The following is a 53,304-nucleotide window of genomic DNA, read 5'->3' as shown; positions in this document are numbered from 1 at the left end:
CAGGGGACAAGAGGAATGGCAAGAAAAATTGGTTTTGATTTTTAAGTGCTTCAAGAGGATTTAAAAAAAAAGAAAAGAAAAAAGGACAAAAGGAAGACAGAGTGATGCAGGGAGTGGAGAAGTGGCAACAGCAGCGTGTGAAGGTGCAGCAGGGCAGGAGGATGAGTCAGTGTGAGTGGGCTGGGGCGAGGGCCATGAGCAGGACTGGGGGAGTGGGGATGTGGGCAGGCGTGCTCCTGCTCAGGGTCCTTGCAGAACACATGGGCTCCAAGTGCCACGGGGAAAAAACAAAAAACACCAAAGACCTGATTTTACACAAAACAAGAAAGCACAAAACTGATGGTTAATGGCTCCAGACTCTCTCCTTCATCTTGCACATCCGGCAGCTTTGCAGACACCTGATCCTGGTGTTAAGCCTAAAATGCTTCTCCCACGAGATGCCAAGGCCTCCTGTCGGGTGCACAGCCACCGCACCCCAGCCTGCTGGGCAAAGCTTTAGGAAGCAGCCCTGGCTCCAGGAGAGCCTTCAAGCAGGAGGGGCTCAGGGCACTCAGCCCTCAGCCCCCTTGAAACAACTTTCCATATTGAGGGATCATCATAATTAAACCAGAGCCAAGTGTCATGGCAGAGTAGCAGCTAAGTTACAGGGCTGGGAGGTGGGAAAAGGCGGGGGTCTGACTGCCTGGCAATCAACGAGGGCAAAGGAAACCTGAGCTCTGACACACTGTAATTGCACCCCAATCTGAGAACAGGCAGGAATAGAAATTTCTCTCAAAAAACCTCATGTTGCAATTAAATTTCTTTCCCTTTCTAATCCATAATTTGAAATATAAGTATTTTAAATTATGATGGGTAATACCTCTGTAGACCACAGAGTGTTGTAAATTAAAACCTCCCTAATATGCAAACCTAAGCGATCACCAGTATATATTCCATGAAAGTTATATTCCATGAAACTGCTTGCAGTCAATGTCCCAGGAAGTGCAGCAAGTGAGGTGAGCACCAGGGTGGCTGGAACTGACAGAGTTTCACCTCACATTTGTACAGTACCTCACCTCTGTACAGGACATCCACCGCCCAGCCTCAAAGTCTCCCAACTCACTACCAGGTGCCTTTCCTCCCTGCTGGCAGGGAGGTACCACACTGGGCAGCTATTTCAGTATGACCTTGTGTAGCCACAAAAAGCAAATCGTTGCACCCATGGCTTGGTGTAGTCTTGGAGTAGTTCTGAGGTTTAGAAACCAGGTGAGATTTGGGCACTGGAGCTGATGGTGGCTGGGCTCAGCTCTGACAGCAGAGACAGGGCTGCTCATATGTGCTGGGAAAAGCTGCAACTGCGTGGGCAGAGTATGCTACAGTGGACACATTTAGAAGCACTTACACTGACTTTTAAAAATACATTAATTTTACACATCTACTACTTCAAGAGGCTGGGTTTTTTGGGGGGGTGTTTTTTTAATTATTCAAAATAACACCCTTTCTCCCTGCTAAAATTTGTTCTGCATATCAATCAGAGTGAAGAGCAATCCTTTAGACCCTTCTCTGTACACAACACCTCAAAAAAAAAAAAAATCAATAAATTAAAAAGCATTCTTTCCACAGCCATCTGTGTGGAGAAGGAAATCCCCAGTATACATGTCTCCTGGCAGGGCTACTTTATCAAAATACCACTAAGAACCCTCATGGTTTCCACCAGAAGTTAAGAGATTTTCTGAAGCCTACAGGCAATCCTGAACTGGAAGACCTGGAAATGTGCAGGGGCCCATTTGTAGGACCTGGGATGACATCTCTTCTGGGAGCTGTGCTTCAGCACACAACATCCTCATGGCACATGAGATGCCTGAGCCACTTGCACTTTCTGGCAGCAAATCTAATTACAATTCATCATTAGAAGAGGCAGGAAAACACACAGGGAATTATTTATCTCTCATCTTGCAACAGAATGGCAAAGTTGGCCTTTGAGAATGACTTCTAAAATTTTTTCCCCCCCAAAACACATAAAAATTCCAACAGACTCAGGTAAATTCATACTATGAATTAAGTCACCAGTGCTCCTGCATAGAAGTGAAGCTTGAACATCAAAAGCCTAGATATCAGCCCAAAGCAGGTGTCATTCCACTGATCCCTTGCTCAGGTCACATGAGGAGGTTTAGCTGGTTATGCAGGTTTGTGGCCACAAGATTTGGGTTTCCTACATCCCTTACCAAAAGAGGGCTTTATTGATTGATTTCTTTTAATCAGATTTCTCTCATGTCATGCACACTCATCAAATCTGATTGGCAGGGCATGAAATAACAATACCTAAAAATAGCAGCGAGGAAGAGTCTCGCTCCACTTCCACCCTCCTCCCAAAACTCTGCCACACGGTGCTGCAGCGAGGTGGGGTCCCCCGGGACGGAGTCAGCCAGACGGTGTAATATGGATGCTGCTCCCATTGCAGGGGCACCGAGACCAACAGCAAAGGAGCCAAACCCAGGTCCCTTGGAGACACTTGGCTGCAAGGGATTTCCATTGACTGCAAAGGCAGTGGTACAGCCCAAGAGCTTTCTGGGCTGGAGTACCGGGGTCATGTCTCAAGTGGGATCCAGCACCAGTCCCTAGAAGCAATAGTGATGGGCAACATAGAAAAATCCCCACCAGCTCTAGCAAATTTTCTGTGAGCTCTGGGCATGATCCTAGTCCCACAGAAGTGCGTGGGCGTTTTGCAACTATTCCCAGTAAATGTAGGTCTGTTCTCCTCTCCTTGTTCCCTTACTCTCTCTGCTTGACATTCCTTCCTCCCCTCAGCTCCCCTTCCCTCTGCCGGGGTCACCGCCTGCAGCCCCAGGCAGGGATTCAGCACCCATCCTGTGCCCTCATGGAGGTGCGCACAGCAGCTGGAAACCACCCATTTCCAGCCAGCAACTACCCGAGTTACCTCCCACATCAGCAGGGATAACTGGCTCCGGGAGCACGGCATCCAACGGGAAACGCCCGCCAGCCCCCGAGCTGCCGGGAAGGAGCTAGCTGGGAAACGCTGCGTTTGCAACCTGCGCCTTTAAATTCATTTTACTATTACAGTCATTTCACTAACTACTTAATTGCAGCCATCTCTCTGCAGCGTCTGTCTCGGTCCGACACCCACAGCTGCAGCCGCCCACGCCGCCACCCACGCCGGCCCACGCTCTGACTCATGCTCCGAGCCGTGCTCGAAAAGCCCCGCTCCCCGCCGAACGCTCCCTTCAAATGTGTGCTGCTACTTTGATCTATTTCCATAGATTCCTGTGAGTCATCTGATCCGTCTCTGATCTAAACCCAGTTGACTAGAGCCTACATGTATGGTGTTTTGCATGAATTTGACTTGCACAGAGGGCTGACCCTGCTGAAATGCACAGGCATGTGAGAGCACAAAATTCCTGGGAACTTCTTCCAGGAGGGAATTGCTTACTTATCCAAAAAGAAGAGCAATTATTTCCTATTGAAAAGTCCCGTTGTGCTCTAAAAAAATTTTTTACACACACACACACACACACACACACACACGTATATGTATATATGTAGTGGGGACAGCATTCTTCTCGGACATAAGGCCACAGTGATTCTCAGAACCCCTTTCCACCAAACCCCTTCACAGCCTTTTCCCACCTCCACCAGCTTGTTACCCTCTCCTCACTTTGCAGATGGCAGCATGGTGGTGCCAAACCTCAGGGTTCATTTCGGCAGGAGCGGGAGCCAGCCTCCCACTGGCAGCACCTTAATGAAGGCAGCGGGGATGATCCGTCCCGGGCACCTCGAGGCAGTGCAGTTTGGCTGCTGTCACAGGGGAAGGCAGTAACGACACCCACGCTACCACCGAGGCTTCACGCCTACTATCTGGCACATTTGTGGTCCCCTCGTTTTCCTAAACCCCGAGAGCTGTGCCCCAGGGATACCCAAATTCTTCTCGAGTGGGTATTTTCTCCTGGTGATCTATCCAGCACTTGTGGGTGGATCCACAAAAGCCATGGGGGAACATTTCTAAGCTTGCCATCTCTTCAAGCCATGATGTGGTTTGTGGAGAATGCTGTCACGGCTAAGTGCGGATGGCCAGAGATGCTCATTCCCGCCTGGAGGCTGTTGGCCAGGTCGTGCCAGCCTGCACCTGAGCTACCCCTCCCCTCCCACAGGCAGCACCACTGGCTGTGTCTGCACTCGACCTTGCAGATGTACCTTCCTCAAACACTGCCGCTGCAGCCACCAGCATTATTCCCATTCTGCAGCCTCCCTGGGCATGGCAGGCAGGCAGCATTCCTTCCTGAATGCTTCACAGGCAAGTAGCAGATGGTGCCTGTCACTAAAAGCAAATAAATGCTTTGGTGCCCTGATTTATCTGCGCAAACACCACCTGAGTTATCAAGGACAGGAGGCCCTGTTGGAAACGCCTTTCTTGGTGGATTTGCACTCGTTGATAACAAGTCCCAAGCACACGGAGTTCACACTTCACAGGGTGTGTATCACTAATGGCTTATTTAGGTTTGCACAGATGCATTTGAAACACTATTAAAAAAAAAAAAGAAAGAAAACATAGAGAAGCCAGATGGGTTTCATGAAGTTGTCACAAGGATCATTCCAAGACATGCCTAAAATGCTAAATATTAAGGGAGAAAAAAAAAAAAGTGAAACTTGAAGCCTACACCTGAGCTTCCTGAAGTCAATGGCAAAGCTCCTGTCACCTCCCTTCGAGAAGAGAGCTGCAGGCATGCAATTAGAGATGGGAAAGCCAGGGCCAAATTGCTTCCCTTTGCTCCCTGGGTATAAAACCAATTAACTCCCTTCTGCACAGCAGATGAATAACAGAAAGCCGAATCTTCAAAGCTTCCCAGTGGCTGGTGTTTGGGCTCACCCTTTTATATTCCCCATCCATCCCCCTAATGGGTCTCAACACTGCCATCATGCCTGGCACCAGAGGAGAGGGGGGAACCTGTGGCCATCCATCTCCCCCTGCAAAGTGCAGCCGACTTGTAAAGGAGCTCTGGTAGCCAGAGGTTTATTCAAACCAAGCCGGTGGAGCTGTGCGCTCCCTGCACCGTGCACAGCTGCTCTCAGCTCTCCCTGGGAGTGCTGTATCTTCCAGCAATTCCTCCTGGTGATCACTGCAGGGTGTGGCGCAGGGAATGCTCGGCCGGCCTGGAGGGGGGCTGCTTATTGTAAACATCTTGGACGAGTGAAGCATGAATCTCAATCCGGTAATTTGTCACAGGAATAACATTTGCATCAAGAGAGTGACCAGCCCTTACTGCAAAATGCAGCTGTGCCCCATTCCCGGACACCCCAAAAAGTGCCAAAAACAGCCCAAGTGTCCCAGGGAGCATGGCAAGGATCGCCAGCCGGGGGTAACGCTCCCTGGGTGTTTTTTCTGGGAAACCTACAATTATGTAGTACATCAGTACTGAACAACCCCTTCTCCCTTTTTTCCCCTGGTTGTTTTTGTTCATTTTCTTTCATTTTGTTTTTGTTTGTTTTGAGGAGAACTGGGGGAGGAGGAAGAGAAAGGGGTAGAAAAAACATTGTGTGATTTGATTTGAATTGCATTGCACTTTCCCTGTGCTTTTTTTATGCTCGATGGGAATGATGCATGCAAGTCTGGGAAAACAGCATATTTCACCAGCCTGGAAAATATTGCCTTGGGCCTAACCCAAATTTTCACCAGTGTCACTGGAAGTTGAATAACTGTTTTTGAATAGCTGGAGCGGCAACCTGTGATACCCAGAGTTCTAAGAAAATAAATATTATATGGTAACTGAACCCTCAACAGTCTCAAATATTTTTAAGGGTGTTGATGGCCATCAGCAGTACTGAGCATCGTGCTCAGAAAGCAGCACTCAACCCTTGCCAATCCCTTGCAGCACTTCCGAGTAGGAAGCGGCAAGGCAATCAAGTCACAAGAGGGAGAATTTCTGTCTTCCAGGTCCATAAAGGATATGCAATATATAAACAGAATCAAAACGAATCACGAAACCACATGCAAACTGCCTGATTTCCCCTAATATTCCTAACACATCAGCTCTAAATGATACACCCCAGAAGAGCTGCAGTTAAAAGATGGTTGTTTATTCAGTTATTTCCATACGCGTCTTATTTACTTAGGATCAAGACAAATACTACTCGTGTGCCTGCTCTGCTGGCATTAATAATCTTCTGCATCCTGGGCTGCTGGGGATGCAGGAGTGGGAGGAACATGACAGCCATGTGTGTGGGCAGGCACAGAGGTGGATGTTTGCCTGCTGGAGCAGAGGTTTGGAGCAAGCCAGGGTGAACGTTCAAATTCAGAGCCTTCCCAGGGTCTTGCACAACACTCCATGTTTATTTGGGGGTTTTTTTTGGCTTAAATATCCTTTCTTTGCAAGTTTTATTTGTGATCAAGGGGCATATTATTGGGGTTTGCTGCTTTGGGATAAGAAGGGGTATTTGCTTCCCTTTGGTGGAGGCTCACACCTCTGTGGCCTTTGAACATGGATTTTCAGCCTTGCCTCTCTGCTGCATCTTGGCACTCAGCTGCTCTCCCCACGAGCCCTCCCTCTCCATTCAGAGCTGCTGAAAGCACCTTGGCTGTGTGTGAATGGGGGAACATTTGTTCCTGCTCGCTCCAGCACAGGGAGGGAGCTGTGTGTCGAGCAGTGACGTTGGTACAGCGCAGAAGCCCCACCAGTGGAGCCGCTCACAGCGCGGGTGCCAAAGCGCGGGCGCTGCTGGCTCCACTCGCAGCAGGAATCGGATCCATTGAGAGGAGCAAAGCCACACTGGTTGGGAAGCCCCAGGCCGTACAGCCATGGCATCGCTCTGCAGAGGGGAGGCAGCCCACGGACACCTGACACAGGGATGGGGGTTACAGCTGTCCCCCCACCACCAGCTCTCTGCAGCTCCCCAGCCACTGACTCCTTAATCAACACAAGCCCCTTTTCAAACATTTATTTAGCTTAAGAAAATGCTCAATTTCACTTGGAATGTGGTCCTAGTCTATTTAATTAAAATCAATTAATCCTGTATTTAAACAAATGAAGGCAAAAGAAAGGCTTTTGCACCAACTCTAGTAAACCTGATTAGAGCAAGCCTCATCAAACACTCCCGAGTTAAACATCTCAATCCATCTAGGCACAGCCACACTGACAGTCAGTCCTTTAGGTTAAATCCCACTGGCAGTGTACACCATTTGGGGTATTAACGATATATTTAATGTCTGAATGTCCCCTTTTATTCACCTTGGAATTATAGAATCAATTAGGTTGAAAAATATTTGCAGTCACTGAGTCCAACCATAAGCCTAACACTGCCATGTACACCATGAAACCATGTCCCTAAGTGCCACATACATTTTGTTTCCCACCTACTTACAGCAGCAGGGAAACCTATAACATCTCCTGTTGACGTGGTTCACAACCCAGCTGTGCCCACAATGAATTAGGTGACTTTGCAGTTTGGACAGCAGAACAACTCCCTTTTTTGGAAGCCCTCTGCCACGAACAGAGGCTGAGTTGGCATTACAAGAGTGCTGATGTCCTGCTGACCTGAAGATCAGCCTTGCACAGACAAATCCCATGCAAACAGGAAAGCAAAAGCCAGTGTCACCCACCTTTACTTTCTGCTACCACAACTTCCAGTGACCACAAGGTAGGCTTTAATCTCACCAAAGCCTGAGGCACTGTGGTAACATCCATCCTCTTACATCCTCCCTTCTCCATCCTTTCCAAGGAAAGTCCTCAGAAGATCAAAGAAGAAAACAGGTAAAAATGTAGCATCTGCTTAAATATGATTTCTGCCTTCTTTTTGGAACAGAAATTTTAGTGAAGACCCTGAGGCGGGAGCCCAAGGAGGGACAGGCTGCATCCCAGCCTGCCCAGAGGAAATGTAATCAGCACAGTCCCTGGGAAACAGGGGCCAGCTGCTGCCCCTCTCCCAGCTGTACCAGGACCACCACTTTGATTTCAGCTGAGGAGCTAATTGTAAAAAAGAAAACAAAACAAAAAAAAGGTAAAAATTCACTATATTTTGGTTCCTTTCACCAAGGACCAAGAGGGTGCCAAATGGGAATTCAAGGTGATCTGCAGAGAAAAAAGGACCTCATACCTTTTCTTCTTTCTTTGAAATACATATAAAAAGTAGTTTTAAAGGATAAGTCTTCTGTCTTCTCTTTAACAATGGAAAGAAAAACATAAACTTGGCATTTTTGCCCTCAGCTACAAAGACTGTGAATTTATTTTGGGAGAAAGCAAAATGGCATCTCAGAACCTAACACATTCAAGACTCTGAGGGCTCCAAAAATAAAGCTGAGCATCACAAGGCAGACAGCCCTGTCAGCAGGCTCTGTGCAGGGATCGCCTGCCCCTGTCAGAGCACATTTCATGAGGCTTGATAGCAAAGGCATCTGGTGAGGGCTCTGCTGTCTAATCCTCAAAGCACACCTGATACTGCAGGAAGAAATCTTGGATGTACTCAATAGTCACACTGTCAGACTGGGGCTCCGTTTAGCACCAGGAGCTGTTTCTAGAGAGCTTGAGAAAAAGTGAGGGAGTGGGAAAGAAGGAAGAAAAAGGGAATAAAATAAAGGATGACACTTACATGATGTAACGGCTAACAAATGGCTTATTTTCTACCCGTAAAAACATTCCTGTTGAAAAATACTGTATTAGTTGTCTCCCAGTATTGGAGGCTCTATAGGACACCTTGATCTTATACAAAGCACAAGGCAAACATGGTCCTATAGTGGAAAATTGGTGGGGTTTTGTTCCAGCAATGGGAATGGATCATTTCTGGAATTAGTCCTCAAAGCCATTACAATGGTATATTAGGCTTTAAAACACGCATCGGGTAAACCAGCATTTACACAATGAGAGCACAGGGGGAAATCCTCTAGACACCACAGAGGAATTTGTTAATTTGTCGTTATTGAGTTCTCATAGATGCTCCTTGATGTGTTTCCTGCACTCCTGAAGTTTTCATCGTTGCACAGGGACTGGGTGTGCACCAAGCCCCAGGAGTGATGTATTGTAGTAGGCGGCCCCAGCAAAGAGCTGTCACTCCCGCAGGTAAGAGTCCAAGCATCCTGCTCCCTCCTCCTCCTCACAGCCCAGTCATCAGCACAACATCCCTACATGCACCAAAAATACAGAGGCAAGGGTTTCGTCTGCATCCCAGTATGAGGATGACCCGTGGAGCACCCTGACCCTCACGTTTTGCTCCCTTTGCACTACTGAAGAAAAGGAGAGCGTTTTGGGGATGCAGAGCCTGGCTGTGCCACAGCAGCTGGCTCACAAACCAGGCAGTCCTTACTGCAGGGACCCCCTGCATTTTCTCTGTTGAAGTAATTTGTGTAGGAACGATGACACTGTCATTAAGGGTAGATGTTATTAGAGATATCCACACAAAGAGTGTAATTTCAGCTGCTCCGTTCAGGCTGTAGCCCACAAACATCAATGAGCAGGGTGAATAAATATGCACATATCCCTGTGGGATCACTCCCCTGACTTGCTTTTCATCCTAAACCCTGGTGAACTAAAAGCTACAGTCACCTCCTCTGCAACTCGGTATTTAGGCTTCATGGAAAAACAATAAATCTTTACATTCAGAGAAATGGTCTGGGGTGTTATCCAGCATTCCCTGACCCCAGGCATAGCCTTTGCTCCCATCCCCTTTGTGGTGAGGAGCCCAGGGTTCCCCAGCCAGCCATGCCAAACCTGCCAGGCACTGCGTGGGCACCTGGGGCTATCAGTGTTCCTGCTCCGCTTTTCACCGGAGCTGCTCTCTTCAGGAACGCTGTAACACCCATTAATTACTACTCGGAGTAGCGTGATGGATTGGGATGGGTTTGGAGGTGGTGCAGGGACAGCAGTTTGGTGGGATCCAGCTTTATCCATGCCTCCATCTCTTCCCCTCGCTCAGGCAGAAAACAACAGCTGTGACGAGCGGGGGAGCAGCATCGCCCACTTCCTACTCCCACTCACTCCGGGAAGAAAACAGCCTGCTCTCAGTTCCTCCTCACTTCTGTCGGCTTCCAGCAGCGCCGGGCTGCCAGCGAGACAACAAGTCATGTCAGCAGAGCCGGTGCAACTCTAGAGATCGGGGGAGGTCACTGATTAAACATCTATCTCATTGATCCTTTTCCAAGGATGGGAATTACAGAGTGCCTGAAGCGCTTGTAAATTGTTATTGTTACGGGATTACGTTCACCTATAGTAGCCAGCCATGAGCAGAGACTGTGTGTCAGTCAATGATTAGTTACTTATTTCCCTGGATTTCCACAATACTAGGGCGGCACCCATCCAAAAAGCTCTGGGCTCAGTGCCATCATTTAAAACATGTACATCCGAAGTTATCCACCCCCTGTCAGCCTCACCCCCAGCAACACCCAGCTGCAAGCCTTGGGTGTGGGGAAAGAGAAGGGGGGGAAAAAAAATAAGGAGAAAAACAAGAAGTAATCCCCTTGGCCATTCCAGCCTTCTCTGGGAAGAGCAGGACCTCCCTCAAATGCTCAGTTACCTAGATTCTCTCCATCTGCAAGTCAGGACACAGGACAGCCCCCAAAGCCTGGTGTCAGCTGCCACAGCCCTACCCTGCGGCCAAGCTCGGCTATGGCCTCCTCACATCCCTGCAGGTCACAGGGATGCAGGTGCTGAGACCAAGAACAAGGATCTCTAAATCCTGGTTTGTGAGCAGTTAAACCAGGATGGGAGACTGTCTGCAAGGCGAGGGAGAGCTTTTTCTCAAGCCAGGAAAGGGAACAGTGCCTCTTAATATAGCAAAGGGAGTAATATAAAAAGAGTCTTCCCTATCTCCCACCTCCCATCCCTCCTACAGCCTGACTTATTTTAGTGCCTGGCTACACCCCGGCACGCAGAAAACCATTAGGGTTGCCAAACGCCTGTTTCAGAAGACAATTTACATACACAAAATAATTTAGTTTTTGTTTGCTGCTCCTCACTGGAGCACCTGTGGCTAAGGCTGGCCAGCAACTCTGCTGACAGCTCCTGAAGTTTCAACAAACTTCGCCTCCTGGTTGGAAGCAGACTGGGCCTCCTGGACCCAAATCCCAGAAGGCTTCTCTGGTCCTGGCCATGCCTCCAGGTGGGCTGGTGGCCAGGCTGCTGTATCGGGTCCCTGCCCGCCCTGGCATCTGCTGGGGGATGAGGGGGATGTTTAATGGGTCATGGCCTCACGACGCCACGGCTGTCAGCAACGCAGGGTCCTTGATTTTGGAGTGAGGACAGTGAGACCCCAGCTGCGGTGGGCTGAGGAAACCTCCCCTCCCACACCAGCTCTCTGTGTCCCAGGGAGAGAAATTAGTCAGAGCCACAAGGTGAGGTCACAAAGTCACCTACTGAGACCACAAGGGCTGTTTACAGGCAGTTTTGGAAAAAGCCTGAGCAAGTAAGTCTTTTTGGAAGAAATGCTGCAGCTTCCCCACTTTTCAGTGGCGGTCAGCATCCCCCTCCTATTCCCAGCAGAGCAAAGCTGTTGTCCTGTCCCCTGGTACAGGGCACATCTGCCAGAGCATCTCTGCATCCCAGGAGGCTGCACACTGAGGACCCCAAGCTGATGACAGCTGTTCCTTAATTTTTGGTCAAACTAAGTATTTTCCATCACAAAGGCACTAGCAGCAGAATTTAGCTGGTGGTGAAACATGCGTACGGATGAAAGCTGCCACTTTATAAATGAAGGCTTCTCCATTTAAAAAAATATTATTTTATGGAGTTTCATTCTAATAATATTATTTTTACCTATTAAATTACATGTCAGAAGTAGTTACTCTATCATGTCATATTATGACAAGAATAATAGCTGAAATATTCTCCTTTTACTTGCCATTACAATCACAAAGAGCAGCTGTTATCTGGTGCTGTTCAAGATACCTTTTCTTTGTTCTAGATCAAAGTGGCTCCTGTTTGTGTCCCAGCAAAGTCATCAAACCATTTTGTTACGACATGAACATGAGCCACTTTGATCTAGAAACAAAGGCGAGGGAGATTAATCAGCATCAAGCCAAACCACTCTTAATTAAAAAATTAAAAATAAAAATAGCTGAAGCTCTTACGTCATGCTATGATGTGTAGGTAATTGTAAGGCACGTAATGCACTGCCTTTACAGGGATGACATGTAAAGTTGGAATGGCAAAACATCCACACACACTAACCAGATATTCCTCAAGCATTCTAAAATTAAAAAAAAAAAAAAAATTAAAAACAACTATAATAAAAACATTTCCCAAAATTCCAATTTATGAAAAACTGGAAATATTTGGGTTTTCTATAATTCAGCAGAGGATTTAATAAGAATCCTGAAATCCAATGAACTTTATATCTCTGTCATATATTGCATTTATAAAACATCATATTCAAATAATGACTGCTGAAGCCTGATTTGGTTAGCAGTGGATTATCACATAAATTTGCTGAACTCTTTTTGAACCAGGTGATCTCCAAGGACAAAAAAAAATCAGATTTAGTGAATCCAGAATATTTCAAAGGCATGTTTCTGTCTCATCAAGAAGGTCCTAGATAAATAATCTATGATTTTTCTTCAAATTTACAATACATTTACAAATTAAAACAGCAAAATAAATTATCAAAATAAAAATATCTTTGATAAAAATATTTGTGCATTAATTGTATAAGGTTTTTAAAAGGTCAAAAGACATTTGTAAATCCTCAATTTCTAGATCAAAAGATTTCTGGTTTAGGGATGAAGTAATATTCCCTTGTTTTTCTCATCAGCTGTACTGGGCATGTCTTTTGCTGAGTAGGGGAAGGAAAAACCCCACCAGCTCCACTGTGCAGAAGCCTTGCTGAAGGCTGCAGTGGCAGCAGGAAGAGGTCTGAAGGACCAGGGTTCTCCTCTGGCGGTCCTTAATAAACTCTGTCTCCTGCCCCTCTACTGCAGAGCATCTCTGCTTTCCCTTTGGTTTGCTGTCCCTCAGCCTTGATCGTTGCTTTCATTTATGCAAACCTGAAGCCGCATATTTTAAAGGACTGTCTCAGCACTCCAGCAGATGCAAAGCACAACATCTGGATATTAATGCAGCTTGGCATTACAACCATTTGGGGCCTTTTTTTTTTCCTTAATTAATGCACTACCATATTACAACAAGGAAACTGTTTCTCTTCTTTTATTACCATCCGAAACCTGAGCCAAGTATTAAATAAGGCTTAATTTAATTAGTTCTTATATTTCTCCTCTTGCAAGATTATTCAGTAACACAAGGTTCCTGCCCAGCTCCCTTTCTTGCAGGCAGATAGAAATCCTGCTGATGGTGGTGGGAACACCTCAGACACCTAATTTACATGCAAGATGGATTACTGGGTTATGAAAAGTAGAGATATTTTCAACCAGTCCTGTGGTTCACCTTTTGCTTTGCCACACATTCCCAAGCTGCTCCACTCTCCCTGCCCTTCTGCAGCGTGTCGGGATGCCACCAGCTTCAGACCCCACTCCCAGCAACACCAGGCAACATCTTTGGGGTGCTCCAGAAAAACTGAAGCTGTGAGCTGTAGGTTCAAGGGTTATATCCTGGCATCCCCTTATCCTGCTGGCATTGCTTCTTTCCCTCACTCACCCCCAGCTTTTCTCTGCAGACTAGGTGAGCCAGTTCTCCTCACTCTGGTGTTTCGAAAGAAGGAAATGCCTCTGGTCTCCACTCTTAAGCACACTCCTACTTGGAGGTCTCTGGTGTTCTTAGACTCCCCGGACATTTGCAGACAGAGGACATTCTGCCAGCTCCTTCATGAGTCTGCCCACCAAAAGCCTGGCTGGAGACCAGGCCTGCAGCATCTACTGCATTCCCATACTCCACCAGTAAAACACCCAATTAACCGGGCCACTGCCCCAACAGAGCCACTCTCATTCCATCAAGGGGAGGCTTCTGCTGGGATTGGAAGTCATGGAGTCACCACTGTGTGTGCCCAAGGTAGAACCCGACTAAGGGGGACCTTAAGGAATGGGACTGCTGGAACAGAGCTCTCCAAGGGGCACAAGCTGCATCAACATGTGTTGGAGCAAGCCTGAGTCTCATCCCAAAGCTCATCCTGAGTGGGAACAGCAGTGAAACAGGGCTGACCCTGGTGCTCACTCTGGGCAGTGAGCTGTAACAGCAGCTGCAGAGGATGCTGCTGAGGGGTTTGACACCACTGACATCTGGGCACTGCTAACCATGGCTCACCACCTTGATCTGGCCCTCGGGTGACCAGCAGCAGCAACACATGCCAGGCAGCTGGGAGTAGATCTGCAGATGTTTTGACTTAGGAGTGGGCATCTCATCCTTTTGAGGCACAATAAATAACCTACATGATGTGATGAGTCACTCAATATCAATTGACATGGACAGCCACAGCTTGGATGGAGCACAGAAAGCAAAGCCCTTGCAAGAAGCCCTTGGGAAGGGGACACACAGTGTCATGTCACACAGGTCATCTTTGAGGAATAAAAACCTATGTCCCAGGCTTATTAGCTAGGCAGTGCCTTCTCCATGAAGCACACGCTTCCAGCCAAGCACGGGGAACATCGCCTTGAAGCAACAAATTACAGCAAAACTCAGAGCCTCGGGACAAGTGTAGCCAAGAGAATGAGCAGGACCCAGCTCTGAGGGTTTCGTTCAGTCCAGAACAGAAAACCCATAGGCTGAGTCAGGCTGCTCGGCTGTGAGTCACATCCATCGATCTCCCAGCACTCCTGCCAGCAGGCTTGCCCAAGCAGGGGCTACAGCCTGCCAGCTGCTGGCTCTGCCCTCAGCATCCACCCTGGCTCTGTCTCCGAGCACTCTGCCTGCAGAAAACCAGGAGTGATGCTCCCAGAGAAGAGCAAGGAGAATTCTGGACATGGGCAGTGTCAGGAGGAGACATCAAACAGCAGCAGCACTAAAAGGGGAAGGGAGAGATTGATGGGAAGGGTGATGAGGCAGAAGAAGCCTGGGCAGGAGTGGGTGTCTAGTCCAGGTACTGGCAACAGCGTGCCAGGAGGCTTTGGAGTCTGAGAAAAGCACTCTGCAAAAGGAAAAACACATTCGAGCAGCGAGGTGAAAGGTCTGGAAAAAGCAGCGAGCGAGAGAGAAGGAGTAGGAGGAAACGTGGGCGCAGAAGTAGGTGGTGCCACATAGCAAGTGTCTGATGTAGCCGGGAAAGGCATCCAGAGCTCCCAGTTTCCAGGCCCACACCTTCACCAGGAGACCATCTGTGCTCTCCCAGGGGGAAGGAGCCCCCGGGTCAGGCAAGAGCGTTTTCCTCATTCTGCAAAAAATAGCAGGCAGTGCCGGGGCACAGAACAGCACCGCTTCCAGGGTTCCTGCGCTGGCAGTGACGTCCGAGCTGGGCCTGTGCCTGCCAGTACCCGCTCTGTGGGAGAGCTGCATCACTGCTCTGCGACCTGCTGCACTCACCTGCCTCCTAAAATGGTGTCTCAGCTGATGTTTTAAAAGCATCAGATGATAGCTTGGGGTTTTTTCTCCCAGTGCCCAGCCATAGGTAATCCAATTCCTCCCTTTGGAACATTTTAATGAGCGTTTTAGGTTGGACTTTTTTCTGATTAAAGATTGTCTTTCAGGAAGAGAGTCATTCCCCCAGATTCTGTTGAATGCAGACTGTAGAGCAAAGCAACCAAAGCAAACCAAAGTTCAGTGGTTAGTCTCTTCTTTCTGTTTTTTCTTTTTCCCTCCAGCCTTAATTAAAAGGGAAATTCTAACAATTCTGAATAGGGATTCTTTTTCCTGATATCATTTGTGGTTGTGAGAGCAGGCAGAACATTCACCTTTCTCCAAGTCCTGATGCTGAGGTGCCATGGGGATGACTCACAAGCAGTGTCAGGAATGCCTTCAGTGTGATGCTCAGCTGCAGTGAGGGCACATCCCCATGGCACTGGCCTCATCCCCTTCAGGGCCCCATCCAGCACAGACTTGAACACTTCCAGAGATGGGACAGCCACAGCTTCTCTGGGCAGCCTGTGCCAGGGCCTCACCACCCTCATAGTGAAGAATTCCTTCCCAATAACTAATCTAAACCTGCCCTCTGCCAGTCTGAAGCCCCTACCCCTTGTCCTGTCACTACGTGCCCTTGCCAACAGTCCCTCTTCAGCTCTCTTGTAGGCCCCCATTAGATACTGAAAGGCTGCTATAAGGCTCCCCAAAGCCTCCTCTTTTCCAGGCTGAACTAACTCAGCCCATCTTCACTGGAGAGGTGGTTCAGCCCTTTGACCACATTTGTGGCTCTCCTCTGGACTCATTCCATCAGGTCCATGTCCTGAGGTTTAGGTGTCCAAGATCAGGAGACTGAAATGTAGTGCAACAGTTCTGAAAGTCAAGATGTAGCTCATCCACATAAAACGAGGCACCTCTGGTAGGCACTTCAGCTGCCCCTCATGGGGTTGGGAGCAGGGTCAGCAGCAGGTGACACAGCCAGCCCCTTCCCCAGCGTGGCTGCAGAACTGCCCAGAACCCCTAACAATGCACACATCCGAGAGCTTTGCAAATACCACAGCCCATAAGGAACAGAACACATGCCATTAATTTAAGAAAGAGGGTGTAGAGCAGGGGGAGTGATGGCTGCGCCAGCCTCACTGCCAGCCAGGGGCAGGACGCAAGGAAACCAGGCAGTGTGGGTCCCTCAGTGTCCCCTGCCAGCAGCACACACCTCCTGGGTGCACAGGGCTGCCAGAAGCTCCAGCACAGCCACAGCAAGGAGCACACCAAATCAACCTCTTGCCATCCCCTGGGAATGCAAACTTTTGACACTGTTGGAGAGGCCCTGTCGATGTGAGCCATGCATTTACATGTCTCTGCTCTCTCCCTGAGAAATGCAGGTGCCAGTGTTGCTGTGTTACCTGTAATAAACATTTAATGCCACGCATTCAGGATCCCCTGTTTGCCCTGTAGAAAGTTTCTCTTCGTGCCTCAGACTCGGAGAACAAAGCCTGGACTGTTTAGCCGCAGGATTTAACCACCTATTGTAATATCTGGTTGATCTAATCTTTTGTTTTAATTAAAAGCCTTTCAGTTTGGTTTGCAGGTTTTTTTCCTCCCTGCACCCAATGCCGACTTGCCACCTGCTTCACCAGCTCTGTCTCGGCTGTGTTCACATCAATCATCTTCATTGCCTCCAAAGGCATGGAAATGGATAGAAGATAAACAAATCCACCTCAGCAAGTGTCCAGCCTGAGACCCAGCACTGTCTGGCCACTGCTGGGCACAGCAAAGGGTAAAGTGAAGCAGCTGCCACAAGTGTGGAGCCAACAAAGCAATTTGCAGAGTGTCTGCTGCTCTCCAGGCCAGCTCATCTCTGTTTGAGGGAAGAAACCAACTGCCCTTGGGCAGCGAGATGGGACCCCCGCTCCACTGACACCCAGGGGACTGCTTTGGACACCAAGAGAAAGATGTTTGCGTGAGGTTGAGCTGTAAGCTTGGTTTCAAGCACCGACATGAATTCTCCTCTATCTCATAATTAAAACATACACAGATACATCAGGGATCTCCTGCAGTGGATGCATACTTTAAAATGGCCACTTTGAATATAATTCAGACTTTTTTCCTCCACAGATTTAAATAAAACCCAGACTCCACCAGCCAGCAGAATTAGTTTTAGCCTTTTGAGTAGGTCACTTCAGAGGAGGAAAATCAGCAAATCAAAAAACATTATTTCAGAAAATGCCCCCCACCACTCCCACTTCAGCCATGAACCAGTGCTGCCTTCCTCAGCCACTCACAGCGGCTCCTTGGCAAGGTACACTCCATTCTCCTTCCCATTTGCAATTCTTTGTCCCTATCAAGCTTCAAAAGCTTTTCTTATCCTTCTGAGGAGCACAGTGACAAGCCCTTCAAAACTGGCCACATGCCTACCACACCAAAATAATTTGAAAACTCTGTATTCACACTATTTCTGGCACTTCACCTGCCAGTGCTACCAATGCAGCAGGGAATCCTGCACGGCCCCAGCCAGCCCTCCGGAGTCGCCTTCAGCTCACACAGCCACCACCACCTGTGAGAATGAAAGGCCAAAATGTTGTCCAAAAAAAATACAAACAACGCTTTGGGAAGATCAAGTGGCTGCATTTTCCCTTGCCTTTCCCCTGCTTTTGCAAGAGGTACGTCAAAAGCCAAGACACCTTTGGTGCCAACACCACCCGTAGCAACCAACGCTCTCCTCTGCTCCTCCGAGGTGGCTGCTACTGGGAACCCGTGGGTCCGGCCAGCGGGAAAGCGGGACACAGCGTAGACGGCAGCTCCAAGCCTAGCATGCCGTGCCGCCGAGACCTGTCAGGATGTGTCACAACACGCGGCGTGTCGTGCCTCACCGCTCTGTCGAGCAACAAGCCGAAGAAAAAAAGGGAAAAAAAAAAAAGGATTCGGATCTAATACGTGAGTGGGCCGGTATGTGCAAGAGAGATGAATATGAAGTAAAACATGCTGGATGCTACAGTAATAACCGGGCGCACGCGGAGAGGCTGGAAGCCAGCCAGGGAGGGGAGATACGAGAGGGATGCTCTGAGCTCAGTCTGTGCGTGGCGGAGAAGCTGCAGCTCCTGAATGAGCGCGAGGCGGATCCCGAGGCTGCCGCATGGGCGTCAGGCTGACACCGCTCCGCCAAAACCAGCGGGAGCCCGTGTCACCCCAGGCTGGGGCTGTGCCCCCTGCCAGGCTCAGCGGGGGGTTCACCAGACACCCAGTGTGTGGGGGGAAAGCTGGATTTTGTCCCTTAAAAATTAAGGCGGTTCTTATACATGTGTCAAGTCCAGTGAACTGTGGTGCCAAGCGCAGAGAGGGGTGACTTCAACGGGTCCCTGCGAAACACAAGAATGTGTCCCCCAATATTTCTGTGTTAAGGGTGGGACCGGCTCACTCTTCTTTGTATGGCAATGCTGAACCTAAGGGCCCCTCTGGTAGCAGCTTCGTGTCAGTGCAAATCCCATTTTGGGGACCAGTGGGAGAAGAATGGAGGTCACAGGCAGGCACCCACTGCCAAGCAGCATCCCTGCCTCCATTCCCTGCCCGCCGGAGGCGGCGGGAGGAAGGGATGACTTCCCCAGGTCCCGTGGGCGTTCACATGGCCCCTTCGCAGCAGCCAAACACACATTTACGAAGAGCAAACTTCTAACGGCATGGGGATGAGTCATTACGGGGTTTCAAAATGCGTAAATACGATCACATCCTAATTCAGTGTGTCACAACGAGCTACCCTGCATCTGCGGGATTACGCGGCTCCACAGAAACCTCGGAAATTCCTGCCCAACCTTGTGATGCAAAAATTCATCTGCATTTGTGTCACTGCATGCAGAGAGTCAATGTGTTTTTTAGTTTTTGGGTTTTTTTTTATTTTGGCGCTGGATTTCAATGGAGGCTTATGTGCAGTGTTACAACCCAGTACTGCTATGTTTTGCACCACAAATTTACAACCGAGTAATAAGTAAACACAAGATTTTTTGGCTACATAGGATTTTCCAAGGTGATTAAATAATTTTCTAAATAGCTTTGAGAATGAAGCTGTTTGAAATCCCCAAGGTAATAGGAAATTAACTGCATCCCCATGTGCTCCATAGACATAGGAGGAATTCAGATTTACTGAGGAGTAATATAAAATATTTAAGAAAGCAAATAGAATTGAATAAAACCTCTTGCAATGTAAATTAAATCTGCCCAAACCAGCAGTGATTACCTTTGCTGCCATGGCCTCTCCAGAGTCTCTGCTTGTGCCCCAGGCTCCACAGGGCCCCTGCCTCACCAGCACCTGTCACAGACAGTGTGCACCTCAAACAAATATGATTTGAAGACCTCCAAATATTTTTTTAAACGGTCAAAGGCAGTATTTGTTGCACATTTACCCAAAGAACAGAGACACAGGAGCATCAGGAATCAGGCTGAGTGGTGGTTTTGGAGTGAGCAGGTGTCTAGAGCACCATCTGATGACCCAAAGATTTGGCAGTAGCCTACATTAGGGCTTCCCAAGCTTTTCCACAGTGGGAACCACCTCCACCATCCCTCTCAGCCCTGAAGCTGCTGCCTGCCAGCACTGCCAGCTAACCCAGGCACGGCCAGTCAGCTGGAGCCCCATTCTTGGGTTAGAACCACAGCCCAAAACCACGAGTGGAGGGTCCCCGCCCTTGTCCAGGGCTGCAGGTGCAGGTGATGGGCAGGGCAAGCAGCCCCACCTGGGGCCTTCCCTGAGGGGGCCGGCCTTTATCCCGGCACAGCCAGGCAGGGGGAGCAGAGAGCCACCGGGGGAAGGGCTCTGGAAAGCCATCCCTCCTGAGCAGCTCGAGGAAATTCATATTTCATGTTCTGCTCCTTCTCTGCCCACAGAGTTCTTTCTCGTGGTGGTGCGTAGGTGTATGTGAGGGATTTATCCTTTCCCCACTGAATCACTGCAGCACAACATCTTTTCAACCCTTCTGTACAGCACAAAAGAGCCTCATGGCATTTCTCCTCATTTTCCTGCTGAAGGAGACAGCCAGCAAGCTCCACACTGCGACCCAGTTGCACCCCGGCTCAAGGCTGGGAACAGCGCAAGCCCTGCTAGCCCTGGTTGGGGGCATGTCTGGAGGGGCAGACACTCCTCCTTCTGCACCCCAAAACCACAGCCCAGCCTGCCTGATGCCAGCACGAAGGTGCTTGGAATGATGCTGCTTGTTCGGCTGGAAAACGGCTCCACACTCAAGGGCAGGAGCAGAGCAGGGTGCGCCGAGCATGCTGTGCTCTTCTCACGGCCTTGTGAGCCCAGATCCAAGACAGAGTTATCAAATCCCACATTGCCACAGTAACAAACCTTTGTGCTTTAACTAGCGGCTGCTGACATGTTTCCACCAGGTCTGACACTGGTGCTGTGTATGAGTTCTCTGTATTTTGAAAGGAAAATGGGCAGGAAATGAGTTCTGCAGCTGTTATCATGGGCAAAGTCATTGCTGTGAGTAGAGGCTCAGCCACAGACAAAGGCCCTCCTGGCTGACCCTCACATCAACTGCTTATTTCGAAAAAGACACAGGAGCTTTAGGCAGGTAGCCAGCAATAAAAATTTAAATTTTAGCTATATGAGAAACCTCCTGAAGCTCCAAATGAACATTAATGACCCTTGTATAAGTTGTTCCATCCAACAGTGCTTTCCAACCAAGGATCTCACAGCTCAATGAGACACTAACTCAGGCAGGCCTAATGCAAACCTGTGAGCACCAGCAGCACCACTGTGTTCTTACTGAACTTCAGGTAGCCACTGCTCAGCCCATGTCAAGTTACAAAAAATAGACATCTAAAGGTTTTCCATTTATACTTGTGTGGAGCCTGACAGTAACGCAGCTGTTCTCCCCCATCCTTGCACCTTCAACACCAGTGTGTAGCTGCTCCTTTCTCCTCTTTCCTCTCCCAGAACAGGGCAAGATTGCACTGAAGTGCAAGGCACAAGCCAGCAAACACTGGTTCAGATTCCCCACGTTTACTCTCCTCTGGGCTGCGAGAAGGCAGGGGGATCACATCTACTCCGACCCCATCTCTGCTTCAAACCACTCCTGACTTCCATGCCATCTCAGCAATCTGGATGTTCTGGAGGTTTATGGAGGGGTTCTACCCCCTGCCCCCCCAACTTCTCTTTGATGTTTTTGCTCCCTTGTCTGCTCTTCCCTTTTTACACTCCATCTCCCATCCAGTTTCTGCCCCCTAACAACCTCTCAGCAGAGATGTGGGCTGCTGCTTAGAAAGCAAGTTGGAACAGGGTGGCAGCTGCTGAGGGCAGCAACGCTCTGTCTCCCCAGTTCCCAAACAGCACTTACACACATGCCTGGCATCCCATCCTAGCAGCTCTGTGCTGTTTACAACCCTGTGTAAATATGAGCACATGCAAAAGCAGGAGCACAGGAGATGGGAAGGGAACTCAGTACCTCAGTACTGCAGATCCTTCCAGGGTTTTAGTTCCTCCCTCCTTCCTGGGCCCACTGAGCCCTGCAGGCTGTGCACATAATGAGGCCACCCCTAAATGAGGATTCAACCACAAGAGCAGGAAAAGGCTTCCTCCAGTGAGAGCTGCAGTTTGAGGTACTCCCTCCTCCCCTATCCCCCCCCCCCCCCCCCCAAATTAACATCTCCTTTAAGAAAACAATTAAAAAAGAAAGGACAAACCCTGGGGAAACTAAAGAGTTCTCACGGTGAATTTTATTTTGTAAGCAACAATATAAACATGTGAATAAAACAGGCATCATTTGCAGGGCTGGCCTTTGATCCAGAGTACCCTGGATCTAGCAACCCTTCCCGAGCAGACGAAGGCAAGCCTTTACCTGCGACTCCAGAGGCTGGCCTGGTTGCAGTCCACCAAGACCTTTGTCATGGAAAGACCAATGCTTGAGTATTTGCTATTACCAAGCGTATGTGCAATCTTGGAATGTACCTCCCACCTCCCCCACCCCAGGATTAAAAAAAAAAAAGAAAATCATACAGCTGCAAACCAGTAAAAAAAATTGCTTCCAGCTTATTGAGACTGAAATGGCCTGTTGGACTATAAACTGAAATATCGTTCTGGAGATAACCAACTGGTCGTGACACAAAGTACTGCATTTACAACTCAAAAATATAACTGTTATATACTTTAATTTATAGCAAATTTAATACATTAGTGTTTACAAAATAAATTCTGGACTCAACTGAAACAGCGTGCTGCTTAGCAAGTTCTTTTTCCTTCCTCTCACTTTAACTGAAGAGACCAGTAAGCTTCAGAGCTTCTTCTGTGACCCACACACAACTTTTGATGGTGTCAGATGCTGGAGAAAACCAAATGTTTCCTGCATCTCTAAAGGTTTGCTGCTTGGTGCCTTCTACTGCTCAAGCTGTACAGTTCAAACCTTAAGCTGTCCTTTAACAAGTTCCATACACATTTCATGAAAGCTACTCAGGTACTAACCAGGGTACTGGTTAATGTTACAAACTGAAGAAACATCCGTGCTACTAACTCACACAACAGGAAAGAGGAAATATAACTACACATTCAATCTCTTACGCCTAAACAGCAAAGCTGTGAACTCCATTGCTTAAAGTAAGATACTTCAGTAAGTGAAACAGTACCATACAGTTCAAGAAACATTTTTTTTTTAAAAAAACCAAACACTTTAATAGTATAAAAAGTTGTTTTACTGGTGTTTCTACTATAAAGCTTTGTTCCACAAATCAAGTGATAAAATAATTAGGTATGTTTACAGTGATAAGAGACTGCAGTGTAGACATTTCAGCTCACATTTTGCTGAGCATTTCGGTACAACAGAGACTGATTCGTTAATACACACCTATGACACAGAGCAAACTGCAGACATGAAGTGCACACCTGAATAGGGAAGTTTACCCACTGGCATGGTAACTCACTTTCTTCAGCTCTCCCTTTCCCCTCCAGAACACGTTGTAAGCAAAAACTGTATTCAGAAATGGAGGCATATAACTGTTCTGACTGCAGAGCAGCACAGAGGAAAGACGGATGCACACAAACACACCGTGGTAAATTCCAAAGTTATATGCCAACTACTCCTCCTTAGATAAAATGACATCTTCAAAAGTGAACATGTACAAAAAATAAAAACTGTCAAATAAATAAAGAATACAGATGTTAATTAATCACATACAAAAAGAAACGGATTGGCATACTGTATGCAGTATACAGTATATTCATAGAATCACGTGGGCTGGACAGCACTTAATAAGGAGTTACCTGCTGAAGTCATAACTCCTTGTCTCTCTCCTCCAAAAAATCTTATGGTTTCTGGATATCAAGTGCAACCTTTTACACCAATGCATAAATCCTGCACCATATCTCATCTTTGCCACACTTGGGATGCCTTTTTCTTTTTTAAGATCCACAGAGAAGTCCACGAAGTTATAATGGTCTGAATGACAATTCTTGCAGCCCTGTCCATACTACTTGGTCTCTTGAGTTTCCTACCAAATGAGATTTAGTAATTGTATGGTACATCAAACCCCAGTTTTTCCCAAGGAAATGGGAGCCAATCATATGGACTCTTCCATACTCTAACTGGCATTTCCCACACTCCTGACCTGTATGTAGGTATTATGCTGTAAGTGTGTTACACAAAGGCTGCTGAAACCATTGGGAGTGATGTAGCGATAGTTAAGTGTCAAGTACATCTGCTATAATACAGAATCAGGGTCTAGGTCTATCAAATGCTATATCCACATAACATTTTAAACCATGAAAATATTGTATGCATTTTCCTTTTTCTACAAATATTGTTGCAAACTTGCTGTTAATTGTGTCACGAGGTTTGCATTCCTAATTCTCCAATGATTTTTAATTCAAATGTTTAACAACCATATCTACGCTAGGTACACTGAAAGTAGACATTGAAATTTCAAGTAAAATGAACTGTAGCCACATCTACTGGACTCAATACACGTCCCGACATCTAGATTTACTTTGATAAGTTACACAAATACATAATACATTCTTAAATAATGAAGACCCACAATATTAATTTGTGAGTCTTCCCACGTTATAAAACCACTTTTACAGGAATGTTTATTCACCTGTATTACTGTTTCAGTTGCAGTGTCTCTTGTTTTCCTGTTCCAAGGATTACTGTACCAGTTCTTAGGCTTTGGCTATTGAAATCTCTTATTTGAATGAGGCAACACTGGTTATTAAGGCTGGTTTTTTTTATCTCTTGTGAAGTTTCATTCTTTACTATGACACTGTTTTCCAGAGCAGAATGACTATCTTGTGTCTTCGGGTTCTGTTTTTATGACCTTCCTTTCAATGTTGTTAAAAGCTGAATGAGGAAAATCCTTTAAAATACCAAGGCCTTCTGCATTGAGAAAAGAAAGAAAGAAAGATGTTAAAACACTGGTTGGAAACAAATATATTTTGTTCTTAAATCAACAAAAAGGTCCAAGAACCATATGAACATCAACAGCTGAATCAATAAATTTTGCCTCCTCCTCTTTGGCTTTAACCCAGCTGGGTTAGAACCACCTCAGTTACACCACAGTGATGACAGAGGAAGCATCACAGATTTACTTCAACCCTGTCTGGGAGCAGGGGCTAATGGAGATGCGCTCTGCACTTGCATTTTGAGAGGCAATGGGTAAAAATCCCCTACTGGAGATTTCACTAAGTGAATTATCATTGGGATTGGGACAATCTGCAAAAGAGGTGAGACAAGATTACAGTATCCCAAAGTGAAAAACGCAAGATTCTGCCCTGTCTTCAAAACAATCACTTTTGCATCTTGCCTTTCGAATAACCTCTTTGCCACTGCATCTTTCAAACTCAGATGGGATTTTATTATTACTCTCAAAGTTTCAAGGGTCTCAAGAACTCCTGGCTTTATCTCAGTGCACTGAGTATTAAACTGAAACCACCCACAGAGATTTCACAAAGGTTTCTTGCTCTCTTCTATCAAACTTAGAATGCCAGAGGTAAATGACAAGACTGGCAGCAAGCAGAGGTCAGTGAATTAGAAACCCAGGTGGAAAAGACTTACTGCACGACATGCAGTTCACAGTAGAGAAATAGTGCTAGGTCCTTACAAACCAGAATAAAGAGGCCTTTTTTATAAAAAGCCTGATTATTTTATACAGAATGAAGCTGTGTCATAATCATGTTGCTGTCACTGTGATGCAGTTAAAGTATTTAACAGCAGTAGTTTGGGTCAATACCACTGAGGACAGACACATGCCAGAACTTGCTTATCTAATTCCAGTTACTACATCCCCTGAACTTTTCCGAAATAATATTTAATCTGACTCTAGATTAACAAGTAACACTCTTGGAGTTTTCTCCAAAGCCTTGATGGCATGGTTACACACAATGCATGCCAGGCTGCCTTCCTAGCTGCTTCACTCAGAGACATCACAGAAAGGTAAGAAATGGTGGGTAATTTCTCAGGGGCAGCACTAACCCGAGGACTGGGACTTTGCCTCACCACTGGGGTAAAGCCGGATCAAATCACTGCACAGGGATTTCCCAACGTGCTGCTCTCCATCAAGTGAAATGTGCTGCATCTGTCTGCTTGGCAGGTTGGACATTCGGAGGTTCAGTGGTCTTTCACCTGCAAGTTGTTCACAGTGAAACAGTGATGCATTAAAAGCAAAGCAGTATTAAAAAACAGGTAGAGCCTTAAACACATATTAATTCTATCAGCAAAAGTGCATCCTAAATTCCAGCTGCTCAGGGAAGTTTTCTAGCAAAACAAAGCTTATGTAAATATACTGCTTCACAGACTACTCCAAGGCACTGCTAGAAAGGGACACCCAGCCAGACCAAAAAAAAAAAAAAGTAATCCTTTTTAAAAAAACCCTTTACTCTGCTCAAAAATCCTTGAGATAGAAAAATTTTCCTCTCCCACTGCACAATCCCTCTGAGATCCTAAAAATTTCCAGTTCCCCTGCACAATGGCTAAATGGCATAAAGAAGCTTGCTCAGCCAAGGAAAGCCGGATCCATACACCTAATCTTCATTATTACTTCTGTACCTCATTGCTTGACCAATACACACAAATCAAAATCTGTTTTTAACACTTACTCGTATTGATTCCCTTAGTTGTCCCTCTACTACTTCATTTCAACCCCCTTAAAAAAACTAGCACTTAAAAACCAGACACAAGAACTTCTGGTTGTATTTCTTTTGTTTGTAACATTTTGTCTCATTTCACAACAGTAGAAAAAGCAATCCAAACAGAAACGCTCAAACAAAACAAACACTCCTAAAATTAATTCAAGACAAGGAATAGCCAGTTGGTAAATCAAAAAGAACCAAAGAACTTTAAGCTTTTTGAAGAATAACAAGCTACTAAGAACATCATTAGAATCTGCTTAGTGCTAAGTAATTTACATAGCCAGCTCCTCAGGTTTTGTTCCTAGACTGCGCAAACAGGTAAACAAAAAGGGGTACCAACTATATTACCTGCTTTTGATTTCCACAAAACAAGAACACAAATGAAATGAAACACTCTGCTTTCTTTTCAAAACTGAGGATAAAGGTAGAGCAAAGTCCTGCTGTCAATAACAGCAGTGCACCCAACCTCCTTCCCTCCCCACGTTATCCCTGGGGAAAGCAGCTTGCCAGATACACAACAGGAACAGACCAGAACCTGAGTGTACATCTGATTGTATTATTTAGACCATAAGCACTTCAGGGCAGAAAGAGATCTTGTCTTGTCCATTCAGTGCTCAGGGTTCTGTACGAGATAAACACCACCATTGACAGAGGTTGCATAACACCAAATGTCTTTGCTGGCAGCAGCGCCCGTGCCTGGGAGCTACCATACCTTGTCCATCAGCATTATCTAATGACATGCCATTGGGGCTGTGCTCTTCCGAGTTCTGCCGGTAACACCCTGTGGAAAGACGTCTCTCTAACGCTGCCTGGTTGCAAAGAAACTCCATCTGTTTTGCCATCACCTTTTCTGACTGCAATTAAAACAAAAAAAAGATTTCTCTCTTTATACATACATAGAGCAAGTCAAAACACAGGGGTAAAACAATATCAGATGAAAAGACTAACAGCCTAGAGAGTGGCTTTTGTTGACTCATATGTACAGATGTGTGTTTTACGGTTTCTTCAAAACTATGAAGCAAACAAAATATTTTTGCACCCATAGAGATTTTCATAATGTACATCTGAGTCACTCAAGAATACTTAAAATGCAAGCTGTTGTAGTTCATCTACATAGAAATGCAACATTAAATTCTGTTCTTCAACAACACACAAAAATCACTTCCTGCACTTTAGGACTGCAGGTTACATGAAGAGAATATCAAGAAAAGCAAAAAAGAGTGTCATAATTATCCAGTTAGCTCTGTTCAAATATATGCCTTCACAAAGTATTCCAGAAAGTATTCCAAGAGCAATGGCAACATCTGCTAAAAACTTATGCCAAGATTTCACCAGACATCTTGGAATCTTTATTTTAGGAAACAGCACTACACAAGCTTAAAAATCTGCCATTCTGAAAGTGTAGGATGACAGTATGTTTGTGGGGGATAAAGGTGTGAAATGTCTGTCTAGAAGAAGAACAAGACCTATACACCTCTAGAGAGTGGAGCTAAACAATCCAGTGCAACGTGGGAGGAAATGGCGTCTGAATGTTTGTCATTGACTCTAATGCCAAGAGAATTCTAATTTTCACTATAATCTTGTTCTCGAGAGAATGTAAATAAGCATCTTGCAAAAATAAGAAGAAAATCACAAGTCAAGAAAGTTGATTTAGAAGAGCCACAATGAACATAAGAACAGAAAGTATACAAACTTAACATGTACAATTGATAGGAAAAATTAATTTCTCTTTCAGGTAATGCCATAATTGTTTCAGCTACTACAGAGCTCTATTCATTGCAGAGCATTTCGCTTTTCTTGGGAGATGCTGAAAGCCCTGACTTCCCACAAAAGGCTGCTTGCTCAGCATAGTTCAATAATTTAAATGTACAATGACAGCCTAACAGACCAGCAAAACCTGGGCTTCTCCAGCACAGTGGTGACCCTGACAGCAGGTAATGACGTGGCCAGTATTTACATACTCTGGCTCAGAGCTCATCAGGGTCTGCAGAAGACCACAGATAGCTCAAGCTTGGTCTTGGGAGGAAGGTAAAAAACCCCCTATTTTCAAACAGTTTACTTACAAGTGTGCTTTAATTTTGCTATTCTGTCACTCCTTTTACCAACTTTTGAACTGTGTAGTAATTTGAAAAAAAAAATAAAACCTTTCTCATTCATGCTATCTTTGTTGTTTACGTGGGATAAAACTAGAATTTTAAACTTCAACGATGCTTCAGATCACCACAGAAAAACCTACAGAGTTGCAGATCTGCTTAAGCTTGAATTAAACCTGTAGTCCCTTGTTATGAGGCAGTGACCAACAAAAACTTTAAAGCATATACAAAACAAAAATAAGCTCATGTAATTATTCTGTGACATCAGAACATGTGGCATAATTGCATTTGATGTATCACAGATTTGTATGACTGAGCACTACTTTGCAACAGAAGGTGGTAAATGATAGGGTAACACATCCATTCTCAGAAAACAAGAGGGTAACTCCTAAATGTAATCTTATATGCAAATTTGGTGATTACATTTGCCCAAATCAGCTATACAAAATAAATTTGTTGCAACTTAGCATGAAATCCCTCCTTGGCAAGAACTGGCAGCAGGAGATGGGTATTTTGCCTCAAGGCTGGGATATAATACAGGAAAGACAAAGAAAGAATCGGCAACCTGTCTTCATTTATACAAAGCTTTCTGTCTGCTCCGGATCACTGCACTTCCACCAGGCTAGGTGCTGTTTAGGAAGCCAATTTATCCTCTCAGATCCAGAGGTTCACTTATTTCCTAAACATAATGGCCTTTCTTCTTGTAAGACATGTCAGAACTGAGGACTCCAAGATCGCCTACTCTATTCCTCTCGACTCAGTAACTTGAGCTTTCCATTTATAGCAGATAACGCAAGTAACACAGCACATACTGTACCAATACTACCCTACTTGCTCCCAACAGGCAACCACAGATTTTCAAGCCTACTATGCTGCATCTTACCTCCTTGGAACTAACAAGGGCAAAGCTGTAGTACTGCGTCAGAACAGTTTTGGGAGGTAAACGTGAATTAAGAGTGATGCAATCACAGCTAAGCTAGGTAGCCTTTTAAAAATTATGGGAATTAATTTAGTAATCAAAACAACAACACATCAAAACCAGCGTACAAAGACACAGCCTGCGTTATTCACAGTGTAGTTTAGTTGGTTTACCTGGGAATTAAGAGCTGTTGGGTCTTCACTCTTTCCTTTAGCCAAAGCAAGTGGCATTTTGTCTTGCTGATAGAGCGTCTGGACTGTGTCCTGGAAATCTGGATAACCGTCCTATTGAGCATAAAAAGAAAGCAAACCAAGAGAGACATATTACTGTTTTTTCTTCATCCTCTCTGTACACTTAGAAGAAAAAAAAAGAACTAAAAAACACATTCCTGAACTTCTGTGAAAATTCTGGACTGCAATTTACATGTTTGTGCTATCCAATTCATTTAAATTTGTGGATAAAACACAGCCCCTCCACAGCCACTGCTATATACCTAACATGGCGCAGACAATCTCATCTCTCTCAGTCTCAGGTGAATCCAGACTACCCCTGTTACTGATATTAAACTAGTTTACATTCAGCCTTCACAGGCAGATTTAGGCCTATGGTTTCTGTCACTCTTCAGAAATCAAGTTTACATGTAGTTGAGGACATATACTAACCTTGTGAAACTGAGAAAAGCCTCTTGAAATTCAACGTTTTTCACACAGAACCTACACTAGTATCACAAAATGAAATATCATCATTTCAGAACTACGGTGGAAAAATTATAGACTATGGGAAACCATGATTCAATAATTCTTCTAGTCTGAAATTCTTATGACATGCAAATTTCTTCTGCAGCTTGCATATGTATCAATAAAGCAAATAAAGCTCCTGTGAAAGCCTGCCAGACTCCATTAAAATAAATTAATCATTGAAGCAAAGGTTCAAGATGAGGAGTTTATCCAGCTTGGTATTATAAAAGGAAAGCTCATGTGCCCTAGAGGAATACCCAGAAATGTTTACAAAAGCACAGTATAGGTAACTGTCAAAATGTGAGAGGAAGCCAGAGATCTTAAGACAGACCCAAACCTGAGAACAACGACATCAGTCACTGAGGTTCTGCAGACCTGGGTCTCAAAAATACACCAAATTAGGTGTATTTTCCTTGTCTATTCTAAAGACACATACATGTCAATAATTACATTTTTGACAATAGATGGACAAAAGGGTTACAGCCCAAGAAAAACAGAAGTGATCTTTCTGAAAAAACACACGGGAAGGACCACAAGGTTCCCTCCACTGGCAGGCTGCCCACTGACCTGCAGAGCAGTGGTCTGACCCAAGGCAGATGGCCAGAACCTCAGTGCAATGTAATGCCATTAAACCTATTCTTTATGCTCAGGAAAAAACCCTAAAATCTGTCTGAATGCTGCATATTGCTTTTAAACACCCAGCATACTCCCTCACGGAACAAATAAACACAATAGCTATGCAAAAACGTCACAACCAGGTAAACTGCCAAAAAGCCTCTAGCCTAACCCAGAAACAAAGGATTTGCAGCACTTTCCCACAAGCACTGACCACTTTCATAGCTAAGACCTGAATGTGTTTGGGAGAGGAGAATGATTATGTGTAGGAAGATTAGAAGCCGAACACACAAAACCCTATCACTCAGGATCCTATTTTTGCAACAAAACAGGTAACACAGTTCTTCATAACACGTTTGTGATCACCTGCCTATACAAAACCAAAGGCTGTTTCCCAAAAGCGGGTCTGGCTGCCTGTGGCTGTGTCACCCCTCAGTCAGGCAGATAACTCCTGGAGAGTGATGTGGTTCTGGATCACGTTCCCAGAGGCCCTTCCCACTGTTGGCTGTCCCCAACGCCCTGTGGGATGAGGAGCACACTGGGCCAAGCACCAACCTGCTCTGCCCCATGGCTGCCTGGAGGTCCTGCTACGTGCACTGCAGCATTTTTGTTTTGCCATGCTGCTGCTCAGTTGTTTTCCAAGCAGCTTTGAGCAGCAGATGTTCCCAGTCCCACATGTGCTTTTTTGCTCCCTCTAATGACATTTTTCCTATGAAAACAGTAGCTTCTACTGCTTTTGCTGTTTTTGTGAAAAACACAAATCCCACACTTTGGTTTTCTTTTCAGCCTTCTCAGAAATAGGGGAGATGGGGCTTTTCTCTCCTCTTCCTCCACCCACACTGGCACCAAGGGAAGATGCTTCCTTACAGCCTCTGCTCAGGTCTCCCTGCCTGTGCGCCCTCGACTCCCACTGAGCTTTGGGAAATCAGCTTTTGAAAGCTCTTCCCATCCCTCTTGTAGACGAATGGAGATGCTGACACACAAATTAATTTCTTTAGACCATAGACAACAAGAATATTTTTTAAGACTCTCCTTTCTTCCTCTCTTGGCTGTTCATGCTGACTCTGAAAGGGAACCTGGTCGACCCCAATAGTGATGAACAGTCTCTCCCTCCACGACTTCTGCCTGATGTACCTGTGACTTGTTTTGTTTCTAAGCTGGTGCCACAACAGCTCATTGCTTTCAGTGGTGCCGGCACTGAGTCACAGAAGATGACAAAATAAGGGGTCCCCCACCCCACAACACCTAAGCAGGAGAGATCCTTGGTCTGCAGGATGATGTGCCATTTCCATCCCTATTTGCCTATCCTGCTCTTTGTCCAGAGCAGGTTTAGGAACCACCTCCCTTTTTAATAATCTGCTTCCAAATACCAATTCACTCCACTCCTTTTTTCACTCCCTCCACACCTTTAGTCTGTCATTTGCCTGGAATTTTTTCCCCTTCTCCTCTTTACACTTCACTCCCACAGCTCACCCACCCACTCAACGAATAAGAGGGGGAGAGCTCGCAGGGGAAGAGAAAGCCTTTTACAGGTAATTTGATGTAATTCATGGCACATTGTTTCTTTGTAATGCTTTTGCGAGTTTCATATTCATGAAAAGGATAAATTTACAACGTGGCTGCAGATTGACAATGCTGCAGCTTGCACACACAGCTCTGCTGGCTCTGCTCAAGGATGACCTTCAAAGCCTCTCTGGAGGCTTTTTAAAGTGTTATTATATTTCAGGAAATTAACTCATCTTTTTTTTAAGTAATCTTTTACACTATGCAAACAGGCTGTGAAGTCTTTCCAAATTGAAGCCCTAGTATTTTAGGCCACGCTTCACAGAGACATTAATGACTAACAGTTAAAGGAATGGTGAATCAAAATACAGAGTTCGGCCTTAAAACAGAAAGGCAAAATGACCCTTCTCAAAAAAAAAAAAAAAAACCAAACAAAAAAAGAGAAACAGAAAAGAGCTAGTTATAACAACAAAAAAGCACCTCATGTTCAGGTCCTCTCTGTATTTTCATGATAGTGAGCGAACAGATCCGCAATGAAGCACTACAACTTCAAAAACAGTGTAAGTAATTCTTCCCCGGAACAGAAGGAAAAATCTGCATTTGCTACCATTTTCCTTTTTACTTTCACCTTTCCAAAAAAAACCAAACCTAAACAAACTCTCAAAAAATCCCTGAACCTGGTACTAAAAACAGGATTTTTTACATTTTTTTTTTCAAAATGCAAGACCCAAGAACCCAGAACAGCAGTGATCTATGTCATACTGCATCTTTTTTACATTTCATTGAAGTAAAGCCCACAATTTACAGCATACCTCAAAATTATAATGCACTGAAGTAATGCTTTACTCCTTCTTAGAAGACTCCCAAAGTTGTGAGGAAAAAAGACATTTCTGCTGATAACAATATGGGTAATTTTGAAATTAATAATGCTAGGCTATCAGATTAAAGAATATTTAATTAAATTTAATTTTCAATTTTTTATTTTGGAAAAATGACCTATTTCTGAAAAAGTAATTTGTACAATTAGGACACAAAATTTTCACAAGCATTTTAAAATATAACTGGTAATTTTAGATAAAACTAAACCCAAGTAAACATCCTTTCTCAGAATTATTGAACAAAAATGGGTATAAAAGAAGCAGGCCTTCCAGACTCTTTAAGATTTCACCATGCAGAAAATAGGAGAATACACATCCCCTAAGGCTGTCCAGATTTCCTGCTCTCCAGAAAACCTCAAGTTTCAGCCTGTATTTTTCAGGATTTTAATTTTACACTTTCTTTCAATGAAGATCCTGTAAAATAACAGCACCTCCCTTGCAGCGTGTCATTTTAGACACTTGCTCATCATCAATTATTACTGAATAAAGGAAAAACTTCCTTATTCTGAAATCGAAGTCATTGAAATACTACTTCACGCAGAGGAGTGGCTCCCCACCAGCTCTAACAAATTAGGGCTGGACTGAACAAAAGACAGGAGGCTCAAGCAACCATCCTGCAACATGTTGGTCAAGGCTGATAATGGTGAAGCTGGATAAAATCATTTAATGCAGCTTTTCCCTGCTCTTTTTTGTGGATCACAGAACAAGCATAGGTCAAAAGCAAATCCTGACACACATAAATGACATTACTGACTTACCAAAGCTACCAGTAAATCCTCACTGCACATGTATATTTTGCACTACATAAACTCAAAACTACAGTAGTATATGAGCTGAAGGAACTTAATAAATAAGATGAATTCCTCTGTACCTATTCATAGCTGCCTTTTCAAAACCAACTGCTCTCACCAGGGTTTGCCTCACAGGAAGAGCCTTTGTACAGGTAAAAGCACTGCAGTACTGAAAAAAAAAATTAAAGCCGTCCTACATACAGTGCTTCATTTATCACAGAATGCGTTACACACAAGAAACACATTTCAGAATGTGTTGCAATTTTCCTCTACAGTTAAAGAATGTATCACCTATCTGTGTCACATACAAATCTAGCTCAGGTCTAGCTCATATTCTAATACACGTTTAACCTACACCTTTTTTGAGTAGACAGTACAATAAAAAACACCCACAGTGCTAAGGATAAATTAGATACCCATGTAACAGTGAAACAGTAATTTGTTTACCATACAAATTAAAAAGAAAGATCTGCTATTCTTATCAAGTATATAAGTATAAATACGTACATCTGACATTTTTTTATTTTTACTTTTTTTTGTTAAAAGTAACTTTTTAAAAGGCTTCAAATTTCCCTTCCAGCAGTGGTAACTGAAGAAAAAGCTAAACTACATTCCTGCTGCTCCTGCACTCTTAACAAGAAATTCCCAGGATCTCCCTAAGCAACATCTTGTGCAAGTGTATACATCAGCCATGTATACATGTATTTGACACAAAACTCATTACAAAAACCTGTAAATTAACATCTACAGGCACAACCATTTGTGTTGAGATATATAGCTTTTAATTAGTTTTTGACTTTTCAATACGATCAGTGTCATAATTTATGGCATGGTCAGAGATAGCTAATATTCTGCCATCAGTCCTTATCAAGAACTCTGTATTTCGGACATGATCAACAGCTGACTCCAGTGAATTAGGCAAACTCCACCTCATGCTAACTGAAAAGCAGGAGGCCTTATGGGAAGACATTTCCTATAGTGCTTGATCTTATTCCACCACACGAAGTCAGTCAGTCCCATTCCTCCCCTCCTACTCACTCTGAGTGCAAAACACTGAGAGTATCTTTACCATTAAACAAATCCTACTCTTTACCCCTGCTCCTACAGGTTTCTCCATCAAGCACTTACATTTACAGAGACAGTGGTGATGTTCTCCCACCCTCCCTCTCTCTGTCATACCCATCAACTGTCTATCAAATGTTTTTCTGACAAATTTCCTTAAGACAGATCCCTTCAAAACAAAACTGAATTTTAGCATGCACAGGTCAAAATACAGGAGTCACATTACTGTACCTCTATCTTGATTCTCTTTGGTGACAGCTCATCCCTTTCTCCACATTTAGATCTAGAAGAAAAGACACATACACGATCAGTGAACAGCACATTAACCCTGACCATCAATAATAATGAAAAGGAGTCAAGGAAAAAAAAGTAGATCGGGGAAGAGCAAGTGAGATGCACAAAAAAAGCCTCCAATTCACTTTGACATGGCAGTGAAAGTCATTCAACTATAGGAACACAAGCATTTTGTGTTGTTTTCAGAAGCATGAAGAGATTAATGGATTCTTCTTTCCAAAGAGGAAGGACAGCCCAGAGAATTACAGAAATGCCCTTGGCATTGCTTATTCAGCATGGATGTATATTCATATGAATCTCCATGAAAGAAAGAGGAACAAAGGAAAACTTTCTAAAGTGTAGAAGAATGTATTTTGGAAGGGTATTACATTACAGGCAAGGGAATTAACATCTAAAATCTAAAGAAAGTATCAAGACATTTAATCATACTTGCTAATTCTAAGGTTTTAATTGTATTTAAAAGCTGTTAAGGCTGTGTCACCATTTCATAACAGCAGTTTATTTAACAGAACAGTAACAACTGAAATTAGGACTCAGCTTCAGTTCCTTTAAAGCAAGTTTGTAGGCCACTCCCTGTGACCTTATCTTTTTGGCTAACAAGCCAAATCTGTATATGGAAAAAAGGAAATTGATGCCTTGAACATCTATGGCTACTCTGCCAATTTACATTAACCTTAAAATACACTAATGCTTTAAATGCTTGAAATACCAGCCTCTCAGATGCCTCTCAACATGCACTATCCTCAAAATACTTGGAAAACTAGAGAGCAAATAAAAAGGTAATTCAAGACAGCTGAATCTTATCAGTTTAAAAGCTTCAGGACTCAAATAGCATTTTCCTCCTTTTCTCAGAAGAGCATTTTGCTGGCTGAAGAGCAAGAAGGAAGTGTCTCTAGTGCCTCAGAAGAAATGCCATCAGCCTGCTTAGTTCCCCACAAGCAAAGACCCTCTGAGTTAATGAAGCCTTACTTGGTGGTCCTGTAGGTGTACTTGTAGGTGACCTCCCGAGAGATTTGCCGGGCCAGGGCGAAGAGCTCATCTCTCCTGGTCAACAAGGCATTATCTTTCACACACAGCTGGGCAGCTGCTTCGTTAACTGTTAGCTGCAAATCAAACAAACAGGCACTCATGATTTTGCATACTTTCACCTACTGTGCTTGTAAAAGTACCTCTTCTGAAATAACAGAAAATTTTGATGGCAAGTAAAATTACCTATAATTGTACACTAAACCCTGGAGGGTTTCTTCAGTTTATTTATATCCCTTACTAAACCAGGTAAGCCTTTCGGAAGAGAAAAGATATTAATGTAGTTGGTGCATAAAGTGAAACATTATTGTAGGACTGTCTCAATGTGCACTGCTTTTGCCTCATCTCAGCATTAATTAAATCTCAGTATAAAACAGTAGCTCTGAACGTTCAGTGTTTGGCTTCCAAAGCCTGGCTTACAGGGAATACTATTTTTATAAATGCAATATGCCCAGGACTTGGGGAAAAAAAAAAACAAAAAAAAAAAACAACCACCCTGAGAGTGTGGGTACAGATGGCTTTCCCTGGTGAATACAGAATAAATTCTGTAGAAGGTGATGGTTTAAGAAACGATTAAACTTTTTTTAGCTATATTTCTCACCCTCGTGTTTGTGAAGACTATCTTCAGACATGAATCAAATGTAACTTGTTTCAAGGATGTTTTCCTGAGCCTGCCAGGACACATTTCTAGTGCCTCTGCTGCTGGCAAAAGATTCATAAAGAAGGCGGGGAAGAAAAAGCCTGAAGTTGAGGCTCAAAATGGTTTTGCAATGCTCTTCAGAAGCCTATAGGAAGTGGTGATACTGTCATGAATTATATCAGCTTAATAATACTGCTTTCCAAGAAGCCTATGGTCAGCAGTATGGACACAACATTATTAATGCAATCAGAGACACAAATCGACATAGCTGGAGAGGCTATTCCAAGCTCCTTCCACAGGAAGCAGAGCTTGAAGAGACTTTCTCACTTTTTTCCTCAGCTGAAGAACAGCCAGAACGTGTAATGAGGCATAACAGCAAGAGGCCAACAGAATACTACAGGTGTTTTGACCAAGTGCCCACAACTCTTTCTACTCTTTTACTTCTAGAAATTAAGCTGCTTTGAATAGGCTTGGCTTCTGGCAAAGGAGCACAGCTGCTTTGGAGCTACTGTCAACAGTATGTTCTGTATCTGTCCCAGACTAGTGAATATTCCGGAGCAGCTTGGTTTCCACAGCATAGTCAGCACATCCATGACGGATGGAGACGTGCCATCCCCGACCCTCCATCTGGCAGCGCCGGGAGCAGCCGCACAGGCAGGACAGCCCACGTGCGACCTCAGACACCCAACCCACTGCTCCCACAGACCAGCAGGTCTGCAGTTACAGGGCATCTCTTGGGAGAAGGCCAAGAGCACACCCCTTCACCCTGCTGTCTACCACACTGCAGTGTTACCTGTGAATTAAACCACAGAGGCCAGCAGTTCACCCGAATCGCTGCACGCTCCATCCCTGAAGGATGGAAGCTGTCACAAGACATGAACAACGTCCTTCGCCACAGGGCCTGATGGCATCCAAACTATCAAAAATTTATTTTACCCAAAGTGACACCTGTTCTCCAGGAAGGCTGGAAAAACAAAAACATGTATCAAGAAGAGCCAAGAGTCTTCTCTCAGCAGCCTGTGCAGTATTTCCAGTAAAATCTCACACAGAACTGCTGCTCCTAATACTTCATAAGCAATTTTTCCTGTGTTAAGCCTAAAAGCCTCTGATCTCAGTAGGGCATTTCCTATGGTGCCTAAATGTTAATCAGAGCACAAACTTGTTTTTAACAGGCAGACTAGATATGTTGCCTGATCCTTTAGTCTCTGTACAGACAAAAAACCAAATCTCACAGAGATCAGATGTACAAGGGCGCAAACAGGTTACTATGTTCCTACAATACAAGGTACTAAAATAACAAACTATAACCCCTTAGACAGGAACAGCTGTTCTACAATGTCTGTCTTTTCAGAAAAAATAACAGACAGGAAAAAGATACAATATAAGATTAATACAACACCGATTAAAAGAATTACCATCCAAAGCAGGCATTAATTTCTGTAACAGTGATAGCTATTACTTTGCCAAGGATGAATAATATGGCTAATGCTTACAAAATAATTTGAGATATTTTTTATCCTTCAAAGTGCTGAGAGGTTGCAAAGAGCTGAAATGACTGAAAATGCTTTGGGTAGTTGTAGGCAAATGCTGTTTATCCTAATATGTGAGAAAAGCCAAATGTTTATTTGCTTGTTTTTCCTGGTTTCCTCTTTCAGGTCACATTCAGACTTACTGAATTGAAGTGCATCATGGCTTCCTGGCTTTTCAGGAGGCATAATACTGCAGATACAAAGTGTTGCATGCCTAAAAATAAAGATTCTGTGTGCTGGAAGCCTTAAGGATATGGAGCAGCACATAACCATGCAGGAGAGGGATGGGTATATTTTCATCTGATGGGGTTCACAGATTCCCCCACTAGAAACCACATAATTAAATACCAAACCGTACTGTTTTGGTGAGTCAGCAAAAGAAATGGAAGAGACCAAGCTAGATAAAAGTTATTGGGTTTTTTTCTAATTCCCCTGAACTGGATTTTTTTGTTTGTTTTATAGGTATGAGACAAGCACTGAAATATAAACACGCAAATTACAAATCTGACTCGAACTTGCAGGGGTCACCGAGTTCAAGGGCATGCCTTGCACTCATCCCTCCTCCAGTCCAACTTTAAACATTAAGTGCTCTCTGTGTTTGAAAAGCTGTGTAATACTGAAACAATGGGATGGATTAAAAACATCATGTTTATTAGTTTTGGAACACCTTCGAAAGATTCCGCATCAGATTTTATGTCAGATTAATGCCTTATGCAAATACTCCTACCAGGAGCATACACTTCCAAACCAGCACAGTGTCTGCAGCTCTCACAGGCCTCTAATGGCTGCTCCAGCCCTCTGAGACACGTCAGTGCTCATACTGAAACAAAGTACTCTCCCTAATTCACCACTAATAATTCCATTAGGTTTTAGTTTACACACAACTCCTCTGTGCTTGAGGACCCAGAGATACCCTAATCTTTACATTAAAAAGCTAACCACTACTTAAGCTTTTTAAATTCACAGTGAAGTTTATTCAGCTGTTCCTTGCCAGCTGCAAGGAGAAACCTTGAACTGGGAAGCAGAATGAGCAGAATGACAGCCTTGGAATGTATTAACACGTGCTGAAAAACGGTCTCTGGACAAGCAGAAACTTACCTCCCTGGTTGTTTAAGGTCCTTCCTTCTGAGCAGCAAATTGTTTAAGCCATCAAAACCACACTGAGGCTGAGTTTACAAAAGGCAAACTCTGGTTTACCAGATTTTAAACAAAAAATAAATGGTCTCGTTGCTGCTATTTATTTTCTGCTTTAAAAAAGAAATGAAGACAAAACTGTTCAAGACAAAACTTTGTGAAATCCAGCCTCTTTAAGCCAACAGTAAACCAATTATGAGCAAATTCTTCTTGCTTGCATGTGTGCAGTTCCCATCAAGTTCAGCGAGGCCCCACATGCGTAAGTGAGGCATAAGTCAACCACAGACTCCTTTGATCTTGTGCCCTTAATCACAATAGTGATAGAAATATTTCCTAAAGCCAAACCATGCTCTCATTCCATTTTTAAACGTGGTTTTACAATGATGTAGTAAAGATCTGTAGTGCAATACTAAAAAAAATTAACAAGGCAGAGCAGTTGTCCTTTCTTCCAGGTTATTGCTATCCTGCTCCTTCAATCACTACCCCAGTGTTCATTCCTCCAGCTTTGCACAGCCATGCCTGAGCCTACACAAAAGGTGCCCCGGAGCCCACCTTCCAGTACACTGCTGGATGCCAGAAAATTATCCTAAACAAGAAGTCTGCCCAGATTTCAGAGCATTTTCTGCAGTCGCTACCCCAGAGAGAGGCTGTGAAAGCACACAGCCACACATGCTGTACACCTCAAGTGCCTCCATCCTCAGGTGGGGAGAACCCCCTTTCTCTGAATCCTGAATCTGCAGCCATGTACACAGGGCATCTACACAATTAATCCTTTCAAATCCTGCCTCCATCTCATACACAACTTGTTCTGTTACGAGAGAGACTTCCACAAGGTCAGGGGAGTAAGATGAGATCTCATCTTGTACAGTGGATGAATTCATAGATTATAAGTGTTTGACATAAAGCCACAAAGCACGTAAGTGAAAGCTGCACAACTAGAACTGTGTGGTAGGAATGTGGCTGACTACTGTGGAAGTGTCTCCCCAGTCTGCAGTAAAAGCCCTTGTCAAGTCACTGCTGGTGATGTGCAGTTGCCTTATAAATGTAAATATATAAACAAAAATGTAAAGAAATACGCCTTGTTTCCTTCTGCCCTTCTACTCCGAAGCATAAAGAGAACTCAGTCTTATGCTATGGATCACACACCTACAAAACTTCTTCTTGAAGCAAAAAAAGGCTAAAGCCAGTACAGTTTTTTTGGCACTCCTGTAACATAAACACTGCTATTCCTTTTGGGAGCTAAGCCTTACATGCCAAATTTTAAATCCAACTGAAATTTTGCAATCACTGTTAACTGTGAAAATGCTGATGCAGCATTCGTATCAACAGTGTTTTGGCACTGCTTTGAATTAATGTTTGTTCTCCTCTTGTACTGTACTTTGGCTCTAGGAAACTACTCCCCACACAGACACACCTATTGCATTACAACACATGCAGTGTGAGCCTCAGGAATGCCACAAGAGGAGCAAGGGAGGCCCACATGGACTTTCAAAGACAAGAGGGAAGAGATGCTACTGAGGGATTAAAGGACAAACATTCAGATTACAGCCACCCATGAATACTGGAGACAGTCCTTTCCCTTCCTCCTCATATGGTCTGCATGTCATTTGACAGGTTTAAGACCACCGTGCCAAAAAAACACCACAGGTTGTATAATTGAGCTTCATCCCAATCCAAGTAAAAAAATAAAAAATCCATGCCACTGGGTTTAGGGACCTCATTGACAGAATCCTTTTTACCTCAAGTGCACAAGCTACAGAGCAGAGTCTTGAGGGAAGACAGCAGAGGGTAGTAACCACATCAGACACAAGCAATTTTAGTTACTGATCTTCCAAGCAAGTCTACTCTCAAAGCTGCAAGGAAATATCATGACAGGACCTCTTTTAAAATGTACCAAATCCATAGGATCCCAAAGGCCATGCTTAGTGCAATTCTGGTTGCTATTTCAGTGCCAAACTTTCTAACCCTTCTGCCTGACAGGCCGCACCAGCAACCAAGCAGTCTGAAGACACCAAGCTGAAATCAGCACGTGCACACCCACACCCACCCACAAAAGGGGACTTTTGCTGTACCTGAGATTTCCATGTTGGGCCAGGATTGCCTACAGCACTCAACACACAACTATCAAATACACGACTCTCATCACTCAGCAAGAAGTACCCATACAACAATTGCACCCTATAAACACATCTCATCAAAGGTGTAAGAATAGAGGAGGAAGCCTAGTGCCACTCAAGGTGTTTTACCTCATGGAGGGTGAGATGCTTGCCATCCTTTCTTTTCGAGTCAAATCTGCCATATATTGCACTGTACTTCCTGATCTCCTCCTCTTTGTGAGGGTCATCGTCACTCATCTCAAAGATGTGACCAATCATCTTTGCCAGTTTCTTATTTGTTTTCAGTAACTCCTTAACTTCATTGGAGTCACTTTTGGGCAGGGAGGGAACCATACGTTCTACACATTCAGCAACTGACAGAGCAGCAGCAGCATCCAGGGTCTCGCTGTTTTCCTTTGGTGAGGCTGGAGAGCCAAGGTCAGCCGGGGAAAGGCTGTGCTCACTCTCTGTGGTGTGGTGTCCTTGCCAGAGTCTTGGTTCACTGCTGCTCTGCAGCGATAAGCTCCCCACCACATCAGATTTGCTCGTGCCCACGCTCTGCACGCACGTCGTGGCAGCGCATTTCGGAATCTTCAGGTGAGGCTCTCTGGTGCTGCTGTTCCTTTCGTAGCTGCTGCAGGATATCCCCAGCCACGCAGGAGACCCTTCTGGCAGCTTATATATTGGAATGCTGCTGACTGGTAAGGAGGTGAGAGGCTGGTTAAAAAGGCCAGGGTTTGTGACCCAGTCCCTCAAAGCCTTCTGCAGCCGTCGGACATGAAGTGGCTTGCTAGCCATGCCTACGAGAGCCATTATCTCCAAAAACTCCTCTTCCCCTGCTTCACAGAGCTGCTGGACATCATCACCACCCTGCTGAATGAAGGCATCGAAGTAGAATAAGAGATTTGCTTTCTGTAGTATTCGATACAGCTGCAGTTCTCCGAGGGTTCTGGGTAGAGCTGACGCCATCACGGATGACAGAACCTGCAAACAGTAAAAACAGAGAGAAGATGAGCACCAAAGCACTGACATCCAGATGCACTGTCCCACCACTCATCTTTCCACAAGGCTGTCAACTCAGAGGACAGCATTTCTTTCTCTCATTACAAGAACACACACCGAAATGAAAAAGGGGCAAAAGCTCTATTTTTTGACTTGTTAACTTAATGGAAACATTTTTGAAAAAAAAAACAAATCAGCAGATAGTTGTGATGTACCTACAAAAAAGATGATTCAAACATGAAGCCAGCTTGTTTTCAACATTCCCACTTCATATTTATTCCCAAGAATGTCAGTCAATATCGCTCAAAGCTTCTACTCAATTCTCTTATATCTTAAAATCAAAATGATCACAAAACACATTCTGAAGAATTACAGAATACTTGATTTCCTGAAGAAAAAAGCTCATCAGCTTCAATTCTTCTTAACTGTCGCATCATTCTTCCCCCCTAAAGTGTGGAGGACTGTAAAAGGAAAGCAAAGAAGAAAAGTGCTTCACAGAACCCCAGAGGATTAATGAAGCTGGGTCAGTAAAAGGGTGTTTTAAGAACCAAGTATTTCTACAGTTTTACCTGTTTCACATAAAAAGGACCTAATGCCTCTACTGATCTTAATTATAGCACCAACTGCTGCAGACAAAGCAAAAATACTGATGGATTCCAACATATATAGTTTAAAAACCTTAGTTTGCGTTCACCTGTCCCTTTCATTTGCTAACAAGGCTGCCTTGTCACTGACACTTGAGACATGAAATACCACTCAGCAATACAGCAATTGTGCTTAAAGGCTCCCAACAGACAGATTGCTGCAGTGTTCAGCCCTTACGGCGGCAGGAAAAAACATTTGCACAAGTTTCAACTTCATAAACCCCTTATCCAGTTATACCACAAATAATAAACTCCTCAGAGAATTCTAAGATCTCACACACACACCTCTTCACTCTACGGTGGCTTTCACAGCCACAAGCAGATAATTTCCAGTATTACTGTATTAAGCTAAACCACCAATCAATAAGGTTTAAAGCATGTAATTTATAGTTTGGTTGAGAAAGTAACAGAACTGAAACATTGAGCAGGTCTGCTAACATTGCTCTGGCTCTACTATCACACTGGACTTGAAAAAACACACAGTAGTAACCTAAAAAACAATACCTACAGAAAGATTTGCACATGCCGGGGGAAAAGTATTTTAATAATGTGCAACTCCCCTTCCTCCAAAACTGCAGTGCAAGCAAATACATTTGCTATGGGGCATTGGGAGATTGGTTATCAAAACTCCAAGAGAAATTATTTTTACAGTATGTGCTTTTGCCTATTGTAAAACATGTAAAACATTATAAAGAAATGGTCTGGGTGTTTTGGGTTTTTTTTAAAAAATATGAGCCTTTTCTTCAGCAAGTCAAATATACAGACGAAACAAACAGAGCCCAACTTCTATTCAGGAGGCATCTGGAAGACCAGGCTTTTACTACAAAATTCTGATTTAACTCTACTAGAGAAAAATAAAATCAAGATGCCAACAGAAACTTTGTGTTTGTATGTGGCAGCAACAGTATACCTTCATTCAATCTCTTCAGGAAGAGAGATGGAGCCCAGGGAAAAAAAAAAAAAAGACCCAAAACATACAAAACCCTCAAACCACCAGCTGAACATATCATTCCTTGTGTGCCAGAATGCGTAAAGCAGAAGGGACAGCAATAGCAGTTTAGATTTGAGCAGCTACCTCAAGGAGCTGTTGGTGAGCTTCAGAGCTAATCAACTCCACTCTTTGGAACTCAGGGTGAAACTGTAAACATTTAAGAGCTACAAAGTTTAGAAACACAGTTTGGCTTCAGAAATTATAGTTAACTGCAGAAAATCGATCACCTACTGTCTACACCCAAAGATACAAGAAGCAACAAGGAAAATGAGGAAAATCACTTACAAGTAACCCTTTTCAGGGCACAGAATTCACTATTTAAAAAATGTCATTATTTCACTAGATTTCTTAGAAAAATCCACTCTGGACAAACTTTGTCAAGACAAACAAAATTAACAGCTTATGCTTAGTGGTATTTCAGTAAACTGTTCCTACCCTCCCATTTCAAATGCTGCTGACTTTTCACCATCAATACCACAAATTAACTTATATAACTTTTAAAGGAAGGCCCTTTTCCTCTGAAAGTCATTCATCTTAGCACAAAATCTACATAAATCTACATAAATGGGCTCTTTGCAGAGAGCTAAATTGAATCTTGGAAGGACGGTGGCAGTGAAATTACACAGAGCCCAAGAGCTCCAGGCAAGCCATGGAACTGAACTCATTTTTCCAGCCCACAGGCTGGAAGAGCAGCACCAGTCCATAAGCAGCCTTTACCTAGAGGCTTCTAATCAACAAATCTCCTCATGACAGATAAAACTGGATTAATATGTACTATGGAGGTGTCAGCAGTGACTCCATGGTTCAGACTGCATTGCGATTTGCATTTAAAGCAAGACTGAAATCCCTTTGTTTCATACTCTACAGACCCATTCTGTTTTTCAAATTCAGTACAGTAACTCCTGAGAGGGCCGAGCAATTTTTCCACGTACAACTGCTACTGATTTCTGCAGAGAAGGCATTTTCAAACACTCCTCCTTTTGACCTCTTTTCTCCTTGCATTAAACAGAGTTCCTCCAGCACTCACCTCAATGCCATCCCAAGTTATTTCTAAATTTTAACAAGGGGAAGGCTCCCTTCCCTTTCCGAGATGGCCTCTCCTGCTGCCAGCTATGCTGTTTCTCCAGACATGACCGGTCCAGTCCCTGGTTCAGCCCAGCTCACAGCCTACAAAGCCCGGGAAGCAGCTATGCTAGTCCACCTGCAGGAGTAAGATGAGGCTTAGGAAGAGGACAAGCAACAAGCAAGGAGTGCTGAGAAAGCAGCAAAGCACTGCCAGAACCCGAGGAGGTTAACCCAAAGGATACCTGGCACTGCTGCTGCTGCTGGCTCTGCTCACCTGGCCAGCTACGCAAAGCCTTAGCACACCCACTCAAGTCTCAGCGCCCCACATCTTTCAGGTGACCTTTAAGCTGTATCTAAGAGACCTGAAGTACTGCTTTCCACCACTGTTTTCACTTCTTAGTGCATTGGGGACTGTGCTTTTGGGACAAAGGGTGAGCACGAGAAGAGGTTACACAACAAGAAGATGCAGGACGAGCTCACAGCCTACTCATGTCTGCTCCTCACCAGGAAGAGCATCTTGGATAAGGCCCTGGGGCACCATGTGTGATCCCCCTCTTGTGCAGCCTGCTCGATAAGTCTTAGGCTGTCTAATCTGTGATCCCAAACCAACCTGGTTCAGGAGTAAGAGCCTGGTCATGTCCTCTGGCAAACCCTAAGAAGCCAGCCAGAACGATCTGCTGCCTCAGGAGCAAGCAGGTACATCTAACACACGGCCAACTGCAAACCCTTTTCCCAGCAAGAGGCAGGAATGCAAAGCTTGCACAGGGAGGTCTACAGGAATAAATGAACACAACCATGGCACTTGAGCTGCTACTTCTCTCCCTTCTTTGCTTGCTGTCCATACCAGTGAGAAGTATCAGAACACACAGGGAAGAGCAGCCATCTCTTATGTTTTTCACATATAGAACAAACAAAGAAGCCAGAAAACTCCCCACAGCAGACAAAGCTGTTTAAAATACACGCAAGGCTGCATACTGTTATAGCCACAGGAGAACCAGGAAGTCACAAGTTAGATTTTTCACTCAGCCTTTGCAACCCACAACCATGCATTCTGATTTTCCACATTACCTCATTCACATCCACAGCCCATCACCCCACATGCCATGCCCTCCTCTCCAAACGCTGGCTGTCACCTTAACTCTGACCACAAACATAACTCCTGGGAAAAAGGAAAACAAAAACCACAGAGACAGCACAGAGCGATCTTAAATATTTGTAAACAGCTAGTGCACCTATTCCTGCTCCCTCTATCAAGACAGCGGGCAGCGGCAGTAGCAGCCCCGCTCAGCATCTTTTTAACCACTGGAAAACACCCGTTCCTTCCTCGTCGTGCCCGCTCCGAGCCGCACACTTCCCGGAGGTGGCAGGAAGACACACGGATGAAGTAGGCAGGTGGTGGATGTGGGTGAAGCACCGGGAAAAGGAAAACTCGGGAGCTGTGGGATGTACGCATGGGACAAGGACTTCACGAGCAGCTGTCCTGCTTTTTAAGGCTGCACTGGAAGTAAAAGCAATCGAGCAACTCTAACTGATTTTTAGAGATTTTATTTCAGGTGAATTCTAATTGAGCTGTCACCAATTAAATTAGGAATACAAGGAGAAAGTGTGAAACATCACTTCCCTGTATTTTAGGCAAAAGTGATTATTTCATAATGTATCTTGATCACTTTGGGCGTTTTGAAAAGTCTCTGAAGACAAACTGGGTTTGGGTTTGAGAGCTGGCTGCTTTGCATATTCATTACATTTCTGCAGCGTTTCCAAAGGACTTTTAGCAGGAGGAGAAAATTACATGTAGCTGCAGAAGAGAGACTTCGCAAATTAAATAGTCTTGTCTAGCTCTGAGATGTGCCAAAATACAGCCGACGAGTGAGCTCCGCGTTTACGTACAAATCCGTACCTCGCCGCAACTAATGAGAAACTTGAAACGTGCAAAAACACCCTCGCGTAAGGACGAGACGAGCGCACAAATACCTCCGGAGCAGGGTCCCGCACCGCGGGATGGAGCCCACGGGAAGGAAGCCCACAGCGCGGGCACGGACGGGGGGCTGCGCCCCCCACACAAAGTTCGCGGCCGCTGAGCCCGGTGACAGGAACCTCCTCGGGGCGGCTTTTCCGTCGGGGCTACCCCGCGGGGCGCCGCCGCGGCCGGACAATCCCTCGCGTCCGAGCCGCGGAGGGGCACGGCCCCACAGAGCCCGGGGGGCGGCCGGTGCCACGCCGGCCCCACCGCCCCCCGCCCGGGACCCCTCCGCCGGGGCGCCGCCTCCGCCCGTCCCGTCCCGTCCCGTCCGCGCCGTCCCGCCCGCCGCCCCCGCCCCGCGGCCCCCCCGCCCCGCGGCGCACACACGGCGGGGACGCTTCTGCACTTTCCGCCCACTCCCCCGTCCCTCCCGCGCCGGATTTCTCCGGGAATCACCCACGCACGACCCGCCCGCTCCTTCCGGCCGTGCCCCGCGGCGCCGGGGCCGCGCTGCCCGCGCCCCCGGCCGCCCCGCACGTAGTCTGCAGTTGGCCGCCGCCGCCGGCTGCCCGGGGCTCCCCTCGGTGCCGTCCCGGGGCCGCAGACTCAGCCCCGCCGAAGTTCCTGCCCGCGCCCCCCCCGCCCAGGCTCCTCCTTTCCCATCGACGGGGCGGGTGGGCGAGCCTGTCCCCGCCACCGCCTCGCTGCCGCCGCCGCCGCCGCCGGGGAGGCGCGCGGCCGCCCCGCCGCACCTCGCCTCGTCGCGGCCGCACCTTCGCCGCGCGCGGGGGACGAGCGGGCGGGCGGGAGGGAGGGAGGGAGGGAAAGAGGGGAGGGGAGGGAAAGAGGGGAGGGAGGGAGGGAGGGAGCGGCCCCCGCCCCCCGCCCCCCGCGCACGCCGCCCCCTCCCGCGCGGTCACATGGCGAGAGCCCGCGCGCGCTCCGCCGCCCGCCCACGCGCGGCCGCCGCGTGACGCAGCGCCCGGCGGGGGCGGCACCGGCAGCGGCAGCGCCCCCTCGCGGCCGTACCGCGCCGGGGCCGCGACCCCTCCGCGCCGCCCCCGCGGGAATAACGCGGCTCCCAACTTCCCGCTCGGTCCCGCAATGGAAAAACACCACGGGAACCGAGCGGAGGGGCCCCTGCCGGTGCGGGCGCACAGCCCCGGGGGCGGCGGAGGGGGCAGAAAGGGCAGGCCTGGGGGTGCGAAACGCAGCTGTACGGAAACCGGTGCGAAAGTACCGAGCAGCATTTCAAGCGAGGAGAAATGAGAGCGTGTATTTGTTTTACTGATGGAGAATGGGTTAAACAATGCATTTTTAAGTCATGTTTCAGTGATAAATAAAGTTATAAGTAATAAATTAAGTAACTCATATTTAGTGCAGATAACAATAGAAAAAAAGCATTAAATGGGTTGAAAAAATCAGCGAGTGAGGGGAAAAAAAGCCTCGATAAAATACGCTTGTCTTGTAGGCAACGTCCTGCTCTGCCTAGAGCTGGGAATACTTTTCACACAGGGTATCCTTTCCTTTTTCCTTGCGTTCTCATCCATACCTCGGCTCCGTTGCACCTCATGGCTGTTTGTCTGAGGAGGACAGGCCAGGCAGGAAGCAGAGTCATGACCTGCCTCCTTGGTAAACAACTCCAAACTAAATTGACTTTCTCCTTCAGTTTTTCTAATAGAAGGCTGAGGCTTTGTAGCGTCTGTGTCAAATCACTGTCACCAAAACTACATAAAAACGTCTAAAAATTAATATACAATCTAGGAACAAAGTTTTTAAAAGTTTTCTAAGGATGCAGGACTACATTCTGGAGCTGGGGAAATGCAAGCGCCCTTTTTTGACACCCTTTTTTTTTTTTTTTTTTGGTAACACCCAAACTCTAAAAACTTGCATTCCTGCATGGGGTATGTCCCTGTTTCCCCGTTGTTTGTGACCCTGGATTGCGTTGGGGCTGCCGGCCGTGGGGCAGGGCGCTGGCGGGTGCCACACAGGGCCCCTCTGTGCGGCCCCGGCCCTGCCCACGCGGGCACGGCACGGACGGGTGGGCGGCTGGCGGGAGCTCCGTCTGCATTGCACACCCTGACCCGGACCAGGCGCGCTGCTCTCCAGCCTGCTGGCAAATCCGTGCCCCAAATCAGCGCTTGCCCAATCCTAAAATCACCCTGCAGGTGAAGCTGCCGCTGACTGCACGGAAGGGATGTTGCCTGAGGAAAAATACCTGTTGCCTGGAGGAACGAGCAGCACCTGCCCCTAGAGCCCCTCTGCAAAGCAGTGTGGGTCAGCCCAGCTTTTTCCTGAAACTGGAGTGACTGGGGCTCTCTCCTCCGTCTTTGGGGTGTGATCCAGTATCCCAACAGAGCAGACGAGGCGGCAGAGGCAGCTTTTCTCCCTGGCATGCTGTGGTTCCCATGAGAAAACTCCATTGCGCATTGCCCAGCAAAACCACAAAAATGTTCACAGCACTGCCTCCTCTCCACCCACTCAAAATGCTTTTGCATACGCCTCTAGGCACTACAATCATGGTAATTAAAGCCGTAAAATATTATTAGTATCACACTTTATATAGACTTTTTGTCCTAAATGCTTTATATACCATGCAACAAAAATTCAGCCACTCCGATGGAAAAAAGGAGCAGGAACAATGCACGTCAGGGTGAGAAGCCAAGTTTCACCAGGAGCACCCAACACAAGAAGTTCTCCCACAAGAAGTTCCTGGGACCTCGCTGAAGTCCAGGGTGATGCTGATGCTGTGCTGGGACTCAGGCAGGGGTACTGCATGCCTGGGAGTGTGAGTGTGTATCCTAGGGAAAGAGAGACTAACAGCACTGCTCCAGGAGCACTCGAATGGACTTGTGGAGATTCTCACACCACTTGGCTGTGCTTCCAGAGACTCTTGGTGGGCGAGGTGTAACTCAGACCTGCCCTGGGCTACTGAATGTAGCAGGGCAGGTATAGGAAAGGGTTGAATAGACTGTAGTCCCCACTGTAGTGTGTCCTTAGGAACACAAACAGCAGCATATCTCTCCAGTCTGGCATCTCACTCTGGGGAAGGAGGAATAGGACAAACGTGCTCTGCTGTTTCCCTTCACCAGGAGATCTGAGAATGCTGGGCAAAAGGCCAGAGGCAGCCAACAAATTGAGATTTCCCCAGCAAAAAGCAGGGAAGTGTTTTTAAAGTGGTTTTGAGCACTGTCCTATCATTAACATTCGAACACTTTCCTGTCTAGGTACTGTTTCTGCTTACATCCCACAGAGGACACACAAGCTCAGAGTCTGCTCCCTCTCCCACATGTCCTGACATCTGGAGATAAAATTGTCCTTCAGATGTTGCCCTGCACAAATGGGAAGGGAGGGATGGATAGAGTTCTGTTAATTTTATAGCTGTTCTACACTCTTATATTTCGATATTGAAATGGTTGTAGTGTACTGAGAGTAGGTAGGCAAAAGCAAAAAATTGTAACACTAAGTGAATAAACCACTAAACAAATGATGCAGGTGGCAGAACTTCGCCTCTATTTCAGATCTCCTTTCCTTCCTAAAATGCTTACAAGCTAGGGAATAAATGCCAAAATTTAAGGCCCTTACCTAGTGTGGACTACCTAGTCTGATCTTCATGACAGAGGCCCTACAGAGTGTTGAAAAGCTTTTGATGAAATTCCAGTGTAATGTATAAGGAGCACATGCACCCTCGCACCCACAAAAACCCACCCAACTTTCTACACATGCTTTTTCTACCACTGTGCTAAGATACTTGGGTGGAAGTCATTAAAATTCTGGCCAATTCCATGAAGTGATTTGGTCCCTTGAGACCTCCAAATATCAAGAGATGGGTTCATCTGTGGCACACGCAGATTTCCAGGCAGACATGTTCTGCCACTCCTCAAGGACTCCCCGCAGCCAGTGCTGCTCAAGCAGTCGTGCCCCAGCGGGCTCAGCCAGGGGCAGAACATGCCTTGCCATAGAACATTTGCAAGGCTGAGCTGAGCAGGGTGTGCTGTGGGGAGGTAAAAGGGTTAGTCAGGGGGAAGCCAGGGATATGCCGTCACCTCTAGGGAGCCGGGAGCACCTCCGCAGAAGTGGCTTCGTCTTCCCCTGCCCTGTGCACAGACCTGGCTGGTGCAATCTGACACTGATGTTCTGTCTGATTAAAGGAAAAAGAGATTGGAATCACACATGGCACAGGGACACTTTCATAATATACAGAAGAAGTCTGCAGATGATCCGTTCTCTATTTCCTCAGACTCCCCAGATTGCGAGATTGATGAGGAATCTGAGTAGGGTACGAGTGCTACAGAATCAAAGGGAAAGGAAAAAAATCAGCAGTGAGCATTATATTCAAGGAGACAAGACAGTAAGACCCAGAGGCAACTCCAAGGCTGCCAACACAGCAGCTGGTATTGCAGAACCTCTCCGTGGTCAGTCCCCAACCTCCCCGACTGCCACTGGAGGAGCGGAGGGGTGCTGGAGCAGAGGAACAGAGTGCAGGGGCGTAGGTGCAACCTTGCCCCAGTTTGGCTCCTTCTAGCAGGTCACAGATGCTGGCTGGGGCACAACACACACACAAGCACTGCTGAAAATGCATGTTGAAACATATTTCTCAGGCAGGCTATTAATACCTGTGAAGAAAACACTTGAATTGTTTGCTGTTAATAGAGAAGAATGCATTGCATAAAGACAAATTGCATGAGCTGTCATTGAGGAGGCTTCAGGGTCTAGTGGCTGTACCATGCAGCTGGGGACAGAATTCCCTTTCTTGCTCTCCTTTGCTGACATTGGACAAGTTATTTCACCTTGCAGCACCTCAGTTTCCCCATTTGGATATTAGGATAATGATTTGACTGCTTCCTCAGTGAAGCAATGCTAGATCTGCTGATGAAGAGGGTCAGAGGCAAGCATTATTATTTAGCATCATAAATATTCATACCATTGTGCAATGGGCAGGACTTGCTGAACAGACAACAGCCCTTGTTAGAGATCAGAAAGTTTAGTCTCCAATACCCTACACCTATAAATTCACCCAATGCAACAAAGAACAAATATGATGCTGGATATATTTTTGGCAGCTACAGCACCTGCCTGAATGCATGGTTGGGAAAAGAGTTTTGAAGAAGAATTTGCATGCTTGGAGCATATAAATCAGAAAGTGGCTTCAAATTAAAAGTAGAGTACCCCAGACAAGCAGAAGAGCTGCGCAGGATCAGGTGGAGCAGAGCTTCCAGGAAAAAGAAAGGTATTTAAACTTGACAGGATGGTGAAAACCAGGAGAATAGGTCAGGGCTGAGTAGCAGAGGAAATTATCTCATCAACATGGCAAGTGATATCTTTCTATTGATTTTCAAATGAATAGATTTTATAGCCAGGAGCAACTGTTTAAAATCATAAATCATCATAATCTCACCTCTTATACCCTGGAGATCAAAGAATTTCACCTAGTCATTTGAATTACATTAATCCTATGTAAATAAACCAGTGCACTAATTATAATCAGTTGGAAGATACAGATTCATCACAAAGACCTGTGTGAGCATACAGTTAATAAAAAAAGACTGCTAAAACTTAGCATTTAGTCTTCATCAAAACAGGCACAAACCTGGAAATTACTCCATTTTAGGGCTGTGTCTGTGTGGTATTTTGGTTATGCCCATTTCAGTGGCTTGGGAAACACAGGTCCTGCTGCTGTCCTCCCTCGAGATCCCAGTGCTCCCACAGCTGGAGGTGGGGCAGGGCTGCATGATGGGCAGTTCATGGTCACATTGGCACTGCTTGTCTGGCCACCACACAGCCCCACACCATTTCTTGCAAGGGCCA

The 53,304-nt window shown here is 45.6% G+C and overlaps 1 protein-coding gene across 4 annotated transcripts; it reads right to left on the bottom strand.

The window, feature by feature from the left end:
* Nucleotides 1-22,406: 22,406 nt before the first annotated feature.
* On the bottom strand, nucleotides 22,407-47,750 carry NAB1 (NGFI-A binding protein 1). 4 transcript variants are annotated; one of them, XM_082285356.1, is made up of 9 exons: nucleotides 46,605-47,750; nucleotides 45,499-45,672; nucleotides 41,985-42,818; nucleotides 36,379-36,512; nucleotides 35,347-35,398; nucleotides 29,703-29,813; nucleotides 27,230-27,371; nucleotides 25,862-26,011; nucleotides 22,407-24,766 (listed from the first exon to the last, which is right to left on the bottom strand). In XM_082285356.1, exons 3-9 carry the CDS (start codon nucleotides 42,801-42,803, stop codon nucleotides 24,675-24,677), a joined length of 1,500 nt encoding a protein of 499 aa, XP_082141482.1. In that variant the 5' UTR covers nucleotides 42,804-42,818; nucleotides 45,499-45,672; nucleotides 46,605-47,750; the 3' UTR covers nucleotides 22,407-24,674. The 4 variants fall into 4 exon arrangements, with proteins under 4 accessions (XP_082141482.1, XP_082141485.1, XP_082141484.1 ...); XM_082285359.1 differs by having other exon boundaries at nucleotides 25,886-26,011; XM_082285358.1 differs by lacking the exon at nucleotides 45,499-45,672 and having other exon boundaries at nucleotides 46,605-46,628.
* Between the last annotated feature and the right edge of the window lie 5,554 nt (nucleotides 47,751-53,304).

This window comes from Coloeus monedula (assembly GCF_965178545.1).
Source record: "Coloeus monedula genome assembly, chromosome: 7".
Lineage (NCBI taxonomy): Eukaryota > Metazoa > Chordata > Aves > Passeriformes > Corvidae > Coloeus > Coloeus monedula.
Note: the sequence above shows the minus strand (reverse complement) of the source record. Positions and strands in the feature narration are given on the sequence as shown.

Coding starts and splice junctions, on each gene's coding strand:
- NAB1 (XM_082285356.1), bottom strand. CDS start 42,803: ATGGCGTCAGCTCTACCCAGAACCCTCGGAGAACTGCAGCTGTATCGA. Junction 26,012..27,229: donor AGATAATGCTGATGGACAAG/GTATGGTAGCTC, acceptor AACAACTTGCAG/GTGAAAGACCACTGAACCTC. Junction 24,767..25,861: donor GGCAAAGTCCCAGTCCTCGG/GTTAGTGCTGCC, acceptor TTCTCAATGCAG/AAGGCCTTGGTATTTTAAAG.